Source organism: Crocodylus siamensis, chromosome 3 (assembly GCF_052110815.1).
Source record: "Crocodylus siamensis isolate JL-2025a chromosome 3, ASM5211081v1, whole genome shotgun sequence".
Taxonomy (NCBI): Eukaryota; Metazoa; Chordata; order Crocodylia; family Crocodylidae; genus Crocodylus; species Crocodylus siamensis.
Window position 1 is genome coordinate 209367782 of NC_143397.1, and position 72089 is coordinate 209439870.

Consider the following 72089-nt stretch of genomic DNA (forward strand, 5'->3'; position numbering starts at 1 on the left):
GAAGCATCACTTTGACAACTAAGGACAAGTTCTTGCAAGATGTGAATCAATGACCCTTTCTATTATTTCCCTGTGCCTTGCAATGTGGAAAGAGGGCAAAAATATTTTAACTTCTGGAGAGCTCACTGAAGAGCCCTAGGGGAAAATGCAGTAAGATCTTGCCATATGAAAGGAAAAGCAAACTTGCTTCATACTGGCTTCTATTCCATCCAGGAGAACACAAAATAACAGCAGATTCACCCTATACCTGAAGAAGGATGTTTGTGCCTGAATGCTTGCAAGGAACATTTTTCCAACTATTTAGTTGGTCTAATAAAAGATATCAGATTTACCCAAAGAACCTTGTCTGCCTATGCCCTTAGACCAACACAGCTACAATCAACACCCTCAAAACTTTCTTCACACCCCCCCTTACTTATGTCAATAGGAGCTCCAGAACAAAGGAGGAGAGAATGTGAATCTGCTTGCCACTCGATTAGATGTTCAAACACACAGGCCAGGTACAGATGTGACATGTATTGCTCTTTAAGTGCTCAGAAAGCACTCATACCCGAAATCTATGAAATTCAGAGGACTGTGATTCAATTTGGTGATTTGAATCGTTATCCCCATTCAATTTGGCTGAATTGAATCAAAGATTCAGCGCTGATATGGTACTGATTCGGAGATTCAGATCAGCTGAGGAGAGTCAGGCACAGCCGGGTGGCTGCAGATTCTCATGAAGCTCCTCCAGCTGTGCCTACCTCTCTGTGGGTGGAGGGGGAAGCAGAAGAAGTCCCCATGGCTGCCCTGCCCAGCCCCACCTGGCCCCAGCCTCCTGGCACTTAAAGAAAAAAGGAAAAAAAAAAGCCCCCGCATTCACTTGCTGTAGCAGAGGTGATCATGTCCTCTGCTCCCTCAGGCACTCTGCTCTGTTTGGGCCCTGACAGCTGCTGCTACAGCTGGTGAGTGCAGGGCTTTTTTTTTCTTTTCTTTTTCAAACTGGAGCCAGGTGGGGGCGGGGCCTGGGGCCGGGTGGGGGCAGCCATGGGGGCTTCTCCCACAGCTCCCCCTGTCCAGAGAGGCAGGCATAGCCAGAGGAGCTGTGGGAGAACCTGCAGCTACCGGCTGTGCCTGCCTCTCCCTGGTCAATCCAAATCTCCTCTAAAATGAACCAAAGCTTTGCACAGCCCTACAGGGTATGCTTGGCCATGCTAGTTGAGCTGAGCAATTTTACTTTTGCTGTTGGCTTTGGCCAAGGACCCACTGTTCAGGGTCCTTGCTATGCAGCAGCCAGGCTAGTAGATAATACCCGGAGGTCACCCCAGGTTTTTTTAGCAAAACACAACAAACAAAAGAAGTTAAAAAAATAAACTATCACTTATCTGTCTTCCAGTGGTTCTCCCAGGCTTCACCTTCTGGTTGCCTGTTATCTTTTAGAGGCTTTAAAGAGATCAAAGCAACAAAGTAAACCATCAAGGAAACAAATGAACAAACAAAATAGAGCTCTGCTCTCAGCTCTCCCAGTGGCACTTAACTGTTGGTAACCCCAGGCTACAGGCAGCCTGCTCGCTGGCCAGATGCATCCCCCTTGAGGTTGCTGTTAGTGTCTTTTATTCTTTCCCCTCTGGGATCATGTGGCTAACTCTCTCACTCCCACACCTGTGTCATCTCCCTTGCTGGGGACTTACTACATCCTAGGACCTGGTTCTCCAGCCTCCAGTGAGTCCTTCCAGGTTTGGGATGGGAGTGCAGAAGTGATTCTGGGATGTGGGGCTGGTCAGACTCCCCTGCACCCCTAGTAACAGGGCAGGACCATATTACAAGGGGCACAATGGAACTAGTCACAGTGCCTCACCAAGTCCATGTTGATAAAGAGGCATTATCACCACTTGTTTGATGTTACAAACTGGTTTGGGTGCTGGAGGCAGAGCATGCCATTCTACAAGGACCTGTGCTGCTTCCTTACCAAGAACAGGGCAGTGGAAACCCCTCACACTCATGGGACCAAGGGTGTTCCAGACGAGTCACCAGTGGAGAAGGAGGTGCAAGGAGGCCCCAGTACACTGTTGCCCATACAGGCACCATGGCTGTTCTGGAGCAAGTGCACCCCTCCCAGAGTGTATACCAGCTCCCCACCAGTACAAGCACAGTGGCTGCTCTGCTATCACAACCTACAGTATCTGTGGCAGGCCAGTAAGGTGTGCTTCTGTGCTGAGATACCCGCCTCACCGTGTAAGAAAAATACAACAACACGTAGTAACAAGACAAACGATGACAGACAAAAGCAATTCGCATCAGCAACTTATCAGCAGTCCCTCTGATGCCCGATACACAGCAAGCTTCTTTTTTCACAAAGTTCAGTGAGGTCGGGTGTCCCCGAGCAATGCTGTCTGAGGGGTGCTGGGAAGGACCCTGGAATGCAGTTTTTGGGCTCCTCAAGGTCCACAGGCCCACTGATCCAGGCAACAGCTAACTAATCCTTTTCACAGAGCTGCATTTTCCTTCTGAATGGTTTCCAGATATTTTAGCTAATTTATAGCTTCTGAAAGACACTGATAATGTATGGCCACTTAGATTCCTTTTTCTTCAACTGTCCTTAGACTAACCAATAGCAGTACAAGCCTTGCATTCCTTTGATAAGGTAATTTTAACTGTGCCACAGGGCCTTACTACTTCTAGGCTTTGCTAAATTGACTAGGCCTTACTTTATACAAGGCCTTACTACATCATAAACTATAATTAAGCTTTTAGCAACAATTTACAGCTTAATATCTAAACAAATAAAGAAAAACACTTGTTCTAATCTTCATAGAGCCTTCAGCAAGCACTTTTATTACACAGACATATTTTTCAGCTGCCACATGGGGGAAGTGCAGAACCCCCAGAGAGGGAAGGGGATGGGTGGGAAAGAAAGGGGCATCCAGAGAAGGAAAAGCAGTCACAGGCCACACCACTGTGGTCACATCCCTCTTTTAGGCCATTATGACATAGTGGGAGGGTGAATTGCCTGGTTCTCCCCCCCTGGACTCCAACACCTGCCCTCCTCTGCTGAAGCTGGGAGTGCAGCCAAGGTGCCAAGTCATAGATTCAGGGATTCATAGATTGTAAGGGGCTAGAAGAGACCTAGCATGAACATCAGGTCCATGACCCCTGCACTAGGCAGGAAAGACAACTGTGGACACGTGACCCCAGCAAAGTGAACATCCAGTCTCCTCTTGAAAATTTCCAGGATAGACGATTGTACCACCTCTGGAGGGAGTTTATTCCACAGTCTGGACACCCTAACTGTGAAGAAATTTTTCCTACTGTTATGCCTGAAATGCTCTTCCAGGAGTTTGTAGCCATTACTCCTGGTTTCCCCCAGTGGCGCCCTGGTGAACAGAACTTCATCTGGTTCCAATCCACCCAACTTGCTAGGCTGTTTAGGTCCACCAGTATCTTCAGGTTATTTTCAGGCATGAACATGCTCCCCCATAACTTGGTGTCATCTGCAAAACTTGGCCAGTGAACTTTTCACCCCCACATACAGATCATTGATAAAATTGTTGAAAAGCAATGGACGAAGCATGGGCCCCTGATGAACACCACTGACCACTTCTCACCAGGATGACACAGATCCAGTCATTAAAACTCTCTGGGTCCTACCACACAGCCGGCTTCCTGCCCACCTAACTGTCAAGCAATTAAGCCTGCATCCTCCAATTTCCCTATGAAAACATCGTGGGATACCAGATCAAAGGCCCTTTGGAAGTCTAGGTATGCAATGTCAAACTCCTCTCTCTTACATAGGTGGAGAGTTATCTGGTCGTAGAAGGAAATGAGTTTTCATAGATTTCATAGACAGTAGGGCTGGAAGACCTTGGACCTCATAAGATAACCGGGTCCATCCCCCTTCCCAAGGGGCAGGAAGTCAGCTAGGGTCAAACAATCCCAGCAAGATAAACATTCAAATGGTTCTTGAAAGTGTCCAGAGTAGGTGCTTGCACCACCTCTGGGGGGAGTTTGTTCCAGACCTTGGGGGCTCAGACAGTAAAGAAGTTTTTCCTTATGTCCAGCCTAAAATGGTCTTGCAGGAGTTTGTGACCATTGGAACTTGTCATCTCTTGGAGTGCTCTGGCAAACAGGTGTTCCCCCAGATCCTGATATACAACCCTTATGTATGTATAGCCTGGCACCAAGTCACCCCTGAGCTTGCGCTTCTCCAGGCTGAAGAGTCCCATAGCTCTCAGCCTTTTTTCATAAGGCCTGGTCTCTTGCCCTCTGATCATGAGCGTGGCCTTCCTCTGGACTCTTTCAAGCTTCTCCAAGTCCTTCACAAATTGTGGAGCCCAGAATTGGATGTAGTACTTCAGCTGGAGGATGACATCCTGCATCTTGCTCAAGATGCATCAGTAGATGCTCGCCAGAGTTTTGTTCGCTTTGCCAGCTGTGGTATTGCATTGGTGGCTCATATTCATCTTGAGGTCAATCATGACCCCCAAGTCTCTTTCAATCTTGGTGCTAGTCAGTGTAGCATTGCTGTGCCAATAAGTGTAATTCAGGTTTTAATTCCTGAGGTGGAGCACCTTGCAGTTTTCCATATTGAATGCCATCAGGTTTTCATTTGCCCACCTTGCAAGCCTGTCAAGGTTGGCCTGGATTACCAGCCTGTCAACAAGTGTGGACACTCTTCCACAAAGTTTGATGTCATCAGCAATTTAGCCAGTCCGCTCCTGACACCGGTGTTCAGATTGTTTATGAAAACATTAAAGAATACAGGTCCAAGAATGGAGCCTAGTGGGATGCCACTAGTCACTGTGTGCCATGTTGATTCAGTTCCATCAACTACCATTCTCTGGGTCTGACCTTGAAGCCAGTTCCCCACCCATTGGACTGTGGAGTAACCGAGGCTACAGTTGCCCAATTTTTCCATGAGGACATCATGGGACACAAGGTCAAAGGCTTTTTAAAATTCCAAATATATGACATCAACCTCTTCCCTTTTGTCCAGGTGATATGTCATCTGGTCACAGAAGGAAATGAGATTGGACAAGCAAGACCTACCCTCAACAAACCCATGCTGGCTATCCCTCAGAATATTTCCTTATTTTATCCTGTCTAGAATGGTTTCTTTGATAATTTTTTCCAAAATCTTCCCAGGGATCGAGGTAAAACTGATTGACCTACAGTTTCCTGGGTCTTCTTTCCTCCCTTTCTTGAAGGTGGGAACCACACTGGCCTTCTTCCAATCTTCAGGTACTTCATCTGACCATGATGAGTTCTTGAATATCCTTGCCAATGGCTGTGTTTTCATATCTGCTAGTTCCTTTAGCACTCTTGGGTGCAACCTGCCTGGACCATCTGATTTATGGGAGTACACCCTCTCAAGATGCTCCCTAACAAGATCCACACCAATGGTAGGGATTAGGGTTGTACAAAATTTCACTTAGTGTTTTGTTGTGAAGCTGTTTCAATGTATTTCAAATCTGAAACAGTAAAATCAAAATGAAACAAAAAAGCATCAAAACAGCTTTGAAATGAAATGAGGGCACTCGAAACATTTCAAAAGTTTTGAAATGTTTTGAGTTTTGAAGCAGCCCAGTGGTGGGAGGAAGGGGAGAGCCAGGGCTGCACTCCAAGCAGCTTGCAGGCCCATGTAGCTCAGCCCAGTGGAGAGTGCAGCTCTGGCTCTCCCCACCTCCCACCACCAGGCTGCTCTCCATGGGGCTGGTGGAGCTGATTGGAGCACAGTGCCAGCTCTACCCACTTCCACCAGTGGACTGCACTCTGATTGTCTCCACCAGCCCCATGGAACTCAGCTCAGTGGCAGGAGGCAGGCAGAGCTGGCGCTTCACTCTGCTTTCTGCCACTGGGCTGAGTTACATGGGGCTGTGAACCTCTGGGAGCTGAGCCCATTGGTGGGAGGTGGACCACAGGGCCAGCTCTGTGCTCTGTTTCTTGCCATGAGGCTGAGTTCCGTGGTGCTCCAAGCTACTTGGAGCTGAGCTTGGTAATGGGAGGTGATGTTCAAGGCCAGCAACCTCCCACCACTGTTCTGGGTTCCTTGGGGCTGTGAGCAACTGGGAGCTGTGCCTGGGGGTGGGAGGCAGAGTGCAGCTCCAGTGCTGCATTTTGCTTCCTGCCACTGGGCTTAGTTCTGTGTGGCTGTGCACCACTGGGAGAATCTGGGAGAAGCTGCTGGGAAGTGCTGCAGGACCAGGGACCAAAGGTGAAAGGAGTGCATGAAGAGTGGTCATTTCTCAAGGACATGATCCTCAAAGCAGAAAAGAAACCCATTCTCATGCAGAGGAAAGGTAGCAGAAGGGCTGGTCTTGGCTTAATAGGGGTATCATGGTTCTCTTGAAAAAGAAAAAAGAAGCATACAAACGGTAGATGCTTGGGGCAATCCCCAAGGAGGACTATACAATGATGGACCGCATTTGCAGGGTGCAGATTAGAAAGGTTAACGCAGTGACTGAATTTAAACTAGCAACAGAAATCAAGGTCAATAACAAGTCCTTCTTTAGGTATGCAGGGAACAGGAGGAAAACAAATGGATGCGTGGGGCTATACTAGATAAAGTTCAGAGTGGGCATGGTGAGAATGACCACCTTCCTACTGCTGATGCTGAGCTGGTGCATGATCATTTAGAAAAGTTAGACATCTATAAGTCAGTAGGACCAAATGAACTTCATCTGAGAGTGCTGAAGGAGCTGGCCCAGGTCATCACAGGACTTCTGGCAAAACTCATGGGACTTAGGGAAGGTCCCTGAACACTGGAAGAGGGCCAATGTTGTTCTCATCTTCAAGAAGGAGAGGAGAGAGGACCCAGGCAACTATAGGCCTGTTAGCCTAACTTCTATTCCATGGAAAATCCTGGAGAAATTCATCAAGGAGTCTATGTGTGATATGCTTGCGGAAGGTAGGATTCTGAACAAGAGGCAGCATGGCTTCACTGTGAGCAGGTCTTGTCTTACCAAACTTGGTCCCCAGCTCCAGAGCAAAATGCACAGGCAGAAGCCTGTTGTGCCCCCATGAGTCCCAGGACCCCTCAGGATCCCAACAGGACCCCCAGAACCCCTGACAACCCCCAGCCTAGCTGGAGGTAAGCAGGGGCTCATGGTGGGAGGGACTTAACCCAGCTGTGGGGAGGCAGCTGTGAGGACCCAAGGAGGGTCACTCCCCCCTGTTTCTACTTGGCCCAGCCCCTCAGGGAGTCACACAACCAGTGATGCCCAGTGAGTGAGGCAGGGAAAGAGGGAGCACCCACCTGTCCCCTTCTCCAGTGTGGGAGGGACTCTCTAACCCCCCAAGAGTGGTGCACTGCCAGCAGACCTTATTCTGCATGTGCAGAATTTAAAATGGCCTGCCAACAGCAGAAGCCACACTTTGCCCCTAGCTCCAGAGTGAGATGCACAGGTGAAAGCCTGTTGTACTCCAAGAGGCACTCCCATACTGTCCCACCAGAGGGCTGGACAGAGGTTCTCTCTGGCCTGAAAGCTCACTGTATCAGGATCATCACCCCACTGGATCTCTGCAACAGGTACAAACCTCTTGCAGCACCAGTAGAGACTGCAGAGCTGCCAGCTACTGCAAGTGATGAAGAAACATGACCAGCTATCATCCCCAAGATGAAACACAGAGTGGTCATTGTGGGTGACTCCTTCCTGAGGTGGGCAGAGGGAGCTGTCTGTCACCCGGACCCCTTAGCCTAGGAGGTCTGCTGCCTCCTAGGAGCCCATATCCTGGATGTGGCTGAGATGATCCCAAAATTTATCCAGGCCTCTGAGCACTACCCTATGCTTCTTATCCACATGGGCACAAATGACACAGCTCAGAGCAATCCCAGGCAGGTCATGAGTGGCGACAGGTCTCTGGAAGCTGGGCTCAGGGGGCTGGGAGTGCAGTTGTTTTTTTCCCTCAAACCTTCCAGTTACAAGTCATGGGCAGAGGAGGGAGAGACAAATAGAGGCAATAAATAGAAGACTGTGGTGCTGGTGCCACTGTGAAGGCTTCAGCTTCTATGGCCACAGTTCACTCTTTGGAGAGAAAGGCAGTGGTCTGTTGGGAAGAGACAGCCTCCACCTCACTCCACTGAGGAAGAAGCTCTTCTCAACCAGAATGGCTGACTTGCTTGACTGGGCTTTAGATTAAGCTCACCAGGGGATGGGCGGACAACCACCAGAGCAAGCTCACCAAGCATCAACTGCAAAACCAGCAGGTTAGGATGCTCAGGGGAACCTATTCCTACCTCAGCCCAGGAACAGAGCTTCTCCATGAGCACAAGGAAGCCTAGGTCTCCAATGGCACATTTGGGGAATAAACAGGAGGAACTGGTCCTTCTCCTAAACAGAAATGACTATGATCTCATAGGGATCACAAATACCTAGTGGGGTTCCTCCTATGGCTGGACAACCGGTATACATGGCTATAACCTGTACAGGAGAGATAGTGCTGAAAAAAGAGGCGGGGGGGGGGTGTAGCTTTCTATGCGAAGGAGAGCTACATGTTCCTACAAGTTGAGATTGGCACCCATGGAGGATGACCAGAGACCCTTTGGTTTAGAATACGAGGGGAATGCAGTGAAGGGGATACAATGGTAGGAGTTGACTACAGACTTCCAAGCCAGGAACAAGTGCTTGACCAAGAATTCTCCAGGGAACTGACCGAGGCTGCATGCTCTCAGTGCATGGTCATCATGGGAGACTTCAACTATCCAGACATCTCATGGGAAGAGCACTTGGCCAAATCTGATCAGTCACAAAGCTTCCTTACATGCATGGATGAGCTCTACCTGTCCCAACAAGTTTATGGGCTGACATGAGGCAAGGCACTGCTAGACCTGGCACTGGCCAAAGGGGATGATCTAATCAGTGACCTAAGAATCAAAGGGAAGCTGGATGACACTTACCACAAGTTGAACACTTTCACTATCCATCACAAACCTGCCAAGTCAGCCAGCAATGCAGTAGTCTTTGACTTTAGGAAAGCTGACTTTCCTAAGCTCAGGAGGCTTGTTCTCATGGCCCTGAGAGGCCATGATTTCACAGGGAAGGGTGTTCATGATCAGTGGTTGCTCCTTAAGGAAGTGATCCTAGAAGCACGAGGGGAGTCCATCCCTACCCATAGGAAAAATGATGAAAGGGCTCAACAACCCCTGTGGCTTAACAGGGAACTCATGGACCTCACATATCTAAAAAGAGAGGCATATAATGGATGGAAGACAGGAAACACCACTAAAGAGGAGTATATTGCACTGGTCTGCACCTGCAGGGAGTGAACTAGAAAAGTCAAGGCTGCAGCTGAACTCCATCTTGCTACACGAATCAAGGACAATAAAAAGTCCTTCTTCAGATACGTGGGGAGTCAAAAGAAAAACAAGGGCAATGTTGGACCCTGCTAAACCAGCTGGGGAAGCTGACTATTGAGACCCAGGAAAAAGCCAATCTGCTTAATGATTACTTTGCATCAGTTTTTCACCACCTCAGAGGGACCAAGCTGTATAACATGAAGTGGTGTGACTGGGGTGAAGACTAATATATGCCTAGTAGGGCCGTGCGAAACACCATTGTTTCATTTCAACGTCCATTTCACCACTTTGAAGGGTCAGTGTTTCATTTCACTGTTTCGTTTAGTTTCAAAGCACTGTCCAATTTCATTTCCTTGAAACTATTTCGCTGTTTTGACTCATTTCGACGCTTTGCCTTTAGGCTGTAATGGGGAATCATGAAAATGCCTAAAACTGTCATTTCTTGCCTTATTCAGATGTAATTTGCAGGGATGGTAGCCCCTTCTGATGCCATGAAACCTGCCAAGTTATATAGTATATATTATATGTATAGTATATAACATTATATAATGAAATTATATATAACAGGATGCTATGTAGAAATAATCTCTTTTGATTCATTGAACCTATTGAGTCTTACCTCTGTTAGTTTGATGTTACATGTTAATTGTTATAATTAAGCTATTCTTAGAAAGACATGGAATTTTAAATTGAATAAGTCTCTTGATAATTTAATAATAATCTTAGAATTTTATAAATTACTTGCCCTACTATTAGTATTTTATGTTTGTATGAAACAGTCTTTGTTTTGGATTTCTGTAAAGTTTCCTTAGCAACCATATTACATGCTAGCTTTAGAATATTTTTTTTCATTTAACTACACTGTGCAGTAATTAAAAAAAAAAATACTGCCACCACGTTCATGGATATTTCAATTTCAAGCACTTTTATCCTCCAGTATTGAACCTTTAATCACATTGGTAGCTTTACCTATGGTTAGGTTTACCTAGGTAATGAATTTGATCATTTGCTGGGTGGCTTTATAACTTGTATTTTGGATTTCATAAAGTATGGGAAGCTTGTCTGTGAAAATTTTCTATTCCTTTTTGTTGCATTTGGTCTTTTTAGTTCTAATGTTACTCTTTCTTAATAGGTGTTACATAACACACAGCTTATTTTATACATGACCACTCAGGACTTAAATTTAGAATTATTTGGCAGAGAAAGGTCCTTGTCTTTGGTTCAGGGTAGATACATTTGTCAGATATTTCTTTCAGCTGGCAATATTTGATTAAGTGTTATTTCTACAAGTTTTAAGAATACAAGTTCAGCCACTTAACAGTAAATTGGTTTGTGTTGACCATTCATTACAAGTAAAAAAAAAGTGGGGTTTGTTTGGTTTGCTTTTAGTTTTATAATATCCTTCCAATCTATACCAGTTCGTCATTATTTCCTAGTTCTTCCTATTACATTTTTATAAAACTACTAGCCCTGCTATCTAAATGAATGTTTTTTGTTACTTGTATTGTAAAAAATTCTTCTAGACCGTCCCCCATGCTGTAAGCAAAACTTCAAATGATTGCTGGGATTGACAATTTTTTCAAGGTTTCTTTGTAAATCTAACAAACATGGAGTGAGTGTTCTACTTTCTTTATACAGTATAATAGTAAGTTCTCAGCAATCAAGAGAACTTACTATTATATGGCTCAGGAGATCAGCCAGGAAACTCTTAACTGTAGTAGCACTACTAAATCTGACTTCCCACCCTTTTGGAAACAGATAGTTTGCACCCAGCATTTTCAAATGCTGCTTATGAAAGTGGCATTCAATACATTTGCCTAGAATTTCTCTGTTCTACACTCCTGCAACTAGCATATAGATAAATCATAAACAAATGCTTCTAACAGAATTGAAAGATCCTATTTTATTCCCCCATAGCTGTTTATATATGTAATACTAGAACTGAGAATGAGTGACAGTCTTTTTCAGTGACAGCTGAGATCCATCTTTCTACCATAACTTTCACAAAGTGATGGAGCAACACAATTTTAAAAGTCTCCCCAATTTTTCTGCAATCAAAAAAAAGCACCTCTTCGGGAAGGTGGCGGGGACGGGGAGGAGGGAGTAGGTGCCAGGGAGAGTTCTTATGTTTAAACTGTCTGAATTTATAATTTCATCATTGCAGACTTATGGCCATGATGGAAGTGGTATGAATACTGAAATAAGACACCAGAGAACTGGCATTTTGACTGCAGGATATTTTCTTTCTAAAGAGCATTTTTGCTTCCTCCAATCTCCATTGAACTCCAGCCAAACAACTATAGCTGTCACATAACAGGAGTGAATAAGTTAACAAACACCATTTGTTTTTTCATCAATATTCATTCATAGGTGCTGGGAATTCCCATGCTGACAGTTATGAAAGAAATACTCACTTTCTTGTTTGCCTGAAGTTCTTGTGATAAAAAAAAGTCAGCACATGTTTTTGATGTGTATACACTGAAGGCCAAACTTTGGTTCCACAGGCCCTGTAAGCATCATACACCTATGCAGATTCCTAGGACACCTCATTGCACCTGTTTACATCCAGCTGAGTCAAGTATACCTGGGAAAGTGAATTTAAAGTACATGCTAACAAATGCCTAAAGAATCAATTTTCACATTGCTTTAAATCTTCCTGATTTCAGTGGAGTTTTTCCTGATTTCCACTAGCATGTGAAAAGTGAAAGACCATAAGGTTTGCCTCTAGAAATTAAACAAAAAGAAAGGTTCGTGCACTTTGTCATATCAGTGACACAGCTGGATCAAGACAAAGAGATATTACCTTGAGGACAGCAACAACAACAAAAACAACAAAACCCTAGAGAGGTAACTACATTGGATTATATGCAGCTGTGGAGTAGAAAACACAAGGGAAGGTGATGAGAGGAGAGTTCCTGCTAATGCTAAGCCCTCAACCATAACTTGGATAGCAAAGAAAATAATTAAATTGGAGTCATGAATATTGCAATACAAAAAAGTAACCTGAGGTCAAAGCAGCATAATTTAGGTTTAGATCAAATCTTGGTAAAGAATGAAGCTGATATCAAGAAATAGGTCTTTCACTAAGCAGAGGAAGGTGAAAAACCTAGACTGGTGGTAGGAAAAGAGGAAAAAGGCATCCAAGTGGTTTTTTGTTTGTTTAGTTTAATTTAGTTTTTTTGTTTGTTTTGTTATATTTTGTTTTGCTTTGCTTTTTAAAGCAGCCTTGGATGAATCAAGACAGCCATTGTTAGATCTTTGGTGCTATTTAATGAGGAACAATATTAAATCTAAACAGAGTTACTGAATCAGAAGGCTATGATAGCTAGAAGTGTGTCCAAACAAGCCTATACATGCAGGGGCACACATTTCCTGTGGGACAGATAGCAGCGGCACATATTTTTGCTATATACTATATATAGTAGTAGACACCTGGATATGTGCTTTATCTTTATTTCTTAGCTACATTTCAGATCAGATGCCCACCATTAATTCTGATTAAGCGAGTAGATGAGAAAGATGCCACAATGTCAATGACATACAATATCAGCAATATGAAAAACAACAAATCACACTACATCACTTACATTATGGCATGTCTTGTTAACTTAAAATGCAGCAGTTTATATGACAAGAAGCTACTGAAACTGGCATACATCATGCAGTGTTATCAGCAAAGTGACCAATTCCATCTATAATAAAACTCTTCTGTAATGGACCTGTATAAAATGAGAATTGACTTTTAAATTTAAACAGGAATGGCAAAGACTTATGGATGATCCTCTGGTCATTCATCTCTATTTCTCATATAAATAATAACAGCTTGACAGCAACCTAATGCATGCTATTTTTTTTTTCTTTGTTATGGGTAGCAATAAGATTCTGATTCCTTGACCTACTGATAAAGCTACTGCTATAGCTTTTTTGTGCTGTAACATAATGCCTCTGACCCAGCAAAAAAATCAGACTTGTACAACATTAATGGTTTATAAGGTTTTTTTTTTTTTTTGGTTGGTTGGTTTTTATTCTTCTTGTATATAAAACAGAACTGAAGATGTATAATCATGCTTGTGATCTATGCAGAAATAACATTTTCCCATTCTTTATTAGTCTTCTGATAAGAAAATTTAAAGGAGTGAAAAGTAAAGTGACAGGGAATATCAGAGAGTCCACTGGAGATCATAGGCCATTAGAAAGCAAAGGAAAAACATGCTCAAAAACTACCCTTGTGGATATTGAAGCACAAAGCCTAAAGCACAAGTAGTTGTTATTACACTGGAAATAGAAGTATAAGGATCAGCATTAAGGAAATGGTGGCCATGAAGCTTTTGAAAAAGGATCACTTTTAAAAATGGTCTCCTTCAGGCAATCAAGCTAGCCTGAGTGGACTCCACAGGAAAGCAAAAAGCAGAAGAGGTAGTGAATCACTAATTGTAGCCAGTAGCAGGGGAACACACACATAGAAAAATATACAGAGTCATCAAGGGAGGGAAGAAAAAGAGATGGTATAGCTTTGTACAAAACCGTTGAATAACTAGTACAACACAGTTCACCTGTGGCAGTAGCATAGAGGTCTGGATCCAAATCCGAGAGAAAAAAAGTGGAGTTTTTACTGATGACATTGGGAGCCAGATCCTATCCTTACTGACAGACACAAAGTAGTCCTCAAAGAGCACAGGGCCATGTAATTGGTACATGGTTGGTGTTTTTTAAAGATGTGGAATACACTATGACATGTTGCAGACGTGAAGCTGATAGGTAACCTGACTGTGTCTGTACTTCCTCTTCCTTCGTAGCCCCTGGCTGAGAAGATTGCTGGGGGATTATGTAGCTAGGGTCAAAATAATGTGTATGAAGATCAAAGATACCTGGTGGAAGCACAGGATAGTACTATTCCAGGTTGTGCAGCAACTTGTAAACAACTTTCATGGTTATCATAAGTTAGAGCAATACCAGCAGCTGCTTTCTCTATTACTGCAAAGACAGTTGTAAACCCTAGTGTAGAAGAGATGTATTTGTACATGCTGTGCTGCACCACCTGCAAAGAGAAGCAAAGAAACACAAAAATTCATGAGTAAATTTCTCAAACTTCTACAAACTTGATTTGCTAGCTATATTCTACTGTCAGGAAAGGGCAACTTCCCTGGTAGCCATAAAAGGTGTATCCACATGCACATGCAGGCATTCGCTGCATTGCTAATTTGCAGCCTGGTGGGTTTTTTTGACACTGGGAGATCCCGTTTCAAAAAGTGTCAGGAAAAAGCGGGGTGGCTTGCATGCCAGCAGCATGCATTTCCCAAACCAGAGCCTGGCCGGCTGGAGCCATACTCTGGCTGCTGACTAGGTTTCATGTGCCAGGATCACTGCTGATGCAGCCCTGGGAGACCCCAAGGACCCCATGTAAGGCTGCTGGGGCCAGCCCAGGTACTGTCCCCAGGCTTCCCTATCCCACCTGGGGCAACTTGCTACACGAGAGCCCAGAGCCTGCATGCACAGGTGCTCCCCGGGACAAGTAGCAGGGGCACAACTATATGCTGCTGCTATTTGTCCCCAGGGAAGCACATGTACATGCTTGTCTGGATGCACCCAAGGAGCACATTTTGCACTGGGATCACATAAGTTCTGCAAATAAAGCTAAACCCTTGATTAGCTACTTCAGTATAAAAGCACTTTTCTGATTTAGATCTGATATTTGCCAAGTGCATCCTAGCCTGCATGATCCCCAAAGAATGCGGCATAAAAAGAAATCATTGACGCAATAAGGGAGCTTAGTTTGAAGCTGAAGAAGAAGATGAGAAACTATTCATGAAGGAGGGTTGTATAAATACAACATTCTAAACAGATTTTGGAAAATCTATTAAATCATAGAATCATAGAGTCATAGAAGTGGAGTCAGAAGGGACCTTGTAGATCTTCAAGTCCGACCCCCTACCTGGGCGGGACAAAAACTGGGCTCAAACGATCCCAGCTACATAGGCATCGAGCCTCCTCTTAAAGATCCCCCAGGGTAGGAGCCAGACCCCCAGAAATAAAAATAGTGTTTATTCTACAGTCAACAGGGGTAGAAAGTATAATGTTATCATTTAACACTGCACACTGAAATAGCACTTTCTTTTTAGGTTTGCAAGGACATTGAACATAAATTAGGTCTGGTGATTCCTTGGAGACAGAGTCTAAACATAGTTCCTGTCTTTCCTTGCACAAATCATTCAGTCCCTCTGGACATATGTGTACTGCTTCCTTGACGTATGTTCGGGACAGCTGCCGAGAATCAGGTTGCACTCGCACATACCTGCTCATCTGGCAGTTAGGCAAAGTAGATCTCTCAGATGGGTCCTGGGGCTCCAGGGCTGGTCTGAGATTCTGAGAGAAACTTAAAAATCGAGGTAACAAAATATCTATTGGATTAGGTGGATTAGGATTCAGATTCAGAGATTTAGCCACTGAAGCGGGCTGAATCTCCTCCGAATCGAATTAGCACCCGAAGTTCTGCATGGCCCAGGAGTTAGGTGCTTAAAGAGTGAAACAAGTTATCAAGTATGTGTGAGGATCTTGGCCTCTGAACCCAAGATGACAAACTCAAGTCTATTTGAGAGGGGGGTAAAGGGTAAGTGTACAGCTGGCACTACTTGGAAGTCCTGAAAATTATGCAAATATAATTCACCAGTTGTTGCTCTGAGTGAAAAGCTTGAAGATTTCATTATTGGAATTGCTACCTGCACCTCCCCTCTGCAGTTGGCAAGGTCAGAATTTAGGTGAATTGCCATTAGCTAAAGATAAGTATAAAATGTATAATGCTAATGTACAACTCTCTAAACATTCATTGTCATGATACGCCATTAGTCCTCATTGATTAAGCAACAAAGAGATGATATCAGCAATAATAGATGGATAGTAATGCTTTCATTAATAATGAGATGAACAATAGAAGATGTAATTTAGTTTTCAAATCTGAAAAAGTTAAATGAAAACCCTTTTCATTATGTTCTTTCTGTGTTTTCAAAGCATAACACACATTTGCATTTAGTTCTTAAATATATAGTTTTTTTAAACTCTGGAAACAGGTACATAATATTTGCAACATTGATTCACTCTGGAAAAATGTAAACTTTCCCAGCTCCACCAATATTATCTTATCATATTATATGCTACATATAAACTATTCTCCAAATGTCCCACCTACCCACTATTGTCTTTCTTTGTGGTTCCAAAATTTTCTATTTGTTTTTTAAAACCTGCAAGGAATTCAAGACTGGGTCTACCATCTATAAAGCACACATCCCTATATATACACAAACTCCATGATTCATATATCAGTTTTGCCTAAAATAGTTCTGACCCAAACTATTGAAATGTATATGTATCTCTGAAAAAATTTTAAAGGTACAACAACCCAAGAAACATATTGCCTACTAAAAATGCTGACAGAGCTTTATAAACATACATAATTATTTCAAATATATTAAGCAAATACCTTTAATCAACAGCTGAACAGCAGCATGCTGTGCTAATTATTTCTGGTTGATGAGAAGAGTGATTGCAATTTCCTAATTAACTTGCTTTTTTTCTCCTTAAATTTCTTATTATTTACATATTTCTTTATTGTAATAATTATTATCTTCTTCCACTGTCAGTACTGAGTCATGAAACTCACAAACTATAAGATACTTCTTACCCTTAATAATCATAAAAATCTTGTTAAAACAATACCTTCTCTACACTCTCAAGAGAAAAAGAAGATTTTGAGGGTACATGAGCAATTACAATTTTTTGCTCTCTATTTTGATCTCTATTTTTCAAAAAAAGTCTAAGTTTTAAAATGTCAATTTAGTCTCTGTATAATATTGCATGAAATCATGACACTCGTGGGACAAAGTAGCTTGATTAATTAGTTGGACCCTTCTGATAAGGTAATTGCTAATAGTTATGAAGCAATGCTCAGTGCACACTGGGACCTCATTGCCTAAAAACACCTACAAATATCTGTGTTATTTATGTTCAGTGGAGAAATATAAATGATATATGTATAACAACTACACCAAAAAACTCTGTAGAGCTATGAAATGAAGAGAGGTAGTACAAGAGGAGTGGAAGGAAAATATTTTCAACAGAATGCTTTTCTCTATAAGCACCTGATGGCTTTTTCAGTCATTCAGATTCATTTGATAAAGGTGATATATATATATCACTTCTTATATATATATAGCACTTCTTATTACACATCTTTTTTTTTACAAACAAGTTGAAATAAGACTCTTATTAGAAATAAGTAAGTAGTGGGATGTTTTAGAAAGTTGCCTATTGGGTGCATCTATACATGCATTTTACTGCAGAGTTGACTAATTAACTCCACACTAAAACTTCACTGCCTATTAGGGTGCAATAAATCAACTAACACGGCTGTAGGATAGTACTGTCCGGGACAAGTACTATGCTACAGCAGAGTTATTTAGTGCACTGCAATGGGTATGTAGATGTTGACCCGGGCTGGCTGGGGCAGGAGGGTACTACAATATAGGACTACCTACCAGCTAATCCTGCAGTGTAGTGCCCTTGTGCCCTAGCCAGCTCCTCTACAGCATATTGAACTGGGGCAAAGCAGCTCCAGGCTGGCAGGCTGACTGCTTGGGCCACCTGCCAGTCAGAGCTGCTCCAGCCCAGTTCAACATGCTGCATTCCCAGGTGCACATGTAAACATGGTACCCAGGAGCAATAAACTGTGGTGCTAATTTTATATGTAAATGACTCCTAAACCATTTAAAATGTGATTTCTTTGTTTGAAGAAAAGCTAGCAAGCCAATACAATAAACCACTCCAGTATACGTAAGTCACCTATCACTACATAAGTAGGGTGGCCAAGGTCCTTAGCCTTTCACTTCCTGCTTCATGACACTGAAAGAATGAAGCAACAACTTACTGATGCAATCCTACTGAAGATCTGCTGATATATTCCAGGTTATGTTCTAATAAATTACTCTAGAATGTATTATTCTAAACATTGTCTTTAATGTTATACTTGTTCAAGATGTACATCATTATCTCGGCAAATTGCAGCATATCATAGAATATGCTTAACCTAAAAGGGGCATATGTGAAAATGTATATATATGCAGCATAACTCTTGTATAGAAAACACATAGATTATCAGCAGTCACTACTTTATGGAAAATCCATAAGGCATTTATATGAGCATATCCCAAACTTGGGCCCAAAAAACTTCATGATTTATAAAGGTACTGTACATGCTATCTTTGGCAGGGTCCCTTCAGACATGCAGGTAAAGTCATGATGGATTCTGATGTGTGATCCAAACACTTGCTTATAATATCATTTGCCAGGTATCAGGGGTATAGCTGACCTTTGGTTAGGAAGGAAAATTTTTAATCTTAGAATCCTTAAAACCTTCTAAAAAGACGTTTATAACTATTGTTTCTATTTTTTTTTATTTATCCTGAGAGCTAAAACAGCTCCTTCCTCAAAGCGGTTACCTTCTGAATATCAAACCAGAAATACAAGATAGAGGTAGATGGCAGAAACAAGAGAAAAAAATACAGCATTGTTCTGCACAAAAGGCTGTGGTCTCAGAATACCATAGGCCTAATCATAATGGTATGAAAACTATTATTATTTCACAGTAAAATTATATGGCCAAATATCTTAGACTATCTGCAGCATTGAAGCAAATTTGGCCTGCTTTGGGATTTGGAAATCACCCCTTTTCAGTGGCTACAAGACATCTCTGTTTGGGAGGGAAGATGTCAAAACCAAATATTTGAGACTGAGGGCCCTGGTAACTTTGGAGGAAAAATTTACATTTGGAAAAGAAAAGGAAGCACTTTCACAACTGGTTTGTTTTAACCCTCATCCATTCTCATGAAACCGTAACCATTGTTCTCATGGGCTAACTTGTTACCCCACAATTCAACATTGTTGGACTCATGGGGTAACTTCTTATCCTACCCTCATGAACAAAATAGAACCAGTGACAACAGTATAAATGTACCAAAAATTATTTATTTAATAATATATAATAAATGTTTGAAAGAATTTTTGTGATGATTTGAACCCAAAATATATTTAACTAGAACTATGAACAAAATTTAAACTTTTTTTCAGTTTCAAAACATGAATCAACAATTTGCTAAGTCTGCAGTTGACACTGTTTTAAAACTAACAATTACTTCCAAAACCATTTACTAACTGTTTTAAGTAAATATTGCATTCTTCACAAAGCAGCAGTGATGTACTGTGGTGCACAGAAGCAAATTGCTTACAGTCTTTGCATTGTTTCCAAATTTTGCAGTCATCTGTCCTTGGACAAAAAACATAACGTTCACTCATGCTTGCAGAAGGTTCTACTGGGATGTGTTGTGGCAATTTGTAATTTAGGCAGTCGTACCAGACTTGACAGACTTAGACAGATTATGTGTATCCATCATTCTTCATTTTATTTGCCTGTTGATCAACCGTTCTCCAAGCTACTGCAAAAATAAGTGCCATATTCTTAAATGTGATCTTTGCCTCCAGTTTGCATTTTGGCTTAGCAAAATGATGAGGCTGGCAACGGCAGCCATATCCAGCATATTGATAAATAATGTCATTGGTCACCTGTTGATTTTCCGTCTGCAGGTGGTAATATGGACTAAGTGGTCAAAGGTTATCCACCCTACCCTTGTTTTAATTGTAGTCATAGATGATGTTCAGCTTTCTTTGCTCTCCACCTACTGACAGGTCGTGGTGCATGCTTGACAGCAACAGCACTTTGGATTTATTTGGAACATGGGAAACTTGGGTGAGTTCCCTATCAAAAGCAAAAATGGATGAAAAGGTTCCTCTTATTTGATTTGCTTGCATTTCGTTTGGGATATTGGCCTTGTTTTTCTGAATTGTACCCATATCCGTCAAGGCCTACTAAAGGAGTCTTTCTGCCAGGTCAGCAGTTGTGAAGAAATTGTCACCCACAATATTCCTTCCCATCTTGTACCAGGAATGAACCAGTGCCTTGTGACCACTGTGGTATATACCACTCAGCAGTAGGAGGCCAATGTAGGCTTTCAGCTCTGTTTCGTCCAGCTTTTTCCACTCCTTTCTATTTTCAGGATGGCTATCTTACCACTCTCTGAATCTTCTTTCTGCCTCTCTGTTTGCTTCTCTTATGATAAATGTTAGGATACCTAGTGAGAGAAACAGGTGAAATGTTTCCACCACTGTGTCTTTATTACTTTCTCTTGTTGTCCCAGCACTTTCATGGACTATTTACTTGACTGTTCTCCAGTGATGTATTAGCTGTAGAGTTTTTTTTTCCCTCTACACTCTGCCATTCCTTTCTCTAAAGGTGTCATCATCTGCAGTGTTTTCTGGGGAGGTGGTAGTAGTGGTTCTGCTCCATGTCCTGTTGTAGCTCTCCTTGGTCTTGCAGGGCGAACCTGGGATGGTCCTCTTCCCTTTCTCACTGGAAGTGTTGGCATCACTTCTGCTTGTGGCTTGTGCTTCATCTGAGCTGGATGAAGCTTCCATAGACACATGTTATTCTTGCTCTGAACAATCTCCCATGTCTGAAACAAAGTCAGCATCCTCACTGCCTTGGGATAAGATTTCATCAGTGGATGTGCTGCTGTCATCCCTGGTTACCTGTATAAGATGGGCTTCAACAGTTAATATGAACTGCCTTATCCTGGGCTGCAGAAAAAAAAGAAAAAAATTGATTACTGATGAATGCATATAAATAACAATCAAAGACAAGCCTGTCCACCTATGCTGTCACAGAAGTAATTCCTCCCTGCCCTCAGGAAGGGCAGGTAGCACCCTTTCCTCCTGGGCACATAAGACAGAGATCAGCATCTACCCTTTGCAGGTAAACCACATGTGGGTGGCTGCTGTTTGGAAACCACACATTTGGAGGCTTATTGAGAGCAGGTAAAAGGGGAGGAGGGTGTCAAGCCCTTACTGTTAAAGGGAACTCCATACTGTACACTGTATTGCAGTATGATGTTGTTCTATTTCTTCTCTGTTGTCCCTTTGCTCCTTGTCTTCACTTCCAACAAAGGCAGGGCAAACTAGCTTGTATGTTATGAAAGAAGCAGGTGAGGTGTTTTGCCATGAGAAACAACAGCATGGGTGGATTTGGGTGTGACAAAGTGTTTGGGGTTTGACTTTGCAGCCTGCAAACAAAGTGGTTAGCAAAAGGGATTATCACATCTTCTGCAAAAGCAGAGTGGAGGATGGTCATCTATTAGTTACCATGGATACCTGAAGTGGATATGAATGAATGCTGACCTTTCAAATGCATCCACCCAAAGTGGCCAAACAGGTATAGGCCTGTCATTTATACAGAAATTGCATTGGGGTAATAAGTAAACATGGGCTTGGGGTAAGTTCTTAACCCATATGGAAAAACAAATTCAGGCCTGGGGTAACATGTTACCCTGGGAAGTTTTCATCTACAGAGAGCAAACCATTCATGTAAGATGACTGTTCTTTGGGGATATTGTGCACTGTGATGCCAGTGACAATGTCCTAAAAAGAAAATGTTTTAGAATTAATTAATTTTATGGTACTGCACAAAATATATGTCTGGGGTATGAAATTACCCCAGTGGAATGTATGAAGGTTAAAAAAAAGAGCATTTTTTGAATTGTAGTCCCCACTTTAGAAGAGTTTGCTCCATGTTTTAGTATTACATGCAATTAGCCTCAAAGTTTGAATGCTTCCAAAGCAGAGAAATAATAAGACATTTTAGTGCCTTGGAGAGAGATGTCAAAGAGGTGTTCGTTGGGCAGTGCCATGGACTTGTTGCCGGCACAAGGTGCCCAAGGGAGGCAACAATTGGGTCCGTTGCCCAGTGTGCGTCGCGCCAAATAAACACACTGGGGGGAGAAGCAGACAGAGTTTATTTGAGCTCAAGTAAAAGGTGCAGGGAGACTGTATTGTCTCAAATCCTGTGCACTTAGCCGTGCAACAGTGTACTTTTTATACCCTGGTCAATTTTCTGCAGTGGTTTGCCACCAGCTGGCTCCCCTCTTCCTTTCCCGCCTCCCTTCCCTCTCCGAGCGGTGCCCTTGCATTCCACAGATAACAGTTTTAGCTCACCTGTTTTCCAGAAGGACAGGAGATTACAGGTGCCAGAGAAAGGGTTACAAAGGTGTGGGCAAGGGGGGTGGTCCTGGCTCGCCTGAGCCCAGAGCAGAGGGGCTTCATCGACACTCGTGGTCTTCCATCCCTCTGAGTTACCTAGGGTTATGCCCAGTGACACCAACAGACTGCTGCTCTGGTACAGACTCCCTGGGGGCTATGGTTCTGGCACCCCCTTCTAAATCAATGCTGAGGCCTAGGGTCCTGCTCACCCAACCCTGTTACTCTTTATGCCATTCCTTACACTACCATTACAAGTTTTGTATGTATGAGAAGTTGTCACATTTTATGGGGATGAAGTAATCTTCCTCTTTTTTAATGGAAGAAAAACTTTGGATTTGGATTTATTTGTGACAAGGATTGTAATTGTAAATTGTTTCATTTTAGAGAGTGAATTATGGGTGACAGATAGAAACTTGGCCCTCCTAACCAAGCTTTTTCTATTTTCTTTGAAAGATAACTTTGTTATCCTTTGTATAATTTTATTAACAGAACTATGATTGCATTTTAAGGCAATCACTACATTCTCTGGAGGCTTGGATGTATTCTGGTGGAGGAGCTTTGTAAAAAGTTACCTATTTCTTAAGGCTTTCATCTTCTGACCTTTTGGTTTAAATTTGTTGCATGTGGTTTTCATTGCTGTTTGCCCTGACTTTATAATAATTGCTATTTAATATTTGCATTGTGGTGGCTCCCAGACATCCTATCAACAATAGAGCTGCATTAGGCCAAATATTTTATGAAACATTAAAAAACACAGTCCTTCCTTCAAAAAACTTACAGTCTGAGGAACTGACACAAAGTACATTTGAACCAATTGGAGACTTTTTACTGATTTATTTTCTAAGCACTTGGAGGAGAAGCAAGTGATCAGGGAAAGTCATTATGGATTCACCAAGGGCAAGTCATGCCTGATCAACCTGATTGACTTCTATGATGAGACAACTGGTTCTGTGGATGGAGGAAAAGCAGAGGACATGCTATACATTGACTTTTTCAAGGCTTTTGATACAGTCTGTCACAGCATTCTTGCAAGCAAGCTGAGGAAGTTTGGGTTGGATGAATGAACTGTAAGGTTGATAGAGAACTGTCTGGATCTTCAGGCTCAACAGGTAGTGATCAATGGATTGAGGTCTAGTTTGCAGCCCATATCAAGTGAAGTGCCCCAGGGGTCAGTCCTGGGGCTAGTTTCACTCAATATTTTCATTAATGATCTGGAAGTTAGGATGGATTCAACACTAAGAAAGTTTGTGGATGACACCAAGCTGGAAGGAGGAATGGTATGCTGGAGAGTAGGGCTAGGATTTAGTGACCTAGACAAATTGAAGAATTAGACCAGAAGAAATTTCACGAGATTCAACAAGGCCAAGTGCAAAGTCCAGCACTTAGGACAAAACAGTCACATCCACAAAGAAAAAGGTAATTTTACAAAAACAGATGTGTTAAAATTTTTCTTAGGTCCAGGATGTACCTGTGATGGAGGTGGAGAAAGAGAGACACACACATGCACCAGAATAGGGAACTTAACTGGTGTGAAAACCAACCTTCAAGTTGTGGGATAAGAGGTACACTCTTATCCATCTCTATATTTTAGTTAAACTAAACACTGATAAATTCAGTCCAACTCTCCACCCATCTTTTAACTGTCCAGATTTGACAGACATAAAAGTGAAGTTGGATTTTGAGGAGACTTTTGAAGGAAGAGTGGGCAATGTGTGAATTATCCTGGATTTGAAAGATTTATAATGATCCAGATGAGAGAAGATTAAGGATTGGACAAAAATTTGGGCTATCTGAGCAAAAAGATGACTATGGATCTTGGGAAAAGAGGAAGAAATAGAAAGATTTAGATGTAGGGTGCCTGTGTGGGGCAACAGAGGGAGGTAAATTGTAATGCAGTTTGATTTTTGCAACTCGCAAGACAGTGAATACAAATATTTATTTAGGGCTTTCAATTTTTCTGTTCTGCCACGATCTGCAGAAAATTGTGTTCATCCTCTTTTACTCCCACTTTCCTGGGAAACATTTATTTCTGGCAAAGTTGTCTTTATCTATTCAGTCTTTCTACACTAGAGTAAAAGTAAATTCTTCAGGAGACAGCACATATGGCATAACATACTACCCAGGTGCTATACCTGATTCTTGGAGAATGTGCCCCTGCCTGAATTTCACGTTAAAAATTCTTAGCTCTGAAGTGTATCAGATGCAGCTGCTCTTATAGTTCCACCTACATTGACATGAAGGATATTGGCATTCAGTCTGTTTCACACTTTCTGTCCTTCCCTGCTACACATTTATCTTTCATAACACATGTGAAATCAACAGGATGGGGATCATTGTATAAGCTCTATAAACAGTATCTAGCACAGGAGGGAATAAATCCACCTGAAATGTCACATAGCTTATAATACAGGAATGCGGGGGAAAAAAATTGGAGCTGTGGATGGATTCGCATAAAAATTGTTTATTATATGCATTTTGCTTTGAGTCCAGAAGACTATAAAAATCTGTATTACTGATCAAACACTTAATTTTTGCTTCAAAGAAAAATTATTGCACCCAAAAAGATATTTCCTGAAACTGCCAGTATTGAGTGAGAGAGAGCCTACAGAACTGAGAAAACATAGCACATAGTTCTATCAGCAAATGGGGTGCAGAAGGAAATGTAACAAAAAACAATAGAACTCAATTTTATAAAAGTAGTATATATACTTTTTAGTTTCTTGTACATGGACTGTGAAAATACACTTCAAGTTGCTTGGGGCCAGGTATTTTCTATTTTCTATTGAAAGACTTGGTCCAGTCTACAATTCTTCTAAAGTTGAAGAGTTTTAGAAAGTATTTCTTTTGCATTGGATCAAACTTCTTTTAAAACTAATAGAAAACAGGAAACTTTTTTTAAAATTTCTTTCTTCTATCTCTATCTAATAGCGTATCTGAAAAAACCTTTAGCTGGCTTTACGTGCAGTTGCATAAAAAGACTATAAAGTAAAAAACAAGCTAAACTTTTAAATCCATTACATAAACAGACCAAAAGATTCCTTTTCAAATAGTATTCAGAATTTTGCGCAACCCCTGTAGGTTTCATTTCATTACGGATGTTTTGCTTACTGTAAACGTAAATAAAAGCTAAAACTAGTCGCTAACCAAACTGATCAGAGTCTACATGAAAGAAGAAAATTTGTCCATTAAGACTGCATAGTTAAATGATTCCAAAACTCTTACTTATTTTAACAATAAGAGAAACAAATATTTATGGCCTTTTTCATAAAACAAAGAGTTGATATTGTAACATATTTTTACTTAATGCAATATCCTGAACAAGTTGGTGATAGCACAGAAAACAGCAATACCAGTAGACTATTCTATTGGTTCCTTAGTGCATATGATGTAGGGAATGTGTCATGGGGGTGATCGGTTGGAAACCCCTAGGGCAGGGACCATGTATAAAAGGAAAAAAACCCCAAGAATAACACAAGACAAACACTCACCTGCAGCAGGACCCATGGTGCAGCTGGAGTAAGAGAGGGAACCCATGTGGGTCGTAAGCATGCCTTTATCCAGCTGAAGCCAGCTGGCAACGTCATTGGCAATCACCTGCTGGCAGAGATAAAAAGGATCACCAGCGAAGATGGGGAGGAGGAGAGGAAGAGAGTTGATAAAAACTCTCAGAGCAGGTAATGGGAGGAGCACCCTAGAGGACAGAGAGTCATCAGAGGCTCTATATCAGTGACGACCGGGGTGTCAAGGAGCCAGAGGAGGCTCTCTATACCGGCAAAAATGGGCATGAGCATTGAAAGAGGTAGCCTAGTAGGACAGCAGGAGGCTGGGCATCGACTCACAACATAAGCAGCAGCCAACCACTTGAGAGGAGACTGCAGGACATCGGAAGTAGAACGCTTCAGAAAGCATCAGAGGAGAGCGACTCCATATACCGCATTCAGCGATGTGAGAGGAGTAACAACCTGGGATGAGAAGCTGTGGCCAACCCTGGCCAGATGACGGGTCAGCTCCCAGTGGGATTCTAGGGGCTAGGAGATGCCCTGTTATTCTAGTGGTAGGGCTGGAGGGAAACCAGGTGGACACTTCCCAATGTACAGTTTGTTTTGGTTCCTTTTTTTTTTTTTTTAAACCCCCTTTTGGAGAGGTTGAGTGGCAGGACAAGACAGTGCAGGCAGGACAGCTCTTCTCCATTTTTTCCTTTTGTGTTTCTTTTCTGATTATTGGTTGATTTCCAGGTTCCAGGCCTGACACAGCTTAGGGCAGGAGGAGGCTCATCTTAGACCAGACAGCTAATTAATTGAGTTATCCCAGGAGGAAGTGCTTAGGGTGTAATAAGGCTCCAAGGGAACATCAAGCCCAAAGAATACAACAAGAAGATCTAGTGACCCACTGAAGGTTGGCATGAGGCTAAGGTGTAGGGGAGGTGGAGCCCCATGGATGGCTGCCTAGTGGACTTTCCACTGCAGAGGAGCCCTAGGTGGTTTGTCCCCCCACCGAAATTACATTCAAAGTCATGGCAGGTGAATCTGGGGGTGGCCACCTGGGTGACAAACATCTACCTTATGGCTTACAAGAAACCTCAAGATGTCTGTTGCCGACTGTCCAGGCCAAGGTCAGATACGACCAGCTGTTTGACACCAGGTGGGCACAGAATGCTAACATGCAAGTCCTAGGCACTCTCATTCACACTGCAACCACTGTATGGAATAAATGCACTCAATCGCTTCCAGGGGGAGAGACCAAAGGAAGAATGGCAACATTCATCTATCCTGTTCTCCTAGAGAAAATAGTTCATAGAAAGACACCATGTTCTAGACTTCACAAATGAGTTATTCAGGGATGTGCAAAACAGTCTGTATTTGGATTCAGATTTGGCCCAAATTGGGGACAGTGGTTCAGTTTGTTGATTCAGATCACTGTCCTCAATTTGATTCCACCAAAATCTGAATCTGAAGAGTTGATGCTGATTCAGTGATTCAGCCGTAGACACAGCTTTAAATGTTTTTTCTATATACCTCGAGGTACCAGGCATGGCTTGTGAATTCTGCAACGCTGGGGCAGATGGAGCATCCCACAGGAGTGTGGAGGGGGGGAGGTGCATGCTCAGCAATGAACCTGGTCCACCAGCAAGTGCACAGGCCTGTCCCCCCCGTGCCCTGCCAGCTTGGTGATTGGGAACCCAGGTGCCCCCCCGACCCAGAAAGCACCAGTCACTGAGGCAGGTGAGCACGGGGAGGGGGGCTGTGTGCTCCCTGGAGGATCCGGAAGTGGATTGGATGTCCTTCTGATCCACTTCTGGGTTTGTTGCTGAGCACATTGGGAAGCTCCTGGGGGACATTCCATCCACCCCACCACTGTAGCCTTCATAAGCCGCCTGGTACCTTGAGGTATGTAGAAAAAACATTTTAATCTGTGTCTATATCTGAATTGCTGAATCACTCCAAATCAATTTGGCGGGTTCTGATTCGATTTGGAGAGATTTAAAGGGTCTCCCAATTCAATTCAGATTTGGAGATTCAGCCACCAAATCAGGCCAAATCTTCACTGAATTGAATTGGGGAGCGAAGCTTCACACAGCCCTATTATTTATTTGAGTTATGGTACATGATCTCATCACCAGAAAAAGATATCGTTTGGCAATCTTCTAGCTCCACTGAAAATAGTGGTTTGGAGACAGAGGTTGGGACATGGCTTTGGCCCTTGAATGCCATAACAAGAGGGATATCTCAAGTGTAATGCTAATTTCCACATGGGATATTAATCTAGGATAAGAAAGCCCTAATGCAGTTTTATCTGTGCAGGGAAGTGTATGTGTGTTGAGGGGGAGGGGGAATTTTAGCACTCACTCATTTTCATTGCTACATTAGAATGATGTACAATCTAGCTCATCACATGGCGTATAGCACAGCGCAAAAATAAAGTTCCAGGACCTGAACTGTGGGATTTATCCCATCCCACAGAGGGAGCATCTACCACCCCAAAGGCAGCAGTGGCAGCTCCATCATCATTATTTCTAGCTTAAGGTGACATGAGGCATGTCAAAGACAAGAAAGAAAGGAGAAGATAGCAAGACTGGAGTGGACTTTCACCAAAGCAAAGCTAAACTAAATGCTACGTCAGGATTATAAATTAAAGCTGTATTCCTTCTAAAGGTTTAATTTATGTTGGAGTAAAACAGCTTGATATCAAAGTGGTAACATCAACTGCCCACTCCCCCTCAGACTTTTGTGGGCCTAACCTTTGCACAATATGAAGTTTTAAAGTGACTTTTCCATACGTTTAGTTTTGTTTCCCATCCCTTTTCTCTGCTTGAGATCAGTTAGTTATTTCAGTTCTGGACTGACTCTCTTTTCTATCATTTTTTAAAATACCTGGTTTAATAATGGTTGCAGTTCAGCTGGTGTATACAATCCCTGAGTATGTCAGTGATACTGAAATATTCAATACCTTTGCTTCTATGAGTGTTCTTCTTTTATCACATCTAAACAAAACTATAGAGCCACTGTCTGTCTATATAGTTAGTCTTTGCATCAACCCATTTCCTGAGCTGTACAAGAGACCATTCTCAGGCATATTTGTTGATCTGGGCATATTTTGCCTCATATTCATAACACTTGTTCTTTTTTATAACTCATGTTTTCTTAGTACCAGGATTTCAATAAATTGTTCTTTATAGATAGAATATGTATATATGTGCATATAAGCGTATTCGTGTATGCATTCATTCCTATATGTATATGTGTGCATATTACTTTATTGCTGAGAATCCATCATTTTCCATTGACTTACATATATAAATATACATTCAAATGACATTCAGATAGCCTGGATTCTATTTTGTTTACTAAACATGTAAGATTCCACAGGTGATTGGCCCAAACTATCCATATTGCTTCAGGACAGCGATTCTATTTTGCCTGAGGAAGTGCATAGTTCTCCCACTGTCTTTGAGAGAAACCAATGCACCTCCAGGGCATGTAAGCATTGACTATCAAATCGCCTACAGGCAGCCAGCAGGAAATGCTAGGCACTCAGGTGTGTTACAGGTGCCTGACTCATGGATATACATTACATACCTCTTCATTTCAGGATCAAAAGAGAACAGCCACCTACTTTTTGTAAAATAGCCTAGAGCAAGGGTGGCCAACCTGCAGCATGAGTGCCACAAGTGACACGGACAGTCTCTGTGTGTCATATGACAGTTCAGGAGATCAGGCAGGGAGCACAGGACTTGAAGCAGAAATCAGAGGAGACTGGGCAGGGAGCACATTGTACTGATAAGAAAGCAAAGCAGCAGACTGGGCAGAGGAAGAGGATCAGTGGTGCTTGGGAAGGGTGCATGACTAATTTGTGACATGCTTATCAAGAGGTTGACCCCTACTGGCTTAGAGATTATAGCACTTGTTAAGGAAGGATCTGACCTGGATACTACCCCCCACCCCAACTGGGCATGTTTACACAAGATGCTCATTGCTACTACACAGTAGTGTCAGAAAAAAAAATCTATGCAGCAATGGTACTATGCAGTAATGCCAATTACTGCACAGTCATTTAGTAATTGCTTATAAGTTAGCAAGTACTAAATGCATTTAAGTAATTTATGCATAAGCAAGGACTAAATGACTGCACAGTAACAATGACAAAGGCAGATGTGGATTCAAATGCCTTCACATTGGCCACTTCTACACAAGCAGTGGACTTTGCAGTACGGCTGTGTGAAATTCCCCTGAGTGTTTTGTTCTGAAGCTGTTTTGACACATTTTGAGCTCAAAACAGTGAAATTGAAATGAAACAAAAAACATCAAAACAGATTCAAAATGAAATGAGGGCACTCAAAACATTTCAAAGGTTCCAAAACATTGAGTTTCAAAGCAGCCCAGTGGTGGGAGGCAGGGGAGAACCAGGACTGTGCTCTGAGTGGCTCCACAGTCCCATGTGGCTCAGCCTGGCAGGGAGTGCAGCTCTGGCTCTCCCTGCCTCCCGCCACTGGGCTGCGCTCTGTGGGGCTGGTGGAGCTGATCAGATTGCAGCACTAGCTCTGCCTGGCATCCACCACTGGGCTGCATGCTGATCAGCTCTGCCAGCTCCATGGAGCTCAGCCCGGTGCCAGGAGGTAGACAGAGCTGACACTGTGCTTTGCCTCCCGCCACTATGCTGAGTTCCACAGGGCTGCGAGCTGCTGGGAGCTGAGCCTGGTGGTGGGAGGTGGAGTGCAACCTCAGTGCTGTGCTCTGCTTCCCACCACTGGACTGACTTCCATGGGGCTGTGCTCCACCTCCTGCCACCAGGCTGAGCTCCTAGCAACTTGCAGCCCTGTGGAACTCATCCCAGTGGCAGGAAGCGGAGTGCAGCTTCCCACCACCAGGCTCAGCTTCATGGAGTTGTGCTGGGAGTGGTTTGGGCCCAGGGCCGGTCCCAAGTGGCAGCGGCAGCCTCCTGTGATCTGGCGGCCAGATAACTGGCCCCCATCCCTGGAAGGCAGCCAGCAGAGCCCTGCAGCCCTTCTGGGGGTGTTGGCAGGCCCCTGATCTGCCTGCTGGATGACAGGAGGCTGCTGCTGCCAGCTGGGACCAGTGCTGGTGCTTCCACTGGCCCCAGCTGGCAGCAGCAGCCTTCTGTCATCCAGCAGGTATATTGGAGGCCCACCCACACTCCCAGGAGGGCTGTGACAGCTGTGCTGGACTCCTCCTGGGGGTGTGGGCCCCCGATCTGACTGATGGTCTCAGAAGGCTGCTCCTGCTCCCCAACTCCTGCTTGTCAACAACTTGAGGTGAATTTTCCATAAACCTCTGCACCTATCTCCTTGAAAGTTGCTAGAATTCATGGCAACAGAAGGGGCTACCATCCCTATAGGTTTCATCCAAATCAGGGCAGAAATGACAAAGTTATAGGCAGTTTTGTGCTTCCTCATTATAGACTATGGGCAAAATGTTGAAATAGTTTTGACAAAATGAAATGAAACACTGTTTTGTCAAAACACTGAAATGGAAGTCAAAGCAGAATGGTGCTGTTTTGCACAGCCTACTGTGCAGTTGTTACTGTGCAGTCCACTGGTCATGTAGAAGTGGCCAGGGAAGTTCTTTACATGACCAACTTTATGCTATGCAGAGCCAAGGACTTCTTCCATCCCTCTTGCTGGACCTGGCCCACTGGGTAGAAATGAATGTAATAGTTAGTGGCCACAAGGAGCAAAAACAGGAAGAAGCCTGACTCTGAAGCCCAGTGAAGAGTGTAGAACCTCTGGCAGCAGTCATAGGTTCTTCTCCTTTTTTATAATGAGATAATCTGTTTAGTAGGCCATACACCATCAATAAAGACTGACAAGCCAAAAAGGTGAAGCACAAACACTTCAAAGGGGGAGACCACAAAGAGAGAGAGAGATATTAAATCTTTATTGTGTAAGCAGGAAGTGAAATCAACCTGTTGTCTGTTCATATGGCAGAAGAGAAAATGTCAATAGAAAGATCTGGGGAAAAAACAAATCGCTAATATGTTTGATTTTAAAACAAGTTAGACACACAACATACATCATGGTGCTGAGCACAGTGTGAATGTCCAGACACAGAATGACAGATCTAATGGTATTTTTAGATAGGCTTTTTATGAATAACTTATTTACTGTCAGACTAAGTAGATTAATTAACTGCACCATGAAGAGTCTATTTAAGTTTTATTTCTGTAAAACATGAAAAATTGTCTACTTAACTTGCATATTTTCTGCAAGAATTCCATGAATTTTGGACGTTACAAAGTTTAAAGGGGAGATTGCCATAAGTGTCTGTTGAATTTTATTCAATGTAGCTGCATTTTATTTAAGTTAAGATGAATGATGAATGCATTTTTTCTTTGCCAAAGTCTAGCTATTTGTTCTAGTCTGGTACAAAAGACATGCCTAATTTAACAGCTTGCCTTGTAAGGCACCATTCAGGCTCTGCAGTTGCAGCCTATCTTACTGACAATATGATTCACATATGTATAACATTGGCAATTAAAAGTGGTGGTTTCCACTGGCACCCCAGGGAATAGCCTGTGAATGCTGTGTTATTCCCAGAGGCAAATAAATTTTCTTGTTAAAGGTAACTTTAATTGTTTTCATTATCTGTCAAATACCAGTAAACCCCCTAATCAATTCAAAATCCAATTAAACTAGTTTCTTACAGTTTATAGCCTTCCAAATTCATAATATAATTAAAAATATATCCTGTTCATTGGACAGATCAGTTGCAGGTAAGCTACTAAATATCTGTGGGCCCTAAGCCATCTTTCTGAGCAGAGCAAGTGCCTAATAAGTTAGAGTTATTTTAAGTACATCTGCTATAGAGTGGTTGTTTGGAATGATAGATGAGTTGGTGCTCCTAGGTATCAGGCATCTCAACAATAACCATGTTTCTCAGGGAAGAAACCCTTATGTTAAATCATTTTTCTTTTTTTTCCAGTAAGAAAATGCAGTATGATATTTTCTCTCTTTTTCATGAATACTGGAAATAAGAAACCCTTCTACAGAGCACATATGCGCACATAAAATATACTATACAATAAAATATTGCTTTTGAGTAACTTACATATAAACCTGTGCATGTGCACAGGACATCTATCATATACAGTTAGATAATTTTACAGATCAGACACTAATTCAAGATGTGCAGGTGAAAATAAATTATGTTAGTATTTTTTTCTTCAGAATAAGATAACCAAGAATCTGCTATTCTTCAGCCAGTCTTTTCCAAATGGGGGGGAAAAATGAAATCCATAAATATAATAAAGCATGATGAGCCATGTAATGCGCCACTCATTTTCATTTTTTAAGGACGATAATGTCAAAGGTACTATTGGCTTTTGCTTTGACCTGTTATTTATAAGTTATATTGGAGGTTGTCAACTGGGGATATGCGTACCCCTGAGGGTAGGGAAGGCCCTAAGGGGTATGCACTGGTGGGCAGGGATAGAGCATCGCCACCCACCACCCTGCGCCGCTGCCTCCCAGGAGCAGATCCAGGAGGGCAAGGGCAGTGGTGCCCCTCTGCAGGCTGCACAGGTACCACCCGACTGGCCATATGTGGCATGGAGGGAAGCTTGCATGCAGCTGTGGCAGCTGTCACTCACCACCCCATGCTGCTGCTGCTCCACATCTGGCTACCAGGGATACACTTATTAAAAAAGGTTGAAAACCCCTGAATTATATGGTTACTTAGAAGTTATATGGTTATCTCTCATTCATTCTGCTCTAGGTGTATTTTACAACTTCCTGTACACATCTACACAAGACATTGAATGCATGGTTGACTAATTAACTGTGCAGTAAACATCTCAACATCTACATGTGCACCCCTATTAGGTCAGAGTAAACTCGTTTATTCCATAGCAGGATAGTACTTGTAAATAGAAGTACTATTTTGCTGTGGTGTGAAAAACTCCACAGAAGCACATGTGTTGATGCTGGCCCAGCTGGCTGGGACAGGAGTAGGAGGACTGCCTGCTGGATAGTCCAATGCTGAAGCACCCATGTGCACCAGCTAGGCCCATAGCACATTGAGCTAGGAGAAGCAGGCTGACCCCATTCCTCCCCCAGACTCCCTGTCAGCTGGGGCTGCTCCAGTCTGGCTCAATGAGCTGCACATGATTAAACTCTGGAGATTATTGCACATTCAAACAGTGCACCTAGGAGCAAAAAAACTCTGGAGCAATAAGCTCTGCAGTTTATTCATACACATAAAGTGCTGGTGTAGACATGCCCTCTGTTATAGACATTTCCCCTCCTCTTTTCTTTCCTCCCCTTTGCTTTTTTGGTAATGGCAAACTACCATTTGCTAAAGGTGCATAATTAATAAGTTTTAATGAGAATTATTTATGGATTGTTGTTTGACAAAAGTCCATAACATGCATGAATGGCACTTATTTGCTCTGATTTGCATATGTAGAATTGTGATCACAAAAAGGAGCGGGAGTTAATGACTTTAAAAAGTGGTCAATTCATCAAACTCATTTGCTTGGGATGACCAACGCAATATTATTATTCTAAATACTTTTTTTTATGTAACTAGTCAAAATTGAGCTTCATTATGGACAAATGATTAGAACAAATCCTGCAAACATTACACATACAACTAGCTCTATATTCTGCAAAGTGTGTAATATTTGACTGTTTATTACTTCTTGCAGAATCATAGGAAAGTGGGGCTAGAAAACACCTCACAAGGTTGCCTAGTTCACCCCCCTAGACTAGGCAGGATCACCATTAATTAAACCATCCCAGCCAAGTGTCTGTGTAACCTCTTCTAGAAAATTTCCAGGAGTGGAAATTTCCATAGCTTCTTTAAGTACCCTTTCAAATCCTTGACCAACTTCATAGCCAGAAAGTTCTTCCTAATCACCAACCTAATTTTCCTGTGCCACAGCTTGAAACCATTGCTCCTTGTCCTGTTCTCTATGGCCACAGAGATTAGTCTATCTCTAGGCTATTCAATAATCAAAAAAAACAAATTAAGAAACTTTCAGAAATGTCTAGTCTAACCTTCAACAGTTCCCCCAATTGTAAGAGCAAGCTTATCATAGATTTCATTTCATAGACATAAGGGCTGGAAGAGACCTTGGAAGATCATCGAGTCCAGCCCTCCACCCAGCCATCCTGGTGTGGATGCTTTACCCCAAAGTTTGGTGTCATCGGCAAACTTGGCCAGTCTGCTTCTGACTCCAGTGAATAATATAGGTACAAGGACAGAACCTAGGGGGACCCCACTGGTCACAGGACACCATGAAGATTGACTTGCATCAATTACTACCCTCTGGGTCTGACCATGGAGCCAATTTCCCAGCCAGCGGATCCTGGTGGACCCAAGGCCATAGTTGGCTAGTTTCAGCAAGAGGTGATCATGGGATACCAGATCGAAGGCTTATTTGAAGTCAAGATATATGACATCAATCTCTTTTCCCTTGTCCAGGTGATAGATCACCTGGTCATAGAAGGAAATGAGATTGGTCAACCAAGATCTACCTGCAACAAACCTGTGCTGGCTATCCCTTAGGATGTTGGTGTCAGCCACTCCATTAAGGATGGCCTCTTTAATAAGCTTTTCTAAGATATTCCCCAGGATAGAAGTCAGGCTGATGGGTCTATAGTTTGCCGGATCCACTTTCCTCCCTTTCTTGAAGATAGGCACCATATTGGCCTTCTTCCAGTCTTCGGGCACTACACCAGAGCACCAGGAGTTTTCAGAGGTCCGTGCCAGGGGCTGGGCTATGATGCTCGCCAGCTCCTTGAGTACCCTGGTGTGTAGATTGTCAGAACCAGCTGACTTGAAGGTATCCAGCTTCTCAAGGTGTTCTTTCACGAGGTCAGCATTAATGGAGGGCAGGGGATCTCCCTCACCCAGACCTCCCTGTCCCATAGCAGACATGGGAGTCCCATGGGACTTATGAAAGACCAATGCAAAGTACACATTTAATAGGTTGGCTTTTTCCTGGGCATCAGTTGTCCGTTGCCCCATCTGGTTCAGCAGGGGTCCAATGTTGCCCTTGCTTATCCTCTGGCTCCCCACATATTGGAAAAAGGACATTTTATTGTCCTTGATGCTTGAAGCTAGTTGGAGTTCAGTTGCAGGTTTGGCTTTCCTGGTTTGCTCCCTGTAGGACTGGACCAGTGCAGAATAATCCTCCTTGGAGGTGAATCCCATCCTCCATCCTTTGTAGGCATTTCTTTTTAGCCTCAGGAGGTCTGCTAGGTCCCTGGAGAGCCAGGGGGGCTGCTGTGCCTTCTTGCTGCCTGTTCTCCGTGTTGGAATAGATTTAGCTTGTGCATTGAGGATTGCTCCCTTGAGGAGCAACTACTCTTCTTGAACTCCCCTCTCCCTGGGGTCATGGTTCCTTAGGGGATCACTGACAAGCCTCCTGAGCTTGTCAAAGTCAGCTTTCCTGAAGTCAAGGACTTCTGTGTTGCTGACTGACTTGCCAGCTTTATGGCAGATGGTGAAGGTGATCAGCTCATGGTCACTGTCACCCAGCTTCCTATCAATCACTAGGTCGCTGATTAGGTCATCCCCAGTAGCCAGTACCAGGTCAAGCAGCGCTTTACCTCTCATTGGCCCATAGAGTTCTTGAGTCATGTAGAGATCATCTACGCATGATAAGAAGCTTTGTGACCACTCGGATTTTGCTGAGTAATCCTCCCACGAGACGTCCGGGTAATTGAAATTGTCCATGACAACCATGGTCCTGGAGCATGTGGCCTCAGCCAGCTAGTTCCCGGGCAAATACCTCTTGACGTTGGGTGGGAGGTCTGTAGTAGACTCCCACCATTGTGTCCCCTGTGCTATGTTTCCCACAGATTTTAACCCAGATGGTCTCTAGTCATTCACCCTGGTTGCCAACATCAGCTTGCAGGGAGGCATAGCTTTCCTTAACATAGAGGGCTACATCCCTTCCCCTTTTATCTACACAATCCCCCCTGTACAGGGTATAGCCATCTATACCCGTGGTCCAGTCATGCGTGGAGTCCCACCAGGTCTCCATTATCCCTATGATGTCATAATTATTTGCATTAAGCAGGAAGATGAGTTCTTCCTGCTTATTTCCCAAGCTCTTGGCATTTGTGTACAGGCAGGGAAGTGTCCCCTTGGGGGCTCTTTCCTTGCCCACAAATTTTACTTGGCTGGGGCAGAGGTGGGCTGCCTTAAGTGCCTTGGCCTCCTGGCTTTGCAAGGGTTGCTCAGTGGGCCAGCAGTGGTGGTAGTGCCCCCATTCCCCAGCGGGCTTATTTTATCAATTTTTAACTTTTCAATTTTGTTAAAAAATTTTGAAGGACAGGAAATACTGGTTTATCAGGAATAAATAGTCATATCTACAACAGTTCTGGCACACTATTTATAAAAATGCGCAATATATGTGTGAATTTTGACACATTAAAAGAATTTCATAATTTGATACTAACAGCTAAATATATACGTATGTAAAGCTTGGATTTTACATTATAGCTACTTTTATTCATTGCATGGGCTTTTTTATTCATAGCCCATTAGCATTCGTAGACTTAGGGATTAAAGTCAGTTGTTTGTACAAATAAATGCTATACAAAGGATTTTTAAATTCCAAATGGTTTACAGTGTAGGATCCCAATGTTGGAAACAGCAAGAAATGGAAATAAAATCTTAAATTGTTGAATTGACTTCAATAGCAAGTCACAACAGTAAAGTTAGGGACAAAGGTAAATGTTTGCTGGGTCAAGGCCTATGCTCATGACAAGATATAGTAGATTAACCAGAAAAATAAGGAAAGGCAGGGAACCAAAGTAAATTTGGAACAAATAGCAATACTTTCAGCTTGGAATGTAGGAAGGTATATCAGAGTACATTAGATAACATGCTTCAGTGAAAGATGAAAAATATATCTATAGTACTTATTCAATAATGCTGTATTGTACTTAAGAAGTAATACAGTTAGCAAAGTAGTATGTTTTTAAAGTGTGTTATCTAGAAGTAGTTAACTTAAATCATTCATCTAGGTCTAGTTCAATTCAAATTCCATGATCTCTTGAATCGGAAGAAAAAAATTCTTATAAAAGATAGTGTCTATCTTTAGTATAAATGATAGAGACATCAATAATTAATTTATAATAAATGCACCCTATAGCATCACATCATACTACAATATTATAAACAAGAGCAGTACAATAAAATATATGAGTCCAGAGAGGTTCAGTGGGCCTCTGCTCAGGTTCCCAAACTATAATATTTAAACTGAAAATCAGCCAAATGTGTACATTTAACTTTTCTCAGCTTTACTTCAACATCGGTCAACTTTAGGATTTTGATGCAACTTGTACAATTTTTCAGTTTACTACCCACACATAATGAGAGTTTCAGTGCACACGGCTTGAGTTTTTAGTTTTTCTTGAAATTCAGACTGAGGCAGAACTTACAGCTTTCTTTATTAAATCTCTATTTATATATGCACCACATCTGTGTTGTATATAAAGAATGCAGTAAAGGAGACAAACTGTATAAAGTATTTATTATAATTGCTGTATTTTTGAGACTGAAGAATATCAAATAGATTGCAAGTTGTCACAGGGGAAATGAAGAGAACTCTTACCAAGGGTTAGAACAAGAGTGCTTGCAATTGGCATCACATTCTGATCTGGTCTGATAGACCAGGTTATGGTTGTGACTGAGAAGAATGAGTCATTTCAGTGAAATATTTCTTGATCTCAGTTAATCATTCACAATGGCTAGCTGTACAATGCTTCATAATTTACTGACTGTGCAGAGAAAAAGGTGCTTGTTTCATTTCTCTAGTTGCATAATGGATGAAAACTAAAATGATTCAGGTGGATGGACACTGGAGGGATGTTATTCTGTTGTAATATATTATGGCTGCCCTGAAAGTAATAGAACAGGAACAATGTGCCATTGTCCAAAGTTGGAATTTAAGCTTTAGTAAAATTCATCAAGTATATCAAGTGCTTTCTATAAAAGAAGACATGATGTAGTTATCTCCTATCGACCAACATAAATCAGGCTAGAAGTTCAGTCTCTTTCTACTTCAGAAGCATTTTGGTTCATAGCACTTTACCTGAGCCTGGGTTTTAAAGGGACACGATCAACTTAAATATCATGTTAATTATCAGCAGTGAAAGAATTCTATGGTTCTATGAATTTTTGAAAACCAATGTCATTGCTTCATCTGTTGTCTTAAATGTCATCAGTTTCCAAAGTCAGATTACCAAAAAATATTGACACCTGTTTCATTTTGTTTATAGTCACTTTTTAAATTCATTTTATATTTCCTCCTGCCTCAAAGTTTTCTATCTATAACCTTCCTGGGAAATATTCAGTTTTAAAATAGACGAAGTACAGATGAAGAATTGAGACCAGATGCTGATACCCTTATTTAAACTGACTAATGTATTTTACAAACAGCCTATGAAACTTGATTTACCAATAGGTTAGTACTAATTAAAAGGGACTGATGCTTCACTGTGCATCAACTGTTGTGCAGTAACTGCCTGAATTTAAGCTCTTATTTTATGTTAAGTGAAGCTAAACAGTGGTTGTTTAGTCTTAATGAAAGAGCTATCCATTACTGTACGTTAGCTTCCAAATAGCAAAAGTTAAGGGCATGCATATAGACCGTTTCTGTAGGGTGGTTTGCATTTGTTGAAATCCTCCCAGTAAGCTGTTGTATATATCTATCTTTTATGATTTTTAAGAATCATAGACTCAGAGAAAATTAGGATGGAAAAGAACCTCAGGAAGTCATCTAGTCCAACCCCATACTCAAAGCAGGACCATCCTCAACTAGATCATCCCATCCAAGGCTGTTTACCTGGGTCTTAAAAACCTCCAAAGATGGAGATTCCACATCTTCTCTGGGTAACCTGTTCCAGTGCTTGACTACCCTCCAGGAGCATCTACACAAGATGCTATGACAACATAGCATTGACAGGCCCAAATTGTGGTGCTGATGCTACATCGCTATGTCCACATAGTGTCTAAAAATAACTGTGCGCCACTGGGAGGTGCAGTACTGGCAGGTATGGTGCAGTCAGGGGCACATGTAGATGCACCCACTTAGTTTTTTTTCCTAGTACCTAACCTAAACTTGCCTTGTTGCAACTTGAGGCCATTACTTCTTGTTCTGTCATCTGTCACCACTGAGAATAGTGTAGCTCCATCCTTTTTTGGAACCACCCTTCAGGTTGTTGAAGGCTCCTATTAAATCTCCACTCAGCCTTCTCTCCAGATTATAATAAAACCAGTTCCTTCAGCCTCTTCTCAGAAGTCATGTGCCTCAGCCCCCTAAACATTTGTTGCCTTCCACTGGACTTTCTCCAATTTGTCCATGTACTTTCTGTAGTGAAGGACCCAAATCTGGATACAGAACTCCATATGTGGCCTCACCAGTACTGAATAGAGAGAAAGAATCACTTCCTCCATCTGCTTGCAGTGCTTCTACTAATGCAGCCCAGTATGCCATTAGTCTTCTTCACAACAAAGGCACCCTGTTGGCTCACAGCTTACTGCCCACTGTAAACAAGTCCTTGTCTGCAAAACTGCTGCTTAACCAGTGATTTCCCAGCCTGTACCAGTGGATGGAATTGTTTCATCCTAAGTGTTGGACTTTGCATTTCACTCTGTTAACCTTATGTGATTTATTTTGGTTCAATCCTGCAACTTTTTGAGATCTCTCTGAATCCGAACCCTACCCTCCAGCATATTGACTATTCTTCCCAGATCGGTACCATCTGAAAACTTGCTGAAGGTGCACCCTATTCCATCTTATAAGTCATTGATGAAGATATTGAACAAAACAGGCCCCAGGACCAACACACAAGGCACTCCACTTGATACTGACTGCCAAGCAGACATCGAGCAATGGACTACTACTCACTAAGCACATCTACACATGCTATTTATTTGAAGTAGACTTACTTTGCAGTAAAAATCCTTCACAGTAACTCTACCTGGGAGCATGTCTACACATGCTCCCTTTTAGGAGCACATTTGCTCCCACCCTGCTCTGCCCATCTGCAGAAGCCAGGATCCTCCCTGGTGCTAGTCTAGGAGCAGGCAAGGGACACAGGGTGGTCCCAGTGGGCACTGGGCCAGAAGAGCTCTGCTGGCTGCAGCTGTGTCCTGGCTCTGTGCACATTGCAAGGGAATCTGATGTGTATGGGGATGAAGGCAGAGCTGCCCCTGCAATGGGCAGAGCTGTCCTGGTCCCATGTTCATCTGGACACAGCTGCCACCAAGCTCCAGGTCAGGCAGGGTTTCCCTGCCTAGGAAAGGATTACTGGGAGCTATCCAGGGTGTGGGCCAGCTCTGGGCGAGCCTTCTGCCAGCCTTTAGGGACTGATGTGAGGCTGACTAATCTGTAGTTCCCTAGATTCTCTCCCTTCTCTTTCTTAAAGATGGGCACTAGGTTTGCCCTTTTCCAAACATCCAGGACCATGCAAAGCTTTGGCAGGAGCTGCACTAGTGTGCCAGTGAACACCAAGCATTCACTGGAATCTAGGATCTCAATGAAGTACTAAAGCCACACCCACTTCAGCTGTGTGGCATATATACAATGAGTCCTCTTCACTGTGCATGTACCACACAAATGAAGGGGCTGGGGCTACACACCCATTATCACAATTCTGGATCCACAAGCCAGAGGAAATGCAAGGGCAACATTGGACCCCTGCTGAACCAGATGGGACAGCTGACAACTGACACCCAGGAAAAAGCCAACCTATTAAATGGGTATTTTGTGTCAGTCTTCCATCAGTCCCATGGGATGCCCATGCCCACCAAGGGACAGGGAGGTCCTGGTGAGGGAGATCCCCTGCCCTCCATTAATGCTGATCCCATGAAGGAACACCTTGAGAGGCTGGATACCTTCAAGTCAGCTGGTCCTGACAATCTACACCCCAGCGTACTCAAGAAGCTGGCTAGCATTATAGCCCAGCCTCTGGCATGGATCTTTGAAAACTCCTGGTGCTCTGGTGTGGTGCCCAAAGACTGGAAGAAGGCCAATGTGGTGCCTATCTTCAAGAAAGTTAGGAAAGTGCTTCTGTTGGAAATGTCCAGCCCATGTTGGCAGACCCTGCCTGGGTCAGCCCTGACTATGGGGTCTCCTGGTCTTTGTGAAACATACCAAAGGACAGAAGAATGTAGCGGGGCTCATCACCCGGTGGTACACAGATCCTAAACTCTGTCAAGGCTGCCAGAGCTGTGGCCAAACTTATGCAACAGGATTTAGGCACTTGGCAGATGGCTTACCATCTGGAGAAGCTCGCACAGTGGGTGAGAGATGAGTGGGGCGTGGTGGAGTCCCTGGAGTAGAGTAGGGCATGATAGCCTTCCCCAACCTGCCTCTCTTTTTTTGCTCTGCTCTTGGGTGCTCGCTTTTCCACCTACACCTTACCTTGTTCTTCCTCTCCTATACCCACATCCATGGCAGCCACGACCATTGGCACTTCTAACATCAATGGCTGTCAAGTTCCAGTGAAACAGGAGCTCCTGTTCCAGAAGTGGCTGGCCATTTCATTCCTCCAAGAGACACATTTTGATGGGCTCAACTAGGTGGCTTGGCATGCTGCCTGGTGAGGCCACTTGTTCCTAAGCCATGGCACCAACCTTAGTGCTGGATTTGTGACTATTCTATCATCACAACTACAGCATGATACGGCGGTGGTGTGGGAGATTGTCCCTGGCCTCCTGCTGACTGTCCACAGCACCCTAGCACAACACCATCTGCTACTCATCAACTTCTATGCACCCACTGGAGAGGATCACTTTTTTTGAGACTTTGGGCACCCTCCTGTGCAATGCTAATGAGGATGATGACATGCTCCTCAGAGGCAGGGACTTTAATTGCACCATTGATGCCTCGCTTGACCGCATGGGGCTTGAGCCTCACCTTCCCTCAGCCCACAAATTGCAATCTGCCCTAGAAACTGCAGGCCTCATTGATGTCTGGTGAACCCTGCATCCTGATGTGCACCAGTACATCTAGGTCAGGACGACAGCCGGTGGTCTCACCATGGTCCACCGTGACTGCCTTTATGTCACCAGGTACCATCTGCCACTCCTGCACAGCAGCTCCGTCATTCCCTTGGGGCTGTCAGATCATGGCCTAACCTGCTGTGAACAGAGCCTGCCAGGGAGAACCTGCACATGCCTGGAACCCTATAGGTGCTTCAACGTCAGCCTTCTTCTGGGTCTGCTTCACCCACTTTTGGTGGGGTTGAGAGTCTGCAAGATTGAGCTACTCCTCCTGGAAGCTATGGTGAAAGGTGGCCAATGTACAGATCCAGGCTTTTTGCCATCAGTACTCTCAGCTGGCCCCAAATGAACTGTGTTGCCATATCAGAGAGCTGGAGGAAGATGTGGTAGAGCTTAAGGCTACCCTGCTGGCTGCTGGCAGTGATGTGGTGTTGTGTGAGAGCCTCTGGTTCCATAGGAAGTCCCTGCATGACTTGGCAGAGAGAGCTGCCCATGCAGTGAGGATCCGTGCTGGCTGAAACAGATGCCCCAACCCACTTCTTCAACCTGGAGTGACAGCGGGCAGAGAGCAAACTCTTCAATCACCTCAAGACCCCTGAGAGCCAGGTAATCACTGACCCGGGTGAAGTACGTGAGCACACTATTGCCTTCTATCGTGACCTGTTTGTGGCTGAGCCGTCCTGCCCTGAGGCCACGCGGAAACTCCATATGGTCCTGCCACACCTTTGTGCCCTGGAGGCCAGCGAGCTTGAGCAGGAATTGTCTCTGGTGGAGCTGGCAGCTGCTGCAGCTGGCCTCACATCTGACAAAGCCCCTGAGTTCTACAAGACTTTCTGGCCTCTTCTCAGCCTCTGTCTCCTGTGTGTTTTCCAGGAGAGTCTTGTCGACAAGGTCTTGCCAATCAGTTGCTGCTGTGCAGTGCTCATGACGCTGCCCAAGAGAGGAGACCTTGGCTGCATTAAGAACTGATGGCTAGTCTCCCTGCTGTGTGTGGACTACAAGATTCTGGCCAAAGCACTGGCTGCCCGCCTCCACACTGTCATGGCCTCCATCACTGGGCCTGAGCAGAGCTATTTCATGCTGGGAAGAACCATCCAAGACAACCTGTTTCTGCTGCATGACGTACTTACAGCCAGTGAACTCTCAGCCTAGACATTGGCCTCATCTCTCTGTATCAGGAGAAAGCCTTTGACTGGGTGGACCAAGCATACCTCTTTCAGACCCTGGAGGCCTTTGGATTTGGGACCTTTTCACCTAGGCCCTCTAGGTCTCGTATCAAGACTCTTCCAGTCTGCTCAAGGTGAACGGGGTGCTCGATGCCCCATTCCCCACATACAGAGGCATCCATCAGGGCTGCCCCCTGTTGGGCATGCTCTATGCCCTGGCCATTGAGCCACTGCTGCATGCACTGCAGCACCACCTGAGCAGTGTGGCCTTGCCACCGACCATGGAACTGTCCATTGGCCCTCCACTCTGGCTATCAGCACATGCAGACAATGTGACCATCTTCCTTAACACCCAGGAAGACATGGTGGCCCTGACAGACTGCCAGTGAGCCTATGAATGCACCTCTTCAGCCCATATCAACTGGGCCAAGAGTGATACCCTGCTGCTTGGTGCGTGAATCAACATGACTGCCCCCCCGATTTGCCAGGGGGCCTCACCTGGTGCTGTGAGGGCCTTAAGGTCCTGGGCATGTTCCTAGAGCCATCGACCTTCATGGCACACAATTGGGATGGCTTTGAGGAAGCAGTAGAGGTCCACCTACAAAGATGGCACTGGTGCCTACCCAGCCTCTCCTACCATGGACATATCCCCATCATGAACAACCTTGCAGCGGTGACCTTGTGGCACCGATCCACTGTACTCAATCTGCCACAGTACCTACTCAAGAGACTCCAGTGCCTCCTGGTTGATTTTTTCTGGGTTGGGTGCCATTGGCTCCCATGAGCTGTCCTTCACTTACCTGTAACTGAGAGGGCCAGAGTTTGGTTGACCTTGTGAGCAAGGTGGTCACCTTCCACGTGCAGGCCCTTCAATGACTCCTGTACAGTGAGGAGCACCTACCTTGGCAACAACTGGCATGCCAGTTTCTGCAGAGGGTGGGGGCCCTCGGCTTTGACCAGGAGCTCTTCCTGTTGGACCTCATGCTTTTGAACTGGGCAATGCTTCCAGCTTTCTACCGTGGCATGGTACAAGCCTGGCAAACCACTTTCCACCTCCAACCCCAGGCCCATCACCTGCAGTTCCCGTTGTTGCTAAGGGAACCCCTGGTGCACAACCCAGCTCTGAGGAGCCCCATGCCGAGCCTGGCTGTTCTCATCCAGGCGCATGTTCTCCACTTGAGCCATCTCCTTGACCCTGCTCAGTCAGCCTGGCTGTCGCCTGAGGTCTTAACCATTCGGCTGGGCATGCGCTCCATCCACAGCATGGGCTGTCTCCTGTGTGACATTTTGGCTGCCCTCCCATTGGAGGCAGCAGACACCCTGGATGACCGTCTCTGGGTGGGCCAGGTCCCCTGTGCTGCGGATGTCCTGAGGTGAGGTTTTTCCTGCATTACCAGTCACCCTGGCCATGGCCAGCGAGCTGGCCGGTGGCCCTGGCACCCTGCAGATGCTCCCTGTGCCTCCTGACAGTGACATGGGTTGCCCCTTTGCTTTTCTGTTGCATAGAAGCCTATATGCCTGGGTGGTTCATGTCCACCATGCCCAAGTGCTAGTGGGCAGCCCCGATACACCGTGGCAACAGCGCCTGAGGCCGCCAGATTCCTCACCAGCCCACGCAGTGTGGTGCACATTGCATAAGCCATCAACCTCCAAGAAGACTGGTGACCTGCACTGGCGGTTGCTGCATGGCATCCTAGCCACTGGCACATTTGCATCCCACTTTGACCCAGCAGCCTCAACGGCCTGTCCCTTCTGCCTGGGGAGTGTTGAGGAGACCCTCTTTCATGCCTTTCTTGACTGTCCCTATCTGCGGCTGCTCTTTGTCACCAAGTTGCTGCTGTGAGCACTGGGCAGGAGTTTCTTGGAGATGTGTGCTCCTACTGATACCGGGTGGCTGAGAAGGGGCCTGTCTGCCTGGCCAACTTCTTACTCGGTCAGGCCAAACTGGCCGTCCTCAAGAGCCACCGAAACCGGCTTGCCAGGACTGGCTCAGATGATGCCCTGCGGCTTTTCTGCCTCCTGGTGCAGGCATGCCTCTCACTGAAGTTGGAGTACACTGTGCTCCAGTGGGCATTGCCCACTTTTGACACACACTAGGCCCTTGAGGGAGCATTGTGCCATGTGGAGGACAGCTGTCTCAAATACGTGCTCTGGAGTCACGACCAGTCTGAGTGACTGGGCTGGCTCAGTGTCAGACTATGACTTCCAGCTTGTGCAGCATCCTGGGCCCTCACCAGGCTGCTTTTTTACCTTTTTTTGGGTGGGAAGTTGAAGGTGTTGTCACGTGTATGATTGGATAGAGCAGGGTACAAATTATTTATATATAGTTATGACCGTGCGGCTGGCACTCCAACCACATGACTAGCATGTAAGACACGACATGGAATGTAGCGAAGGTGAATGTAGTGAAGGTGTCTGTCACAGAGTGATGTGATGAATGTAATGACATGGTGTTCTTGGTTTGATAGTAAAATTTCTTTGTTTTTTTCTTTGTAAGCAGCCAACCTTTCTGTGTCCCTGAACCCCTGAATAAAGTAGTTAAAAAGTCAAAGTCCTTCCTTCCTTCCTTCTTTTTCTACTATTCCTCCTTTCAGTGTCTGAGAAAATTCCCCTCAAAATCTATAGACCAGCCACCTGATCCTCCAACTTTCTTGTACCATGGTGCTGCTAAAAAGTCATCCAAAGGTAGTGGATAAGGAGATAGTAAGCTGGAACTACTGCTTAGTATGCCTATGCTTTACTATTACTCTGTCTTCATCTCTCTTCATTTAGCTGGTCTGTATTATCTCTGTTGGATCATAAGCCTCTGGAATGAGGCTTGTACTTTTTTGTACATTGCAAGCACAGTGCAACCTTAATTCTTGAGAGCCTTGAGCTTCTTCTGTAGTACAAATAACAGGCTTTACAAGTGCTGCTGCCTTTGCAGTCTCCTCAGTCAGTCCAGTGACTTAATAACAAGACCAACATTTTTTGCTTTAAATATAAAGGCCAAGGGAGAGATTATCCTTTTTCCTACCGTACTATAGCAATGTGAAAAGTCTGACACAATTACAAGTTCAGCCAGACATAGTCTTCTGGCACAGACACTAAGTGAAGCAGTTTATGTAACCCTGTATTGATGCAAAACAGACATCTGGGGTACCAGCATGACCCATCTAAGATATGCAGGTGCCTCATTAGCCTCCACAATGGTTTAGAATAAGTAAAATGTTAAGTAAGATGTTTCTTAAAGACATCTTAGAAATTCTACCTTCCTGGGCCTAAAAAATCACATCCCCAAAATCGACAGTTCTTCAAACTTCATCAGTGTAAATATTTTCACATACAAGCTGTATCACTGAGAAGTATGACATCTGCATGACAGTTTCAGTGAATGGATGAATACAGATCACAAATGGAAGTACTTTGGGTACTTTGTCATCATCGGCGCCTGTCTCTCAAAGGAAGGATGACAGATGGGGAAGTCATTGGTGAGTCTGGAGATGACTGAAGAGTGCATTCAGAGATCTGCATGTTTGACTGCAGACATGGCAAATAGTTCCAGGAGGAAGGAGGGGATCCTAGTGATGTAAGGTAGCAGCTCTCACTTGCTTTGTCTCACTTGCCTATCTGCCTTCATAGTATGGGGAGTTTACTCAAAATGGTAGATGCCTTGTTGTATTTCATGGTGCCATTGGGGATGATTCAATGCTCCAGTCTGCCAGGTATTGATGTTGATATTGCATTTCTTCAGATTGGCCTTAAGGGTGTACTTGAGTCTTTTCTTTTGCCTACCTCTAGAGTGGTAACCATTGGTGTATTGGGAATATAGGACCTGTTTTGGGAGCCAGTTGTCAGAAACCCAATTACATGTCCTGTCCAATGGAGTTGGTACCATATACACATGCTTCAGTGCTAGTGGTTTTTGCTTGATCCAGAATGTGGGGATTCATTCTTCGGTCCTGCCAGTGGGTATGGAAGAATTTCCAAAAACATTCCTGATGATGGTAACATTCCAAAGTTTACAGGCATTTCTATCGTATTGTTCAAACCCATACAACATGGCAGGGATGACAACAGCTTTGTAAATGAGACATTTGTTTTGGGTACTTTATAGAAGTAGGCAAAAATATAACATGTTCTCAAGGATGTATATACTGTATCTCCAGAAATAAACTGTCAGCTGAATTATATAGCCAGTAATCTTTTTTTTTTTTTTCAGTCATGCCAATTATAGTGTAAACATAAGGATACACATTCAAATTGTAGAATCCTAGAAAATTTGGGGTTGGACAGTAGGCCCATGTGAAATGACATGTATTCGCTTTGGATTTGGATTCAGATGATTTGGAGGGACACTGATTCAATTTGGAGATTTGAATCACCGTCCAGATTTGATCTGGCTGGATCAGATCTGAAGGTTCAGTGACGCTTCAGAGATTTGGCCATAAACTAAACAGGCAATGTTTCTCATTACACTGGACACAGCTGCCACCGGCTGGTAAGTCTGTTGTGGTGGGTAGACAGGGAAGGGAAGGAGTGTGGGGGTGGAAGAGATTAGAGCTACGGCTGGGAAAAACTGCTCAGCCATTGGGGGTGGGACTTGGAGGTGGTGGGTATGGGTTGGAGGTGCAACAATGTTGGGAGCAGGGGTTATGCCCTGTGTCTGCTTGCCTAGCTGGGCTGGGGAGGGGAATGCGATACAGGCACGGCTTGCTCCAAGCAGAAGGGGGCAAGAGGAACCAGGGCATAGCCCCCACTCCCAGTGCTTCTATGACCTCATCCTGCACCCCCCTGCCCTGGCTGGGCAAGTGGCAGAAGCACCTGCATCCCATGCCACCCCACCCCAGCTGGGCAAGTGGCATTAGGGCATAGCCCACTGCTTGCCCAGCCGTGGTGGGGGTGCATGAGATGCAGGTGTGGCAGCACTGGGAGTGGGGGCTATGCTCTGCTGGCACTTTCCCCCTTCTGCCCAGAATGAGCTGCATCTGCATACCACCCCCCCACCCTGGCCGGGCAAGTGGCAGCAGGGCATAGCCCATGCTCCCAGTGCTGCTGTGCCTGCATCCCATGCCCCTCTGCCCCACTCCCCAAGTCCCAGGCCTCCCTAACCCCAGCTGGGCAGCTTGTCCCAGCGCTAATCCCCACCTCCTCCACACCCCTTTCCTCCCTGCTTTGCCAACCACAACAGACTCACTAGCTGGAGGCAGCAGTGCCCAGTGTGGGAAAGACTGCTGCCTGTTTAGTCTACGACCAAATCTCTGAAGCGATACCACATGTTTTTTTTAATCAATTCACAGGCTTCTAATTCAATCTGGATCTTTTTTATTGGTCTCCTGATTTGATTCAGATTCAGAGATTCAGCTGCTGAATTGGCCAAATCTCCTTGAATTTGAATCCACTAGCAAAGCTTTGCACAGTCCTATTGGAAAGGACTTCAGTAGGTCATCTAGTCCAACCCATTTCTCAAGCAGGGCCATTCCCAAGTATAAAATTAGAGTCAAGGCTCTGTCTACCCAGGTCATAAAATCCTCTAAAATGGAGACTCCACAACCTTTCTAGCTAGCCTGTTTCAGTGCTTTAGTAACTTCTTGTAAGAGATGTTTTCCTAATATCTAAGCTAAAATTTCCTTGCCGCAGCTTGAGACAATTGCTCCTTGTTCTGTTATCTAATACCACTGAGAATAGCCTAGCTTCATGCTGTTTATAACCACCCTTCAGGTAGTGAAGGCCTCTATTAAATCTCCATTCAGTTGTTTCCTCTTCAGATTAAATAAGCCCAGTTCCCTCAGCCTCTCCACATAAATCATGCTCCCCCAGCCCTCTAAACATTTTTATTGACCTCCCCTGGACTTTCTCCAATTTGTCCATATGTTTTCTGTGTGTGTGTGTTGTGGGGTGGGGAGTTCTCAAAACTGGACACAGTTCTCCAGATGTGGCCTCACCAGTGCTGAGTAGAGGGGAAGTATCATTTCCCTCAATCTGCTGGAAATACTTCTGCTAAAGAAGCCCAGTATGCTGTTAGCCTTCTTCACAAGAAGGGGACACGTTAATATTCAGCTTATTGTCCACTGTAAGCCCCAGATCCTTTTCTGCAGAGCTGGTACTTAGCCAGGTAGTCTCCAGTTTGTACTGGTGCATGGGATTGTTTTGTCCTAAGTGCAGAACTTTGCAATTGTCCTTATTGAACTTCATGATATTTCTTTTGGCTCAATCCTCCAATTTGTCTAAGTCACCCTGAATCCTAGCCCTACCCTCCCATGTATCTACTACTCCCCTCAGCTTGGTGTCATCTGCAAACTTGCTGAGGGTCCACTCTAAGCCATCTTCCAGGTTGTTGATGAAGATATTAAACAAAACTAGCCCCAGGACTGACCCCTGGGGTATTCACTTGATACTGGCTACCAACCAGACATCAAGATTGAGGATGCTTCAGATTCAAATCTCATGTCCTGCATTGGGTCAACATATTATTATTAAACTGAGCCAAATATACTCAGAGCTGAAGTGAAGAATTAAAGAGGGCACACTCAGTACCAAAGGTTAAAAAGATGTTAGTTTATTTGAACGTGAAGCTAATTAAGGCTATGCAACAGTTTCAAAATTCTACAAAATATGTACAAACCTGAGAAATACAGAAAACTGCTGTAATCAGACAAACTGACTGGGATTCTTATAATGTAATCTGGAGTTAGTTGAGGTGTGTGACAGTTGAGGTGTTGATTCTGTGTATGTACATATGTTACTATAGCCTGCCTTTTTACTTCTGCCTTATGTCATTTAAAGCTCTTATCAGTAATCATAAAGGGAACAATTAATAATAATAATAATAATAAAAACACCCAACAAGGTTTCAGTAGAAGGACGGCAAGTAGAGCAAGACAGCTGTCCTTGTAGATTAACATGGGCTTTTCCCCCTGCAAGGCAAGACAATGCACACCTATAAAAGGGTAAATTTAGTTTTTATCTGCAAAGGTAAGATACCATCAGCCACAAAAGGATAAATATTTGAATAATGGATTGCTATTCATGGGTCTTGACACCATTTCCAATCTTATCACTAAGATCAGCTTTAAGACACCTTTCACAGGACCCCATTAGGCTCTATCATCTATACTAAATGCTCTTAGCACAAAGCTATTTGAGGAATTGGAGGGTTTACTTTACACTGAAGTCAATGGTTAAACCTCTGTAATGTATCCTGAATCCTGCTTGGATGTACTCCTTTTATGCCATTGAAATCAAACATCAAAAATCACAAAAGAGGTATTTTAGCACAAGAAAGACTTTGCATTATGTGCCTCCTTGGTGGAAAAAGACCTGTCCCTGGAGACACCTAAATGTTGCCCACTGAAGTTCCCACTGAGGTTCTCTCTTGAATGTCAGATGTCAGCAGCCTGGAGATTGGCGAAGTGCAATTTCATAGATTTCATATACATTAGGGCCTCAAAGGGACCTCGAGAGACCATTGGGTCCAGCCCCTCCCTGCCATAGGTGGGAAGCCAGCTGGGATACAGTGACCCCAGTAAGAAATATATCCACCTGTTTTTTGAAGGAATCCAGAGTAGGTGCTTGCACCACCTCTGGGGGGAGTTTGTTCCAGACCCTGGACACTTGCACTATAAAGAATTTTTTTGTCTTATATCCAGTCTAAATCAGCCTTTCTGGAATTTGTTAGACCTTGTTATCCCTTGGGGAGCTGCGGTGAACAGGTGTTCTCCCAGGTCCTGATGTACCCTTCTTATGAAATTGTAGGCTGTCACCAAGTCCCCCTGAGCCTTCTTTTCTCCAGACTGAAGAGTCCCAAGTCCCTCAGCCTCTCCTGATATGGCCTTCCCTCCAAGCCTTGGATCATATGAATGGCTCTCCTCTGGACTCTCGCAAGCTTCTCCGCATCATTCCTGATACTGGATGCAGTACTCCAGCTGCAGTCTCCCCAGGGCTGAGTAAAGTGAGAGGATGACTACTTCCCTGGTTTTGCTTGAGATGCATCGGTGGATATATGCCAGAGTTTGCTTAGCTTTGCCAGCCACAGCATCACGTCGGTGGCTCATATTCATCTTGTCATCAATCAAGACCCTCAAGCCCCTTTCAGTCATGGTGCTAGCAAGCATAGCACTGCCAAGCCTGTAAGTGTGCTGGGGGTTCTTCCTACTGAGGTGCAGCATTTTACACTTCTCTGCATTGAAGGCTATCAGGTTTTGATTGGGCCACCTTGAGAGTGGCCCAAGTTAGCCTGTATCCCTAGCCTGTCCAGTGGTGTGACTGCCCTCCCCATAATTTGGTATTGTCTATGAACTTGGCAAGTTCACATCGGACTCCCAAATCCAGATCATTAATGAAGATGTTAAAGAGCACCAGATCAAGTACTGAGCCCTGAGGGACTCCACTGGCCACCCAGTTGATTTACTTCCTTCAACTAGTACTCTTTGGGTCCGACCCTGTAGCCAGTTGCCTAGCCATCAGATTGTATGATGATCAAGGCCACAGTTCCCCAACTTAACTATGAGGACATCATGGGGAACTAAGTCAAAGAATTTCTTGAAATCCAGATATATGATGTCCACATCAGCTCCCTTGTCCAGGTCACATGTTACCTTATCACAGAAGGTGATGAAGTTGGTCAGGCATGACTGCCAGTCACAAAGCCATATTGGCTGGCATTCAGAAGCCTGCCTTCTGTCAGTCTGGTATTGATGGATCCCTTGACAATTTTCCTGAGGATTTTTCCAGGGACAGATGTAAGACTGATTGGTCTATAGTTTCCCAGGTCATCCTTCTTTTCTTGTAGATAGGGATCACACTGGCTCTTTTCCAGTCATCCGGGACCTCACCTGAGCACCACAGTTTTTCAAATATCTCTGCCAAGGGGGGTGCAATGATGTCTGCCAGCTCCTTCAGGACTCTTGGTTGTATTCCATCTGGGCCCAGAGACTTATGGATGTCCAGTTCCTCAAGATGTTCCCTTACCTGATCCACATCAATTTTAGGTCCATTGCTGGCTCCTGGATTAGTTTGTGCTGTTCCTGACAATGTGATCCTCCTGGGAGGGTGAAAAAAAGTCATTTAGGAGACTGACCCTTTCCTGGGTATTGGAAGTCAATTGCCCTGTTGTGTCTCTCATGCTATCTTTGTTCTTTTTCTGGCTTCCCACATATCTGAAGAAGGGCTTTTCATTGTCCTTGATTCCCGTAGCTAGCCTAAGTTCAATTTGTGCCTTGGCTTTCTTCAACTTCTCTCTACAGATGTTGGTGAGTACAGAGTAACTCTCTTTGTTAATGCCTCCTGTCTTCCAGCTGGTGTAGGCTGCTCTTTTGAGCTTTTGAGCTTAATAAAGCCCAAGAGTTCCTTTTTCAGCCATGGGGGCTTTCTTTCCCATTGACTGCATTTCTTGTGAGATTATGCTTTTAAGAAATGACCAATCCTTAGGTACTCCCATTTCTGGTGGGGTCTGGACTCTAATTTCCTGACTGACCAATTCTTTCACTTTGCAAAAGTCAGCCTTCCCAAAATTGAGAACTTCTGTTTTACTGCTGGGTTTGCCTGCTCTTTGGTGAACTAAGAAGGTGACCAATTCATTGTTGCTGTTACCAAGCTTCCCCTCAATCCACAGATTGCTCACTAGGTCTGACCCATTGGCCAGGACCAGATCAAGCAATGCCTCTCTCTTAGTTGGCCCATAGACCTCTTGAGTTAGGTCATTGATGCATGTGAGGAAGCTACGCGACCCGTCAGATTTGTCCATGCACTCATCCCAAGAGATTTCAGGGAAGTTGAAATCCCCCATGATGATCATGGATCAGGAGCATGTAGCCTTGACCAGTTCCCTATTGAATTCATAGGCTCATCTGTGAAAAGTGGTTTGTAAATTCAAACAAGCACTATACCTCACTAACCTCATCACCAGAAGCCAACATCCTACAGCTCAAAACACACTGAATGGATCCAGGGCATGCCATGACAAGACATGCAAAACCTGCCAACAATATCTCCAGTATGGATATATCTTCACAATGCAATACATATCTCCATTGGGGCACCAAGTGCCCTGACAGAAAATATGTAGGAGACACCAAGCAACAACTGTACACCAGAATGAGTGCACACCAAAAATCTATCAATGACAAGAACACCCAACTACCTGTCTCCAGTCTTTCAGGCCTGATCCTCAAAGGGAATTTACAAACCACTTTTCATGGATGAGCCTATGAATTGCATTTCATCCACCTCCTAAGTACAGAAACTCATGGACTCAATATAGACATAGGAATTCTGACACACAACAACCTTCCAAACATCTGACTCCCTAGGTACCTCTCCACTTTTACATCCCCCTTCCCACCCCTCACCTCCAATCCCAGCATGTCCCTCACCCCCTGATGGCTCCATTTCCATTTTCAATGACTGGCTTTCTTGCTTGCAATGCATGCCAGCTTCTGGCATCTTTACTATTCCTTCCATCCAGGAAGAGCACACAGCAACTGCAGGTGCTTCCTCAGCCTGACAAAGGGTTTTTCAACTCAAAAGCTGGCATCCCAGGCAGCTAAGGTGAGCTGACCTGGAGCCTCACAACTCCACTGTAGCCAGCAAGCCTCAGGCCTGTCAAAGACGTGATGGGTCTGTGCTTTCCCAAACCTTAACTGTGTATGTGTGTGTGATGGCAGGAGGTTATGGCACCTCCTACCCACCTTTCAACAGGGAGATCCTTGGTCCTTGCACTTCCTTGGGCTGACACACCACTGGCAGTCCCACCAGGCCTCCTGACCCTGGCAGAAGGCAGTTTTAGTTGTAATGCCTAGGACTTGGGGCCTCCTCCATCCCTGTAGCCCCTGCTCATACCTCCAAGTTCGTACTGGCAAGGGAGCTCAACAGGGACATGTTGCTACATCACACGTGCTGGCAGCTCTGAGAGTGGGACATTAAATGGTTCAGAAACCAGAAACCAAAAGGAAATAGGTGTGACTGAGTGAGGAGGGTGCTACTCATTTCATTTGCACCTGGAGCTTGGGGAAACACAGCGGTGGGAGGTTCACTTTGAGGAACACCTGCTGCTCCACCAAACCAGGATCCAAGCAGGTTTGGTGGTGTGTCACTACATCACCAGCAATGCTGAACACCCTCTCACTTGGAACACTGGTCAATGGACAGAACAGATGTTCCCAGGCAACCGGGACCAGCTGCAGCTTGCTTAGTAGGCAAAGGGGTCTCACAGCAGTGGCTCCATGCCCTTGGTGAGATAGGCAGTCACCAAGGCCTGAGCACTACCTGCTTAATGGTAGGGTCTGCTTCCTCTCAACCCCACCATGGAAGCCATGCCCTTGGCCCACATTGGCAGCACCTGTGGTGAAGGAGGAAACTGGCTGGTGGATGGCGTGCTGGCACAAGATAGTGGATCCCCCTTTTCCATGCCCCCCTGCCTCCACCCTTCTGCCTCCCTAACTCTCTTCACCAGCGTCTCTGTCCACTGATCCAGCGTTTTACTACTGCATACTTTGATGCTCCCCTACATCCTTGGGTCACACAGAGGCCAGCACATGGACTGTCCTGGACCACAAGGGATCAAGCCATTTCCTGATGGCCTCCTTCAGCTGCCTCACCAGTGTTTGCATGTCTGGTGACAGTGGCTTGCCAGAGCCAGGAACATTGATCCCCTGGAAGCACTCCATTTGGCTCTAAAGTTCCCTCACTACAGGGATCACCTAGCTAGGGAGGGCATCCGCAGCACTGAGGGTCTCAGTGGCCTTGAGGAAGGCCTTGAGGACCACCAAGATCTGGGAGAAAGTACAACACTCAGCTCTGTTAAGGGACCCTCTGACCCTAATCTCCCCAAGCTAGGCCATCTCGTGGATGGTCTTCGTTGCTCCACCAGCCTCTCAAGCATAAGGTAAGTAGAGTTCCAATGAGTCTCCACATCCTGCATGATTTTGTGCTGCGGGATATTCAGCTCTGCCTGTTTGCCCTGGAGCATTTTTCCCCCCTTGATGCTCTAATGGAAGTAGCCTGCCACCTTTCTGCATTTGGAAATGAGCTTGCTGGTGGTGCTGGCACCATCAGCAGCAGCCCTGTCCCCCTGCAGGTCATCCTGGACAACAAAGTGGGACTTGTGTGCCACACAGTGGATGTGAACAAAGTTGGACAGCATCAAGAGGGTCCAGAGAAGGGCCACTTGCATGATTAAGGGGCAGCAGGGCAGGCCCAATGAGAAGAGACTACAGAACTTGAACCTGTTCAGCCCCCACAAAAGAAGGTTGAGAGGGGATTTGGTGTCTGCCTATAAACTTGCCAAGGGGGACCAGCAGGCAATAGGAGAGCCCCTGTTCCCTCAAGCACTCAGGGGAAACAAGGAACAAGAGCCATAAGTTGACTGAGAGTAGATTCAGGCTAGATATCAGGAGGCACTACTTCACTGTCAGAACAGCTAGGAGCTGGAACCAACTTCCAAGGGAAGTGGTGCTTGCCTGTACCCTGTGGGTCCTCAAAAGGAGGCTAGACAGCCACCTAGCTGGGGTCATTTGACCCCAGCATACCTTTCCTGCCCATGGCAGGGGGTCAGGCTAAATGATCTGCTTAGGTCTCTTCCAACCCTACCAACTATGAAACTATGGCCCCCATGATCTCTGTTGCTGTGTGGGACTCATCCATCACCCCAGCTTGAAGGAGAGCCCACTGATAGCCTTACTGGTTGCACCAGTGCCCTGTGAGGGATAGGTAGGAATGATCTCCACCCTAGCTGCTGAGGTGAAATGTAAGGCCACCTGCAGACCTGCCTTGTGCAGCTCCTCCTTCAAGGAATCCCTGCTTGCCTCATACAGTGAGGGCACCACCATCCTGCTGAAGATGGTCTATGTGGGCACTGGGTATGATGAGGCCACAAGTGCCAGGAGCCACCTGAACCCTGGCCACTTAATGAAGAAGAAGGGGTGGCCATCAAAAGAAAGCATCTCCCAAATGCTCTTGGTGATCTCATTCACCCTTGCAACGCACCCCCCCCCTTCTGTGTACCTTTCCCCTACTGTTCCAGGGTGGCCTGCCTTTTCTTTGGGGAGATGAGGAATTTGGAGTGAAAGGAGGACTTCCCTTTGGGCATGCTCCCACTGGTACCAGGCTGAGGAGGAGCAAGGGCAAGGGTGTGGTGCCTGCAGAGATGCATCAGCATCCCCATGGTTCTCATGTGTTTTGTTCCTTTACTCTGGCTGGTTTTGGGTCAGCAGTGCAGGCAGATAGCATATGTGGGATCAACTTCCAGCTCAAAATGATCCCAGACAACACGACCTGCTCACTTCTGGGATGTGGGTGCATGTGTGAATGCTGCAATTTCCCCCTCTTCAGCAAGCAAAGGCACAGCAACAGGAAGAGCAGACTTAGCTGAGCCACTTGCCTCTGCTACCTCTACCACAGCCTCCTCTGAAGTGCCTTCTGGGAAAGGATACCTGGTTCTAGGGAAAATGTGAGGGGTGTGGAGCACAAATGCAGTTTATTCCCTCTCCTTCCCCAGAATTTCCCTTGCTAGGGTCCTCAAATCCAGCTCCAGCTCTTTCTATGGTAATGGAAGACTCAGCTTGGGAAGTGAAATGGAGGAGACTGTCATGCTGGTGTTGCTGCTTGTTGTCATGGTGGTAGTGGGGTGGGGGTTGTGGCTGGTGCTGTTAGAGGGGATGCAGATTCAGGCACAGGCAGTGTCACTACTCCCCTCTCCTTGCTGCCTGTAGAATTGGAAGCTTTATGCTTGCTTGTTGTAGGAAAGAGGCTGCATCTCAGTTTGAGGGCAGGGGGGAACTTACAGTTCTCCCTCTACCCCCTCTCCCAATGTTTCATAGTGTTTTCCTTGGTATGCTGGAAAATAGGTGTGTTCTTCTGTAATATAATCTGATTTATGTAATATATATAGCTGTATGTGTATTAATGTAATGTGTATTTATATGTAATGTATATTTGTATTCATGTATTTATGTAATGAATAAAACGTATAAATGTATGTAGTATATGTTCCTGAATAAATTCTATATTATAATATGCAATATATGCTGTGCTTTGCTGCACAGTGAATGGAATGCACACTGTGAGAAAAAGCACAGATTTCTTTTCTGGGGGAAAATAATCAAAATAAACTAAGAAAAAGAGGATTTGCGGGGAGGAATAAATTGAAAGGAAATGATGAATATAGTAATAATATAAAAGGGTATAGAAAGCAAAAGGTATTGAATCCCACTTGCTAGGAACAGGCTAGCAAGTAGCAAATGAATGATAGCCTTTGTTTGATGCTGCTGAGCTGCTGGAAGACACAGCTCAGTAACTGACCACAAGGCAGAAAGCAGCCCAGTTCAAACAATGCTGCCTTTTATGCTGTTTTTCCATCCCTCCCCCAGAGCATTGGAATTGGAAGCGATCTCAGGAAGGGATCACAGTCACTTGCCAGCTACATAGTCAAAATCAAAGAAGTCCTTCCCCGCCCCCTTACCCCTCCTGACTTTTTGTTTCCCTGCAAGCAAGCCCAGCTTCAAAACTCAAAATGTTTCAAATCTCTCAAAATGTCTCAACTGCCTTTGTTTCATTTCAAGGCTGTTTCAAAGCCTTTTGTTTCATTTGATTTGAAATGAAGCACCTGGCAAAATTTTGCACAGCCCAACTATTGTCATAACAAATATGTTTAGATAGTAGTGTCATGGAAATGTATGGGTGAAAAGGATCATTAAGTCCATCTCCCTGCACTGAGGCAGTATGAAGTAATAGCTAGGCTATCTATGATTATCTGGCCTGTTCTTAAAAACCTTTGGTGAATGGATATTTTGAAACCTTTGGAAGTAGCCTGTTTCAGTGCTTTACTACTGTTACAGGTAGAATATTTTCTTTCCTAAGGTTAATGAATGTCACATAATTGTATGGGTATGCAGAATTAGACTCTCAGAGCCAATTTGTTTTTAAGGTAAAGGCCCATGCTTTGTATTTGTGACCTCCCATTACCATCATTTTTGCTAAAGTAGAGGGAAGAAAAAATCCCTAATAATTTTTAGGACATCTGTTGTCCATCTTGTATCTGGTGAGACTGAGTTCTGGAATTTTATCTAAGCAATGCCATGCTCCTACATTCATGAGTCAAGTCAAAAGGCCATGGAAACCACAGACCATTAGGCTAGTGTGCTTAAAGCATGTCATTTTTTATACACACAAGGGAGTGATGTAGCTAATATCCCTTCCATCTCTGGTGTGACTTTAAAGCCTGACTAACTAGGTATCCGTTTCATCTAGGTCTAATGGGGGAGCCTTCAGCATGTTTCTTGGGCACATCTACACAAGATGCTTACTGTCCAGTAGTGTGCCAGTCAAAAATGTACTAATAAGCTACTGCAAAGTGTTATTAAGCTACTGTACAGTGTGTGTCACACAAAAAAATATGTGCCAGTGGGACTGTGCAGTAATTGTAGTTGTTGTGCATTTAGTTAATAGTTCATTAAGCAAGTACTAAACTAAATTTGCAGTAACTACTGTGCATTAATGAATGTATAAATGCACTCCTTGAGCCCTAGCAAAATGCTTCAATTGCTCCTGCATAAGAGTCTTCTTCAATGGCTGACAGTTATTATTTCAACAGAAGGTAACTATAATAAAAAATAAGTCCTAGATGGGTCACGTTTCAGGTTGCTAGGACGAGATTCATGGGGGGTCTTACTTGTCAATGCAAAGATCTTGTATGTATCAATTGATATAATTTTTAACAATGGAGTGCAGTAAAGAGTCTTGAGTATCATGGTGACAAATATTTTATTTCAGAAAATATATATTAGGCATACCAGGAACAGGGCAAAAATACTTAGACTGTGAACTCCTTATGGAAGATCCTTTTATTTTAGGCGGCGGCTTGACCAATGTAAAGCATTTACTTAAGAGCCTATGACTTGAGAACCTTGGTGCTGTCACAATACTTACTTAAAACAAACAAACAAACAAAAACCTGAAAAAAAGCCCTGAGATTTGGCACAGTGGCTAAAACATATCCGTGTTGGTCCTAAGGATAGGGGCACTGGTCAGCAAGTAGGATGGAAGTAGAATGGATCTGTGCTCTCATTGTCAACATACAAGTACATAATATGTCACACCGGACTGCCTGAGAATTAGATTAGGAAACTTAAGCAAGATTCTACTTTCCTCAAGCTGCATGCCATAAGAAGATTATGATCGCTATTATAATTACCATTACATATTTGAGTGGAACAGACAAGGGAAAGGTGATATGCCCTTTAGAACTTGGCAAGAAGGTCTTAAATATATATTTTATTGAAAGAATTATAGAAAGACATTTTCATTTGTAAGTAATTGTTTCAAAATGTCAATCTACTTGCTGCATGTTATATGAAGTAGTGATAGATTTGTAAGCTATTGATTAATAAAGATACAGTACATGTTAGTAAACAAGAGTGCTCTCATGAATAACTCATCTTCTACTCTGGCTTGTTCCAAAAATGAAATCACAATCAATTCCTGTTCAGGAATGGTTGAGATCTTTTATCATTCAATTGTCAGAAGAAAGGTTAAAATATGTAGTGTTTTCCTCCCCATACATAAAAATATTCACATCCAGCAATTTCGAGGAAGAAAGATTCTAGAAAACTACATTTTTTAAAATTATGTTCTTTCCCCATTGTTGATGCATCTTTGTGTGGAAGTTTGTCTTTAATTAAAAGATATTATAACATTTCAAAAAAGCCCTGTTGGAGATAAGATTATGTCCTAGAAGAAAACACAAAAAGGGGGAGAGGGGAGGACGTTCCTAATGCTTCTTTACCTTTTGGGTATTTTAATGTGGCTTCTTACTTGTTTTACTATTGCTAAAATATGCAGAAGAAAATGATTAGTTACAAAAAAAATGTATGGTGCCCTTTGGGTAAATGCATTATTAGGGCAGGAAATGTATATTGGCTTTTCCAAACAGAATTTTCCCCCAAATGCTCCAGTGCATGCATCCAGAAACACTGCAATATTTTTGTGCTATAAGTATTATTGGCTGGTTGTGGTGGAGGCACTTAGTGTTCATAGAGACTTGAGGCGATATGAAACTGATCTAACTAAGACTGATCTAACTAAGATGTCACAATAAACCTAGTTCAATATTACTAATTTTCTCATTTCCTAAGTATTTTTTCCAGTTTTTAAAATGATAATAACTGAACAACTATCTGCTCATACATATTCAAGCTTTCCAAAATTTTACTTCATCTTTAGCTACTGCTTTGCCTGGCTCTTGTTTTGTAGCTGTAGAGACTCCTTGAATATAAAGCACCCTTTTTATTTTGTCTACCCAGTGAATTAAATGAACTAAATTATGGCAAAATGTAATTCTCAGTGTGAGAAAAGGTGTCACAACTGGGCCAAAGAGTTAGATCATTTTTTCATCTCCCTATCTCAGAAACCTCTATGTCCCCCCATCACCATGGTATCTGGATGCTTTACCATCTTTATTGCATTTATTTCTATAGCGTTTCTGGAAAATAGAAAATGATATTATCCTGATTTTTACATACAGGAAACCAAAGTGCAGAGAAACTAAGGGCTAGATCCATAAAAGGACCAATGTATTGTAATGCTGAGCATTGCAGCTGTGCCTGGCCTCTTATTGTAATCTGCCATTTTGAGCTGGCATTGAAGAATGGGATTTACAGAAATCAAACCTACCTAACAGGAAGACATCTAGGCTGTCCAATAGGAAATTCTTGGCATGTCTACACATGTGCTTTACTGTGCACTAGACTGATTTGCTGCTCAGTAAAGTGTCACTGTCTATATGTGTGCAGCAATTAAGCTGGCATAGATTAATTTATTGTGTCATTGGATAGTCCCATCAGACACAACTACTATCTGATGACGGCATATATTACTGCCCTTAAATGCATGTGTAGACAGTGATGTCTGGATTAGTTTACTACAGCTCAAATTACGATGATTTATTCAGTTGCATTATTTACACATGTAGACATTCCTGCTGAGGAGACAAGTGTGTCTTAATGGCCATGTCTACATGAGGTACTGGCTGTGCAGTAGCTCATTACTACTGTACTACAACACCTTCCTGCAGTTAAGCAAGTTTGTCAGTGCTTTCTCACAAAACACCAAAGAAAGAGGCACCCTCCACACACACACACACACACACACACACACACACACACACACACACACACACACACACACACAGAGTTATTCAATAGTTATTACAATATTCACTTGGGATGTGACAGACCTAAAGTAAATCTCTTCTCTTTTCTGAGTGGATTCAAACCTGATGAGCTTTTTATACATGTGCTCCGGGAGTGTGTGTATGGTGGGGGGAGGGGGCTACAGAGTGGCTTCAAGAGCAGTTCTAATTAAAGTGCCTGGAGCATCATATGTCTCAGTGTCCCTGCACTGAAAAATGGCAGCGGGGGTGCTTTAACTAAAGCTCATTGAATGAGCTTTAGTTAAAGCACCCCCGCTGCCATTTTTCAGTGTGGGGACCCTGGTACACCTGACACTGCTGGAGCATGATAATTACCATGCTCCAGGAGACTCAATTAATCAAGTCTGCTCCAATGCACTATAATTCCAGCACATTGAAGCAACCTTGCTGAACATGTATAGGTGCCCAGCATTCCTACCTCCAGGGAACCAAAACTGGATCACTCATAAGTGACTGCGGTAATGAGTAAACTACTGGATAATAACTGACGCATATGTCAGCACCTTCTGTGTTCAGTGCAAGGTATGGTTCATGTCCACTGAGAAGGCCAACTTAATCAGGCTTTCAGACAACATAGGATAATTCCTAGTCTATGCATGTTTAGGTAATAATGCTGGTCCATATAATTAGTGCTTAGACAGTTCTGGGCATACTGTGAAGCAGACATTTATGCATCTAAATATTTCAATGTAAGGGAATAAATGTTACCGTGCACTTCAGGCAAAAGCTGAGTGCAAGTTTTTAAGATGTAAATTTTGGATGTAAATGCATATAGAAGCATTTTAGTAGTATTTAGGGATCCATGTGTTTTATGAGTGGGTGTGTGTATGTGTTTGTGTATAGCCTTAAATGATTTGCACAAGGTTATGTATAAAATCTGTGAAAGAGCAGGGAACTGAATCTTGATATCCCAAGTTCTACACTAGTAGTCAAACATTAAAGTTGAAGTAAAAAAAAAAATTCTGAGTTACATCACAAGCAGGTTGCAGTCCTTTAAGTAAAATATTTATGTTTTCTTAATAATTACCTTGGACACCTTATGCAGTATTTAGTATTTTCAAGATAAAGGAAAAGCTACTGGAAGGTCAGCACTTTTGTTTGTCTTTGGAATAAAAACATCTTTGACTTGAACAAAAATATGAAATATGATGGGCAGGTATGAAATGAGAAGTAAAATGGTTGATAAAACCTCAACAAATATTATCTTACATTAGCTAAGTCCATAGTCATGTTTTGAAGTAAGTACTTCCCCAAATAATGAATAGAATTAAAACTAAACTTAATTGAAGCTATTATTGTCAAATACTGTGTATTGTGAAAAATGAAACGGTTGGTTCTCCACTTGATTTTCATACATACTCATCCACTGGAGTGGAATTCTGAGGTTAGTCGACTGCTGACCATCAGAAGGATTACTTCCATATTGCAGGTGCAAAGAGTTCGTTCAAAAAGTCATAATGGCTTGTGGAAAGGGCCGTTTATGCAGAAGGCCTTGCCCAGACCTCTTCAGTGCTACAGAAAACTCATGTTGCTAATAGCTCCCCTGCTGATCCCTAACCTGGAATTTCTTCCACATTAAGGATAATGACTAAGTTTAGTTTCAGAGTTAGTTCTGACTTGCATAGGCTGCATGGTAGGATACTAACATCACTGAACAACATCTGCCTGGTCCTATCATGTCCATTCACAGATTTCTCCATCTGAAACTGGAGCACATCAAGAATGTCTAATTCATTATAACAAAAATGGTATTGTGGAGCCCTTTTATACAGACTAGAATCATAGGGTTTTGCTCCACTCTTCTGCGAAAAGTAACAGGTAAAATAGATCCCTAAAGTATTTTCTCCAATGTTGCATATGATGAAATACATTGGCAGTTCCTTATGGGTGATGGAGCAACTGGGCTCTATTATATTGCAGAAACATGCATTTGTTATATTGATACTTTTTTAATGCTAACTACTTACTCAATAGCTGCCATTTATTTTTTCAAATCATTTCCTATCATTATAGGGAATGAACCTCATTAGACTATGCATCTTGAAGTGTATATGTAGGCAATGAGAGTTAAACCTCTTGAGCCAAACAGCCTTTAGATGGCATGGTATATGATTAATGCTATAAAGATGTTGCACTCCAGAACAATTCAAGGAAGACTTCCATGAGTTAGCGTAGCCTCAGAGACACCACTTTCTTGCGTTTCCTGTGCTATGCTTCATGGTACCAGGCCATGTGGAAGGATTTTATCACAAACTTGGCATTACATTAGCCCTATGGTTTCTGCACAGTAATGTAACTAAAGGAAGGTGACTGGGATAGCATCCCTGAGCACCACCTCTGCAGGGGAACATAAAAATAGCTAAGGCCACCGCAGCAGCTGATCACATTGCTGAAATTTGCACAGCAGCAGCCTGCATTGCTTGTGTGTTGACAGCTGCCCCAAGCGCAGAGCTGCCCTGCTATGTCTCTGCTTCTTCATCAGAAAGATCTGGTGCTTCATTTTTAAGCTGATACCTATTTCTAGAGTACCTGAAGACCTGAGGTAAATTGCATTTCACAGTGGTATATACTTTTCCTTAATGCGGTGAGGCCTGTCATCTGAATGTGCAGGAAATTATGCACATAAATCTGCACACATTCAGAAGAAAATAGACCCCCTCTATTAGCAATTCACTGGTATTCAATTTTCATAGACAAAAGGGGAAATAGTATTAAAATCATGCTGCATGTGACACTTATATTGCTCTGAGGCAACTGCAAAACTACACATTCTTATCTGAAGCTTATATTACTTTGCTGAAAGGTTAGTGTTGGCATTTGCTAAAGTATTCTGTATGCTTAGCCAACTGTGGCTTCAAAAAAAGGGATTAAATCAAACCTGACATTTTGTCTACAAAACTAAGTCATAGAATGCATTATTTTGTTTCTGTACTTTATCACCCAAAAAAGCTACACTTAAGTAGCATTAAGGTTTTTTGTAGTTTGACTAAAGCATGAAAATCCAGAGCAAAGACTGACGTCACACAAGTTTTTTTTCCTTAGTATGCCTAGGTGTTATAGTATGTGTACACAAAACCACAGGCTCATCTGTATTCCTTACAGTGCATGAGCATTTAGGAAGGTAAAATAGGAGATATTTGATATTCTAAACTATTGCTGTGTACTGAATGAATCTGTTTATGTAGCTCTGTAACTGGTGATGTAGCAGTGTATCTATGGACTTGCTGAAGGGCAGATTATTGACAGTGATGGTTGAAGAAGATGAAAGGATGTGTGTACCTTTTGAATTTAGGTGGTTTGAATTCTCCACTGTGCCTGAGTTCTGCTTCCGCTTATTGTAGAATCAAATCCATTTGGGTTAAATTGGCTCTAGGGAGAAGGGAAGCTGACACAGATCTCACCATGATACCCCGATTCCCCACTACTCAGCCCCGCATCTTTTCAATTGTCCCTTGTAGCTTTAATTTAATTTATGCCACAGACATGAACTGCTCATGGACTGCCACTACTGGAAAAAAAAATTTTTTAAAAATCAGCTATTACTGAACTCTTCTCAGCCACTTCCCTATCCTTCCCTCCTCCTGATCACGTTTTTCCTCTGCCTTATGTAAACGTATCTCTGCCTACTCTAATGTCACTTACTGGCTCATGCAAAATCTGATACACATGACAGTCTGGGCCAAGTGTGTTTTATCTTTCACTTGAAATAAAATCCCGAGTCTTCAGAAAGAATCGTATGAAACTGAAAACTAAAAAGCTACTTCACATTTTATTTTTAAGTCCGAGTCTATAATTTCTCCCCCTCCTTACATTGATACTATACAATAACAGCATTTTCTGTTACTCTTTCATCACATGTATATAAATATATAATGAACCTTTCCCATACCTCACTAGGCCAGAAATTGGTTGGGGGCTATGTATAAAGCTATGCTTGTGGTATGAAGTTACACATCAGTGAACATCCATCAATATGCATTAAAGCCCAAGGCTAAGGTATATTTGGGATGCCAAGAAACCAGAAGATGATATGTTTCACACCAGTTAATATGGCCAATTAAATATGGCTCTGACTGTGGCATCTGCATCTGTCGTTGGTTGTGGGGCGGAAGATTGAGAAGAAGTAGCGTGGAAAAGCCATTAAGGGCATAGAAGATAAAAAAAGGGGGTTGAAAAACTTCTTCCAACTCAGCTGTTAGATACTTTTCCTAGCTATATGTCAGCTAGAAACCATCATGCCCTTAGCAGTTTTTGACTGTACTTATAGTCAACTGGCATTTTCACTTGTTTTGCCCGAGTTGTATGCAATAACTAAGAAGCCCAGTCTTGGCAGCTGGTATACTCTATAATTCAATAGATTACTTACCCTATATATGATATGTTTATTCCCCTGGAAAATCTCAGGATGTATCAGAGATGGAGTTATTATGTTTGCATGTTTCTCTCTGGCAGCCCACAGGCACTGACTTAAGAATAAAATGTTGGCTCTATACCTCATTGGTATCTGCAGAGGGTATTTCCGCTAGGCATGCATTAACCTCAATACATTACAGAATGTATGACTTACTCTGCATTTACCAAAACCTGGATATATGAGAGGACCTTGACATTCTGTACTACAATTCTAAGATGCCTTTTGCTGAGAATACCATTTTTCTTATATAAAAAAGTATTTTTCCCCTTTGTGATGCAATATTTTCTAAACAAGCAGTAAAGTAGTAGCTGCTGCCTCTACTTTTAGACCTAAGATTGTTCAGAAATAAATTAAAGGAAATCTATTAAATTAAGGCTGAGCCAAAATTTACTTCATTTATATGTCAGAGCTATTAGTGGATGCAGGAGAAACAACATAATTAGGTTATGCTGCTTAAGGACTCAATTCAAATTTCAAAGTAGCGAAAGGACAGACTCTCATTGATTTTACTGGGAGTTGGATCTGGCCATTAATTGGCAAAGTGGAACATGGGTAAATTTGAAGTCTGCAATTTGATTTAAAAGGAGAATATCTGTAGAGAATACAAGACAAAGTATTTACTGTGATACTGTTTTGGACTTGCTGTAAAAGAAAGCATACATTATCAATAAAATTGTCACCATTACAATCTTTAATTTATTGTTGGTTTAATAAACATATGATGAAACCTTTAAGTATTTGTTAAAAATAAATATAACTATTTAAACAGAGTAATGGATAGATAAACTCTAAAAAGTGGTGAATGCATGGATTCAAAATAAAAACAAGAACAGAAGGGGAAAAAAAGAGAGTTACATTTAAATTAACAAAGAAGTTACTGGATGGAAGATTAGACAATAATTAAAGCTGTAAGATAATAAATTCTCCAATAAAAACAGAGAAGTTGGAGAAAGAGAAAAATAAGTAGAACATTGTCAACAGATTTTAAGGTTATATATACTCTCAGAATGAAAAAATTCTAGGTCATGTTGTTTATTCACTTAATTCAGAAACAGTATTTGGTACAAATTTTGGGAGAATGCTATATGTGTGTATGTGGGGAAACCTCACATTTAACTTATTTTCTTGACTGTAGTACTTTCATTTTATCAGCCAACATAGTATCTAAATGTCAATGTGTTCTATACCTGGGATATATTATTGTACATGCAGAGATTTCTCTGGTAAACTTTGAAAGTGGGAAGAATTAAGGAATTTGCAATACACTGACCCATGTCACAGCAAGGAGGAAGAGCATTAGCTTATCCCATGTGCCGTCTGGACAGCCCTATCTTTTTATCTTGGATAAGAACATAATGCAGGGTTAGGTGGCAATGAATTCCCCTAGCACTTGGTAGCCATAAACTTCACCACATCTTACTGGGTTTCTATGAGTATAGATAATATAGCTCTTTTTTTTAGAGCTATATATGATCCCAATTTCTGTTCACTTTTACCCAGTCAGCAAAAAACTCTCTAATTATGTTGCAGACCCAGTCAACGGAGTCAGCAAAACAGAACTCATTACATATTATAAAGAATCCAGCAGCAAATAGCAAATACAGTTCTTTGGTGAGGTACACAAAGGAGTTCTAGTTTGCAGTGACTTCTGAGAGTTTGGATCAGGATACACACCTCATTTTGCTCTGTTCCTGTGTGGACAGGAATTACCATTTTAATAAGCTCACATTTCTATCACTTTGGCATTTTTACTATATTACAGAAGTTATACTGCAGAGCCTATTAAAACAATGAAATTTGCATTAGCTCAAATTCTGCAGTCCATAAAAGCGCAAACTTAAAAAAAATATCATGTTGACTATATTTTGTACTGAATTACAGTTGGCAAAGAAATCCTCCTTAACCCCTTCTTTGGTGAAATTCTCTCAGGGGAGGGGAGAAAGAATGGAGGGGAATATAGCAATATGTGAGTGAACATATTTCCAATCAATCTGCTGTTTCACTGCCTTGTCTAACCTGCGGCCAGTCAGCAAGCATTACACAATCCAGCAGCTGAAGAATAAGGCTGTCCCCTACAAAACCGTATGCCTCTGTGAACCAGTTAGCCCCCAGGTTGCCACCATGCCATGCCTTTTGTCTGACAATCCAGTTAAAAATAAAACCAAACAAACCCAGACATGCCATGACAGAATCTTCCTAGTATTCAAAGATTCATGGATTCACAGTCTTCCACTTCATCTCTCCTCAATACTTGGCAAAGAGCAAAACTTCCCCCATTTCTTTTTGACACCCTTCTCCTTTCTGCACCTGTATCCTCTATAATATCTCCCATGCCATATGGCTCATCCTACTCCTCCCTCCACCCACCCTTAGCTCCAAATTATGAAAATGACTCTTTTGTTTTGCTCACAGGCTACGCTTCAAAGAATTGAAGGAAGAGTTACTTGCACTCACATAGATGGAAGACAGCCTGTCTCCTTGGTTGCTGTCTCTGCCTCTGCTGTTTTAGCTTCAAATTCTAGTAGGGATGAGAGCAGTTGAGGCAGAAGAGGGGACAGCCATGTAGTTTAGAGCTAATCTCTACCCATTTTAGATTATAAAACTAATATTATGGAGCTTCAGTATGAAAGAGAATCAGGCCCAGAGTCCTTGTAAAACCCAAGTCATCTTGTGCGACTCAAGATTTAAAAATATATCTTATTAAGCATAAATTCTAAAGATATTGATAATATTAGCTAAACTCAGTGCCATTGTTACATTGTCATTATTCTGAATATTCTACTGCCTCTACTTTACTTGGCCTTACAGAAAGAAAATATTTCACCTTGATAGATTACCTGCTGCAATGTTGTTTATATCACCTGAAAGATTTTGGCTTGAGCTATAAATCATTCTGCAAATTGTCAGGATGTTCACAGCTATAGTTGAGAAAGTAATCTTGTTTTTTTAATTTTAAATTGAAATTTTAAGATTTTGTATTTGTATCATGTGAATGTCCACCTCCCACCAGAGGGATGCAGATGATTGTTTCAGAATACCAACGATTAAATCCAGGTAAATAAATGGATCATTTCCCAAAGCTGAATTTGCTCATTACGTTTGACAGAGAACTTCATGAGTCTTCAACAAGAAATAGTGTAAGAGTTTAAAAAAAACCCAAACACTCCACACCTTACAGAAAAATGGAAAGCCCAGTAAAGTTTGCATTGATAATAAAAAAGTACACTATGTATTATTTTCATACTGTAACACATTTTTCCTTCCCACCTGTTCTAAAAAGCTATTAATTTTGTATTTTCCTCTGAAAAGACACTCCATTTCTAATGTAAAAACAACTTTTTTGAAGTTACTTAGAATTAGTATTTGTTTTAAAGATGTAACATATGGGCCCTTTAATTGCATAATAATGTTCAGTTCAGTAAGCAGTCAGTATTATGACGTTGTCAAACTTACAATGCATTATACTTTAACTTTGATGATATGTAAAAAGTAAGCTTCAAGTGTAAAGTAAATAAGATTATAAAAATGCTTTACTCTGGGTAAAGACCTCATTCTGTCGACTCTGCAAACTTCACAGAAGACAATTATGAGATAGAGGCAAAAGAAATGCTAAAAATAGTTTTGAACTGTTCAGTCCCATACATCATCATCACAACTTTCTTTGGCATATATGGTGCCAACCCTCATTCAATCTGGCTAAGTACAGGTGTTCAAGAAGCATAGGAGGAAGCACTTTAACTTTCAAGCTTTACTCTAAGCACCCAAGATTGGATCGGGAGCAAAAAGAACAGACATTAGCTCTTTGGTGAGGTGGGGCTTGGAGCCTATCTGCACAGGCCAAGACCGACAGGTAGTGGGGGCTCTCGCACACCTCCCTGTTAGCTCCACAGGCTTCTTGGACTGCCAAAGATTCATGAACAGAACCAAGTAGCCAAATCACACTGATTCACTGTTTGGTATGGGCAACCATGTCCCCAACTCCCTGCTGTCATATATTTCATAGATGTTAAGGCTGGAAGGGACCTTGCAAGATCACCGGGTCCAGCCCCCTGCCCAAATGGCAGGCAGTCAGCAGGGGTCAAATGATCCCTGCAAGATAGGCATCCAAGTGTTTCTTAAAAAGAAATCCAGAGTAGATGCCTGCACGACTTCTGGGAGCAGTCTATTCCAGGCCCTGGGGACTTGAACAATAAAGAAATTTTTCCTTATGTCCAGCCTAAAACAGTCTTCCAAAAGTTTGTGTCCTGGACACGTGAATTCTCTGTGTAGGGCTGTAGGTGTGTGTCCCAGATGCCTAGTTTCTGTGTGTGTGGGAGTGGGTGGGAAGGGGTCCCAGATGCCTATGTTCTGAGCGCGCGCGTGTGTGTGTGTGTGTGTGTGTGTGTGTGTAAGAGTGTATATATATCTGTGTGTCCTGGATGCCTGCATTCTCTGTGTGCATCCTAGACACATGGATTCTGTGTTTGTATATGCGTGTGTGCATGCGTGTGGTGGGTCCCAGATACCTATGTTCTGTGTGCATATGCATGTGGTGTGGCCCCCAGATGCCTCTGTGTATGTGTGCGCGTGTGCACGTGTGTGTGTGTCTATATGGTATAGGTCCTGGATATCTATGTTCTGTGTGTGTAAGTGAGTCCCAGATGCCTGTGTGTATGTGCATATCCCAGTAATGTATTTGGTAACCATGTTGGTCTGAGACAAAAAGAAATGCAAAAAACTTTAAAACTCTTGGTTTAGTGATGATACTTTTTATTAGACCATCAAGAAATTGCAAAAAAATGATCTTTTTCTGCAAGCTTTTGGGCTCACATGCCTTCCTCAGGCTCAGGGACTTTAAAGATGATAAAAAATGGGTTGTAGGCAGCCTGAGGAAGGGTGTGTGAGCCCAAAAGCTTTCAGAAAAAAGATCTTTTTTTGCAATTTCTTAGTTGGTCTATGTGACAGGGGCAAGCTCAGGGCTGGATCATATCAGCCAGCCTGACTGTCCCTGGGTTAACCACCCGCCTTCTTTTCCTGCCACATCTTGATGGTAATAGTTAAAATGTCAATCAGGTGGGAGGCTGCCCATTTACTTGCCCTGGTGATAAGGGTGTTACACAGGGCTGTGACCTTCCCTTGCTGTGTCCCATGCCTCAAAAATGACAAGATAAGTTGATGACAGCCCCAGCCCATGGCTGGGTCAAACTTTGCCCCTTGCAGGGCCTCTAACATTGAACACACATACTCTGCCCTTCACTGGGCTCCTTTCACACCACCCTCTCTCACAGAGCCTCTTGCAGTCCACCCACTCTCACTGGGCCTCTCACATACTGCCCCTTCCTGAGCCAATCCCAACCTGCCTTACTCCACGCAGCACTTTAGGTCCCCCTCAGGCCCTACTCTACATGGGACTTCAGAATTCTCTACTCACTCTCCAGCCAAGGTACATGTAGCACTTCAG